General features: G+C 43.4%; 1 protein-coding gene across 1 annotated transcript; it reads left to right on the top strand.

Moving 5' to 3' along the window:
• Window positions 1-23,225: 23,225 nt before the first annotated feature.
• PXDC1 (PX domain containing 1) lies at window positions 23,226-56,315 on the top strand. Its single transcript, XM_033154487.1, has 5 exons — window positions 23,226-24,579; window positions 43,485-43,576; window positions 45,357-45,474; window positions 50,518-50,629; window positions 55,806-56,315. Exons 1-5 carry the CDS (start codon window positions 24,324-24,326, stop codon window positions 55,921-55,923), a joined length of 696 nt encoding a protein of 231 aa, XP_033010378.1. The 5' UTR covers window positions 23,226-24,323; the 3' UTR covers window positions 55,924-56,315.
• The last annotated feature ends 15,774 nt before the right edge of the window (window positions 56,316-72,089 follow it).

Below are 72,089 nucleotides of genomic sequence, written 5' to 3'. Positions count from 1 at the left end.
TTATACACAATCCCACTTTCATTACTTTGTGCCTGTGAAAGTTTTGGGGGGCAGGCATGCTGTTTCATTTCCAATTGGCACGTGTTCTGTAGCTTCCTCACAAAATCTTGTAAATTTTCATACCACAAATCTTCCAGGGCGGAGTTTTTGCTTTGTCTTTGGTCCCAGCCTCGTTACACTGTAGCACAAGGGTACCCTTCCAGATCATAGTAATTTGGTAATGTTCAGGAAGCATCACAGAACAATGAATAAAGTGGAATGACGTGTGGACGATCCACCCACTGCTAATCCACTATTGCTGCATCCATTATATGTTGCAGAAATCCCCCCACCCCCGCTCCCCAGACACAAGGAGAAACAGAGTCTGGAGAGGCCCCTTCCTCTTGCCAACCATCTTCTTGCCAAGTTTCTTCTTGACAGCCATCAAACCACAAACCTCTGTCTCCTCCACTGTCTACATTCAGCCTGCCAAAATGTTAATCTCCAAGCCCCACTCCAAGCAGGTGGGCTGCATCTACAAGCTGGTGGGTACCAGCTATCAAACATAAGGTGGTAGACCATCTGCACTGCATGCAGAATGTCTCAGGTTCAATCCTTGGCTTCTCTGGTTAGGACTGGGAATGTTATCTGGCTGAAACCTTGGAGAGTCACTGCAATTCAGTGCAGACAATACTGAGCAAGATAGACAAGTCAACTAACTTGGTATAAGGCAGTTTCCCATGTTCCTAAGCTTCCTGTAGTCATCTGTGTTCCTTAAAATAGCATATTTTGCTATTAACTAGACCAGGGGTCCCCAAACTAAGGCCCAGGGGGCCAGATGCGGCCCAATCACCTTCTAAAGCCGGCCCACGGACGGTCCGGGAATCAGCGTGTTTTTACATGAGTAGAATGTGTGCTTTTATTTAAAATGCATCTCTGGGTTATTTGTGGGGCCTGCCAGGTGGTTTTACATGAGTAGAATGTGTGCTTTTATTTAAAATGCATCTCTGGGTTATTTGTGGGGCATAGGAATTCGTTCATTTCCCCCCCCAAAATATAGTCTGGCCCCCCACAAGGTCTGAGGGACAGTGGACTGGCACATGGCTGAAAAAGTTTGCTGACCCCTGAACTAGACAGAAGCCAAAAGGTGGTTCTGTCGTCACTTGAAACAGCACAATAGCATTACTGTTATATTAGGTTCACAATAACAAGAAGCAGATTTATCTGGGACACACACACACACACACACACACACACACACACACACATGGTGAGTCCTTTAAAAGAGGCCCCGTGGATACAGAGTACACACGTGTGTGTGTGTGTGTGTGTGTGTGTGTGTGTACACATTATTTTTGGCTTATTTATCCAGTAAGTTATGCACACAACTGCAGCGATCTTTTGCCTCTAAAAGACAAGCTAATTTTCGCTTTGTAGAAGATTTGCAAAAGCCGGAAAATAACAGTGTAGTGGACACAAAGAGCTCTACAGAAAAAACATGGACCTTGAATAAATGGATTATTAACATTGTGAATGACTAAGAAGTATTCATAAATGGAATAATGGCTCAGTACATGAGTGAGCTGAGGAGGTAGATCATCACACTTATAGTCGCTTTTTCATGCTATTAAAGCAGTAACAGGAAAAGGCCCAGAAGCATTATCGTTTGCTATGTTCTGCAAGCCATTATTCAAAATGTGTTCACTTTTCTCTGTGCTCTTTCCTTATTTTGTTTTGTAATTCAAGTTCTCTCACTTCCTTGTAGCCACAGTCCATTCTTAGTGAAACATATGAGAAATAAGTCAAAAGGTAGTAACTGTTGTAATAATGTATTAGAAGGAATATAAAGAATAACTCAATAATGATAGGTATATTCATCACTAGAATAAGGCTATACACCGGGAAATGATAGGAAGTCCAACTACACCCTTTCCTGGTTTTTTTCTTTCTTTAACTCATGTTAATAAATAAATAAGACAACAAAAGATAGTAAAAATACGAATCAGTTTAAATTTATGTAAGTAAACAGAATACTACTTGTATATGGTTTTTGCTTACACGGATTATATATATACAATATATATGTATATGTATAAGTTATATGAGATATGCTATATGAAATGTGTCATGTGATATAAGAGATTGTTAATAAAGCAACAACAACAACAAATTGAATAAAATAAAATAAAAAACAATGCTAAATTATCAAATTTGGACTTTCTGAAACCAGATGGGAGCAAAAACACAGCCAACATTCAAAATTCGTACTTAGCCGAATTTTGCGACTCAGTTTTCAAACTAAACGATGTTTACCACAGTGCATATATTAGGGGAAAGGATGCATAGAGTTCAATATATTTGTGAAAATAACATACAAAATGCACACCGAACCTTCTCGGGGAGGGAATTTCTTAACTTGGGTGTTTACACGGAAAAGGCTCTGTCATTCTCACCTCTTTTGGTGGCGAAACATACAGCATACAACAAGGCGGCAGGTTTCTTAAGAGAATGCATGGGTTGAATCCAACCAAGTCATTGTGTGAGTGCAATAGCTTCCTTTTATGCAAAAGGACTTCCCTTCCCTTCCCTCTTCTCACATGTCCCCTGCACTGTTCCCCAATCCCAGAGTCATTTTGGGGTGGGGGTGGGGGTGGGAACTGGGAAGTGCAGTTGGCGGAGTGGGAGGGGAAGTTCCACTGCACAAGCAACAGGTGTTTTCACTCAATAACTTAATCATGTGAATGGAAATGGAAGTTTCCATTTCCTCTCTTCCCTCCAGCCCCAGTCTGCTCCAGAAGGTCCCCCAACCCTCTGGAGCTGATTTTGAGGCTATGTGGTGACCTGGAAGAGATAGTAGAGGAAGAGGATGCTCTGATACATGCATGGAAGTTTGTTGCATGAGCAGGGCAGCAGTGTTCAGTACACCCCTATAAGTAAATGCCATATCACAAAACACCTTGAAGTCTTCAGTGGCCTAATTTGAAGGAAATCCAACCCAGAGTGCACGCTGTGTCTCCTAAAACTTCACCACTCAGAGAATTGGAGTGAGCATAGCAATAATCTTTCACTGGGTAAAAATTAAATTTGTGAATCTTCAGTCTAAGCAACATGGCTACTGGTTGTGATGGTGACTATTATGCTCTGCCTCTATGGACCGTCAGAGGCAGTGTGTTTCTGAATAATAATAATAATAATAATAATGTAAAAGATAAAGATAAAGGACCCCTGGATGGTTTAGTCCAGTCAAAGGCAACCATGGGGTGCGGTGCTCATCTCGCTTTTCAGGCCGAGGGACAGTGGCGGAGGAAGGGGGTGGAAACAGACACCATTTTAATTTTCACACACTTCTACCATAAAAAACAAGGTAAGGAACCAAATACTTTGAAAAGCCACTTGGGCACATATATAAGCACGAGACTTTAAAACTTCCTGTAATAATAATTTTTCTGATGTTGTTGAATTATGACCTTTAGTGAATGATACTTTATAATTCTGTTTAAAACCTGACATAACTCGTTTGATGTTGTTTAAAATGTTCAATTTTGAAACTTGATGTACTCTGTGCTATTTAATACTATTTGATATTGCCAGCTGAAGAAGGCATCCATGCCGAAACGGGGCCCTGTCCTGGTCTCCCTGGTTTACACCTGACACGCATTGGAGAAGCCCTGACATCCATCTCTAAAAGACTTTAAGGAAAATTTTCATATGAAACTATTTGTTGTTTAAGACTGTAATTCTTTACAGAATTGATAATACGTTTGGAATTACTTATGAGTAAACGCATGTTTTTTTGTTAAAACTTTTGGCCAGAGTTCTTATTTGGATTCATTACAGTATCTCTGAGGGGGTGACAAGAAGGCACCCCATTGGAGGCTTGCCTTGCTGCCCCAGGTGCAGCGGTGCGATCTGCCGCCACTGCGCAGCTGTGAATGGAGGATCCCTCCACCGCTGCTGCAGCCGTGAGCAGAGGATTCCACCGCCATCCGTACGGCGCTCAAGCAGTGCTGTCAGCAAACCGCTGTGCAGCATATGTACGGTGTGCCACCGGGTGGTTTGCCCTGCCCCACAACACCCCGCACTGGGTGCTGGTTAGCCTTCCTTCGTCCCTGCCGAGGAAGCCGGTGTTTGTCACCACACAGCTTTCCAGGTCATGTGTCCAGCATGACTAAACCGCTACTGGTGCATGGAGGACTGTGACGGAAGCCAGTGTGCACGAAAATGTCATTTACCTTCCCACCGCAGCGGTACCTATTTATCTATTTGCACTGGTGTGCTTTCGAACTGCTAGGTTGGCAGGAGCTGGGACAGAGCAGCAGGAACTCACCCCGTCATGGGGATTTGAACCGCTGACCTAATAAGAGTTGCTATTATTATTATTATTATTATTATTATTATTATTATTATTATTATTATTATTCTTTTATTTGGACCCCGCCCATCTGACTGGGTTGCCCCAGCTACTCTGGGCAGCTTCCAGCATATACAGAAACATAATAAAACACCAAACATCAAAAACTTCCCTTTTACAGGGAATACCGCTTGCTGCAAACCATGGAAGGAGAGAGTGCTCTTGTTGTGCTCAGGTCCTGCTACTGGTCTTCCCTTGGGCATCTGGTTGGCCACTGTGAGAACAGGATGGCAGGCTAGATGGTCCATTGGCTTAATCCAACAGGCCTATCCCTATGTTCTTCTGCTTCTCTTGAAATGGCACATCCAGTTTGCCTCCAGACCACGACCCCCAGCAGCATCTCTGTGCCATTCCCAGAATAATGTGCATATCCTAGTACAGTACAGACTCATCACAGAAACCCTGATGAAAGTTGCCCCCGTAAGCAGGCACTAAGTAGCCCAGCAATACTGTTCTTTTACATGGCTTTATAATAACGAGAATTTGTTTTTGCCATGTTACCGAGAATCAGTCCCTCTCGAGAGGCCAGATGAGTTGTTCGTATAGCTCTGCTTCTTGTACAGAACTGCAGGGTTCTCATTTATGTGCCTTGTGTATAAGCCTGTGATTCATGCTAAACAACTTCTCCATCTATGACTCTGTGGGATAGCTGTAAACACAGCATAAGAGGCTTTTGTTTTTACCAGCAGCTACTTCCTCACTGTTCTTCTGAGTGGCTATGTAATAGGATGGAGAAGTACTGGTGCAAATAAGAAATATGAGCCATCTTAACACAACCACTCAATCACTATGAGAAATGATGGTGTTATCTTATCCGTCTTAATTAGAGATGAGGCCAGATTGTAAGTCTGTGGTCATTGCATGATTGGTGCTGGGAGAATGTGGAGACTGTTGAGCTCATAGGGCAAGGGTGCTGGGCATATGTAACAGCTCTGCAATGTGGTGGCTGGCCAACCCATGCAGCTGCTCTGATTTGAAGGCTGTAGCGACCCTCTTTCTGAGCCATTGTGATGACACAAATCATTTCTATCTGAATGACCACCACAACAAGGCACCAGGCTATACAAACAGGGTCTCTATTAAGAACAGCTCCCGGCCTGAGGCAGGTTGCAATTCCAAACATTCAACAAGATTTCTTTTTTAACCCAGACAAGGTATGGTTCAAGTATTATTTACCTGGGCCATTGGAAGACTCTGTTGTGATAGTCATCTTTTAGCGGAATGAGCTATGGCGTGTCTTCTTATTGTGTTGTTTAAGAATTTTGCCCTGTACATTTAAAAAAAAAATGTTGGCTTTTCATTTATTTTATCTGTTTGTATTTTATAACAAGTCACTTTGAGATTATTATTTTAAACAAAGTGACTAACAAATGTAAATAAGGATGGTGATGTTACAGGCCTTCCATGTGACAGGAGTTCATTCAAAGACCACAACATTTGAACTCTGCTCCCACTGCAACTTGGATGTCTTCATCCACATTTGACCAGTCTGAGAATAGGATGCTGGACTAGATGGGCCATTGGCTCTCCTTATGTTCTTATGAATGATGGCACCACTGGAGACCTGGAAAGTATAACATCCCAAAGGCAAAGGTAGACAGTATCAAGAAAGAGCAAATCTCCTAACACTGGTCAAGCAAGAAGTCAAGCTTGACTTGAAAGGTTTTTTTTTAGTGATCAGGCTGATTTCCTTGCAGTTCCCAACTTTAACAAGGAGAGCCACACACACTGAATCCCTGCCTAACGCCTGCAAGTTAAGACTTGCAATAGGTCTCCCCAAATTATTAGATCTAGCCAGGCAAAATGAAAGCAGAATTGAGCTAGGAGGGGTCTTGTGTTGAGCATCTTAATTTTTATGCATTGGTGGCAGGTGGATTCAATTTTTGAATATAACACTGTTCACCTCACCATCAGAGCAGGAACCTTTACCCACTATTGCGGGTAACTCTGGATCTAGAGTTCAGGCTTTTAAAATTAACTTCAGTGGATGGAAACGTGAGTCAGGAATCCAAGCTGGGAGCAGTTACACCTGAGAAAGTCCACTTTATCAATCCACCCCCTAGATGACACATCTGAAAGTAATACTACTATGTCATGGGCAGGTCCCTTTGACAATACCTGAAAGGCAATCCACCTGATCCAACTAGAATGGCAAGTGACTGGCTGAATCAAAACACTCTTTCAAAGCAGAACAATGAATGCTAAGGATGTAACCAGCTGACAAAGCGAAGAGAGAATGTCCTTCCTGGATACTGTTGGGTGTGCACTGAATGCAATAAAATGCCTGACCAAGATTATCCTGTTGCATTCATTTAACATAAACAATTCTACCTAGATCTGACACAGCAGAGACACAATATGTCTATAAGCTAAGCTGTGTGGGGGCCCATATCTCTTTATGGAGAGACTCGTTGCACAGAGTTCTTGATCACCCAGTTTCAAAATAAAAATAAAAATATGATAGCAGTCTATTAAAGTAACAAGAATGGTAAAGAGCATAACTTATGGTAAGTGATTAGTATTTGTTCTCCAGCGAATGCTTTCATGCCTTTGGTTTCAGAAGCAGTAGTCCATTACTCTGCTACTTCCACATCCTGAAGAATTTGGCCACTCATTTGTGCCAATGCTCTTTTGCAACATTCATTAGCTGCTCCTTGAGAAGATTGGTTTCCACAGTGATTTGATTTGATTTTTTAAAAATAATCTTTATTGAAATATATCACAAAACATACAAACAAAACATAACAAAACATACAGATCATCAAACAAACCCATGCTATGTCCTATATTATTTTATTCTTTGATATTTCTTCTTCCCTCCCCCTCCCTTCCTCCCCCCCAACTTCCCTCACCTGCCAACAATCTTGTTGTTCTTATACTGTATTATCTTATTCTGCTGTGTTATTTAAATTCCTTTACTAAACTCATTCCCTTCTTATTATTCATTCACCTTGAGATATACAGCTAGTAAATTTACTACTATTTACATTAGCTTTACAAACTTCTCCATATATATATTTCAACACATTCCCATTCTTTATTAAATTTCTGAGTGGAACCTCCTCTCACCGACACTGTTAATCTTGCCTTAATCATAAATTCATGAATTTTTGCTCTCCATTCCGATATCTCTGGTACTGTTGTTGTTTTCCAATTTTTTGCAACCAATAGTCTTGCAGCAGCTGTTCCATATAAAAATAAATTTTTCTTATTTTTAGGAATATCATCTGTCAGTAATCCCAATGGATATGCCTCTAGTTGTTGTTGTTGTTTTTTTTTTTTACAAATTGTGGTTTTAAAAACCCCTTTTAAAATCATTCCAAACAATTTCCCTATCTATAGCTATAGCTATAGCTATTCTGAATTGCAAAAAAGCAACAGAGTGTCTATGGTAGTGTGGAACCAAAGTATAGTTTATTTAATGTTCCTCAGGAACATTTCAGGACTTGACAAGAGCTCCCAGATGTGCATTCGTGGATGCTTAAAGATTTAGGTATGTCAGCCAGACTTTATGAGTCAGGCATCATACCAGCCCATGGTTTGTGCTAACCATAGTTGCAAACCTGCACCATGGTTTTGAGCTTTCAAACATACCACAGTCAACCATAGTTTAGAGCTTCTTGGCTGCTTTTGTTTTTCCATCTGTCTAGCACTGAGCTTCAAAAGTTCAATAAATTCATTCTCATCTCCCTCTGAAGGTGGACTGGTGGCCATAATAACATTGCTTTGTCAGTGGTTTAAGTTAGCTTAAAGTGTGGCTTGCAAGCCAGCTTCAAACTGTGGTTTGATATCCTGGTTTGTCACAAACCAAACCATGTGTACTCAGACATAAGCCCCACTAAATTAATTGGCCTTATTCCAAGGTAAATGGTCAGATTAGGATTAATAGTGGTAATTATATCTGAAGGTGTGACCACCAGAGATGTCAGAAATACAGGTTTGCCACCCCAGATGGCCACCACCCACTTCCTTCTCTTTGCCTGTCTACAGCTTTGTTCCTCAGCTCTGTGAGGTCATCATGTCACCTCCATTACAGGTTGCTGCTAGAGAGGATGGAGGAAACATGTGCTGTGATGTTATGTTATGGGGGTGGCATCTAATTTAGTGAGGAGATGAGATTAGCTATGGAGTTGCTATTTTTAACTAGCCTGCATTTGGCATCATGTATTGTTCTGCTCTGAATAGAAGATCCTAATAAGTGTTCCATAAAATATCTCCTATTCCACCACGAGAATACATGAATCAATACACCATATTATCTGCCAGTGTGCATGGACGAATCAGCAGACAGATAGACTGGCAGAATGATACAAACCTAAGTTTATATAGAACTCTCAGTTTATGTGGAAATTTTCACAGCTTAGCTACCTGAGCCTTAAAAGGATATTGACTGAATTAGATTGAAATGCAAATGTAAACATAAACAGGCCAGAAGTTACTCCCAAATTACAAATGTCTCCCTTCTGTTTTCTCTTCAGCATTAGCTAGGAGCACATGTATGCATCTAACTGAGAGGCTTAAAGTGGATTTAAAGTCTCATGTGTGAAAATCTTAATCAGGGCCGGCCCAGGCAGAGACAAGGATATGGACAGATAGTTTGAGAACTCAGATGGAGTGGCAAGACTGAAGCAACCTGCAGCATCTATAGGTTTAAGAGGAAGCCAATTGGTCCACTGTATCACCTGACCTCTGCTGAGCTGGCACCTGCAATACCACCTTTGGCCATCCATGGTGGTGGTGCTGAAGCATGCCCCACAGATAGACTTCCTAGTTCAAGACCTTTGATGACATTTCATTATCCTCCCTCTCAACTGCTGGTTTGTGGACAGACAAGAAATTGCATGATAAGAATGGAATGAATTTATTTAAAATTATAATGCCTTGATGCATGATGCTGATACAAGCACAGAGATACAGCGTCAGGCAAGACAACTGGATAAACTTTAGTCCATTGATTTCCGTGGGTCTATTCCGAGTTCAGTTTAGCTTATAATCATCAACTCACTTACCTGGTGGTAATCCCCAATGAATTCAACAGGACTTAGACAACCCAAAGTCACAACCTACAAAGGGCTTGAAAGTGGAAGGGGAAAGATTGCTTTTTTTTGTTTTTCAGGAAAGGGATAAATAACAGAGGAGCCACCTTGAAGAAGAAAAACAATTAGGCAATGTTTCTTATGGTCCATCCTTATCTCATATTCTCTCACAAACAATCCAAAAACAGTGTTGAACATGAAAGCATGCCAAAAGCAAAAATTGCAATGTACTTTCTCCTTGTAAACTGCTTTGAGGGTTGTTGTTTTTAACAATCAAGTGACATATAAATCGTTATAAATCTTATGAAAATAAGGTTGTTGTTTTTCTCCAGGTTCTCAGACACCTTTAGAACAAAGGCTAGCCTGAACTTCTCCTCTTGCTTAAAGTTCTGACAAAACCAGATAGCCAAAGAAATGAAAGAGAATATTGTCCACCCAAGTGGCAAAGCGAGGTGCATTTTTTTAAAAAACCCCACCAATGAGTAGGTTGTTCTGCACAAGCTGAACAACGAAAGGTACGATGGGCTCATGTTTAAGTTTTGTAATTATAGTAATGATGTATACTGCAACTAGACTGAAATAATTCTTGTAATTACTTTGTTTATTGCTCCAGTTTCTGCATTGGAAGTCTGCTTACATCCCTAATTATGCTATGCAGACACATCCAATCATTTACGCTTGTTTTGACATGAAGCATTCAAAATGGTAAACAGAGGAGGTCCACATATTACTCATTCATTCCTGGGAATGGACGGGTTTCATTGTGGCTATTTCTCTTCATCGAAAAGACAGCAAACCCTTGACCTCAGGTTTTCTGTATGTCCCCCTCACAGCCTTGGCTTTAATGTTTGCCATACAGAGGCAGTGTGGGGCAGTGGATGGAGTATGTACTGGTCTTGATCCAGGGAATTCCAATCCTGTCTCAAAAGGTAGGAATTAAGGCGAAACTACTCCGTCGCAAATCTTACTCAGTGACCTTGGACCACTCAGTCACAGCTGCTAAGCCTAAACTACTTTGCAGAGCTGCCCCAAACATATAGGACACCCTGGGATCCCTTGCAAGGGAATATAAATATAAATATAAATACAAATAAGATAAAGTAGGGGGGGGGAATCCGTGGGTGCTGCCTTGGTTGCCTGAGAGAAAGAGCTATGTATTTGGATACAGATATCTGGGATTGGCAATCTCATTCTCTTCCTACTCATTTTTCCAGAGTTTTCCATCAAAGCTAATTACCATTCTGTTGACATATCACACACTCAGTCCTCATTGGGATTTTTATTTTTTTTGGTGGGGGGGGGGGTAGGATTTATAGAGTTTTTGTAAATATTTTTGTGCTCTTCTTCTTCTTCTTCTTGTTGTTGTTGTTGTTGTTGTTGCTGCAGATATCTCTCTTTTTGCATGGGTAGTGCTGTTTTGGCCACACAAGCAGCAATCCTTACAACCTGCATAGCAGAAATTAAGGGAATCATGGGACAGATTTTATAAAACAGAAGTACACAGGGTATCAATTTAGAGTGAAGCTGGTTTGGGGAAAAGCCTTGTGTCAGTTCACAATGATTCACAAACATCTGATAGTAAAATCCATCACAACATTGCTATTCTCCCCCTCTCCTGAGGTTTAAAGAAGGATAGCATTATTTCTGTGAGGAACAGTGCTTATTCGGATGGAACCTGGCTTCTTACATTATGTACACTTCCTTGAGCATTTGTGATAAAGCTTTAAATTGTATGCATCTCATTCTCTTCTATTATATGAAACAGAAGAGAGGCTGAGGTCTTTCAAATTACTTTTATGCAGAAAAAGAACCTGAGGACTGAAAAGAGACCACACACACACACACACACACACACACACACACAAAATTATGGTGTGAACTTTCTTGCCTTGCAAAGCACCAAGGGTCTGTTTCTCCCCCGCTCTGATAGTAGGAATAAACAGAGAGCTCAAGGCTCTCCATTTTTACATGAATGAATGAGTGAATGTGGAGGAACACAGCAAATATAGCTGCTTCTCTGCATTCAGCTCCCATTCAGACACATCATCCTTTAGCTCCCTGAAAGTACTTTCACAGCCACTAGCCACTGAATCTATAACTTCCTTGCAAGTGCAGATTCCAGGGAAGATTTTGTTCAAGGGATGCAGTGGAAGAAAGGATTCTGTGGAGGGCAGGATGAGGAATTCATTCTCCGATACAACTGCACATTCTAAGCAAATCTATCACTGTGTAGACAAGTTGGAATGGACTGAGAATACGTATAAGACATTTATGTCACAGCCTTGATTTTTTTAAAAATAACTAAATTAGTGACTGCTTTGGTAAGCAATACTACAAAAATGCATTGTTGTCAGATGGTGTGCAGAATCATGGCACCAAAGGTTAGTTGTGTGTGCCTACTTGTGTTGTGGGTAAATGAAAAGATGAAAAGAGTAGCCCTATTTGGGTGTTTGCCCTCTTCATGTGTAAACAAACTTGCAAGGGGTAAATCAAGGTGTGGTGCTAAGCCCCACCTCCTTTGCTGTGACACCTTTCTTTTATTTACAAAAGTATTTATGTACCATCATATAAAATATTAGGGCAGAGCACAACAATATGTATGTAACAAATACACCATTAAAACACCCTCTTCTCACTAAACTCAGTAAAAGCCAGTGCATTTCACAAGGTGTGGCTTTGCATCTTTTCTGCTCCGGGGGCAGGGAAGATGAGCAGCAAAGTTGCATGCCAGAATGCCTCCCTCTCAGTGGCAAGGTGGGGGACTGTTCCAGTGGTGGGGCAAGCAGAATGCCACCTCTTACGCTGCTGCCACCTGAGGCAGGTGCTTCATCCCGCCCCATCAGTAGCCCGGCACTGCCTGCTGGCATAGAAAGGTCTTACACCAGTAAGTCAAAAGTGAGGGTAGCTGTTGAATCTCTGCTAGAAGAATAGGCAGCATGAGACTGGACATAGTAAATGCTTGACTTTTTGGTGGATATGATCTGCCCCTGTAACATGGGGGACAACGAGCAGCACTCCACTGGATGGTCATCATACTAAGTCCTCTGTGAATTTAAGAATGAAGATCTGAAGCAGGAAGCCTCTTCTCATTGATTTAGACCCCTAAGTTCCAAATGCACACCACCCTCAGACTTATGAAGGGCTCCAAACTGGGTAGAGAAGATGTGTCAGAGTGGGTGGGGCTTCGGCAAAGCTGATGAGTCCAAGGGGGTGGGGTTTGTTTATACATCAGGATGATGAATGCCTGAAAAGGGCTAGTGTCAGAAACTGCTGGATGCTAAGATACGGTTTCGAATGTTCAGGGTAAACAGGTTTCTGCAACCTGCGCAGTCCTACTCCAGTAACTCCCATCATTTAAACCTACACACACTTATTTCATTCATTTCATGTTTATCCTGTCCTTCACTCATGGGACTCAAGAGAGTATACATAGGTCTCTCTCTCACCACATTTTACTCTCACAACAAAGTAGGCTAGGCTCTGAGATTGTGACTGGCCCAAGATCACCCAACCAGACTCACAGCGGAGTTGGAATTTGAACACGGCTGTCCATGGTCCTAGTGCGACTGCTACATCACAGTGATTCTCACCTCCTGACAGGTGTATCTACACAGAGTGAAATACACACCTGACAGTCACCTTCAGTGGCAATATCTACCATTCTCAGTTTGGTGTCATAGGTAAATTTGATGAACATTGCTTCTATTCCTTCATCCAATTCTTCATCAAAGAATCCTGGGCACTGCAGTTTGTTAAAGGTTGCTGAAAACTGTAACTCTGTGAAGGGTGAACTACACTGCCCAGAATTCATTGAGCAGGGAAATGTAGCATCAATGCACCCAGAGTGAGTTATATCCAACCAAGTCATACTCAGAGTAGACACACTGACTTATTATATGGAAAGCCCTCCCATCAGATGTCAAGGAAATAAACAACTATCTGACTTTTAGAAGACATCTGAAGGCAGCCCTGTTTAGGGAAGGTTTTAATGACTGATGTTTTAATGTATTTTTAATATTTTGTTGGAAGACGCTTAGAGTGGCTGGGGAAACCCAGCCAGATGGGTGGGGTATAAATAAATAATAACAATAACGATGATGATGATGATGATGATGATGATGATGATAAATTGAGTTCGTTTCTGTTAATGGGTCTTTTCTGAGTACCACTTAGTTGGACCAACCCATAACCTTCAGGAATTGCTGCTGGTGCAATAAACATATTTGAATGGAAAATATCTGCTCTCAGGCACTAGTATTTTAAGAGCAATGTTTCTGGATTCAACAAGAGTGGTTAGCAGTGCTATTCCCCATATGCATAAAAGAGGCACCAGCTAGGAAATGGATATAAAAATATAAATGTTTTTAATAAGAAACCTGTCCATGGAACATGGATGAATATTTTCAATTACCTGTAAAGAAACAGATGTATTTCCCTTTCCTCTCTCGATGCTGCCCTGAATATATAAATGACATCCCCTCCACCAGAAGAGGTACAAAATGAATAGCAGAAATAAACAAATAGGCAAGCACTGGGGAGGTCGAGTGGAGGACTGGATTTTGACATTTTTCAGCTCCAAGATTCATGCCCTGGTGGAAATTCAATATTTTGCAGCCCAGGAGGACCGATCATTTTTAAAACCTATCTTTCTTCTAGGCATGCCATTGTTTTGCTGCAAATTGCTCTGGGTTGTACCATTACGTTTCAGCCAAAATTATATAGTCATGAGCAAAAACATTCCACCAGGGATCTTTGCTTTCAAAACAAACAAACCCCGAAACAAAGTTCTACAACTTATGCTGAAATTGTGTGTGTGGGGGTGTCTGTATGTGTGTGTTTACAATTGGATAGATAACTTTTGGGCACAAAACAATTGTTCCCATAGTTTGGAGAACCAGTAGTTTCTAATTCTCTGATGGATAGATTCTGCCTAGACAGACAGAAAAGACAGACAAATATTTCCTTTCTCAATTTTAAAACTGAGTGCTTGAGCTAGCAAATAAATTATAGGCAAGTTTCTACTTCCAAAACCTGAAACTTTGTTGCTGGGTCTATTTGGACAATCTGTTTAAAAGAGAAAGAAAGAAAGAAAGAAAGAAAGAAAGAAAATCCAGTACTTCGTGAATAATTTGTCCATCTCAGCCCCTCTTTTAACTGCAAAATATTGGAAGAAAACAAGTCTACCTGAAAGGGATAAATGGAGTAAAAGTGTCTGTCAAACTTTGGTAATGGTGAAATGACTCACTATAATAGACTCTGGGAAAACAGACTGTCTACACTTATGGATACCTTTTGCCTTGAACAGAATTAAAATGTATGAAGGAGTATGTGTGATTTCTTCTCTTTTGTTTCTTCTATAAAAAGTGTGCACACCGGGCATGGCAGCATGCATTAAGTGGAAAAAGACTACTCCCTTAATCTTCACAGTTGAAATTTTATAGAGATTTGCCAAAATTATCAAGGTGTGTCTGTTTAGAGAGTAAGGTTACAATCCAGCAAGCTTAAGGTGATTAAAACAATTAAGCTGAAGCACACCTGAAATTGATTCCCCCCCCCCATTATAGCAAAAAGCATTAGTAATGAGTACAAAAAAGAACTTCTAATGATACGTGGATTTTCAGCAGCATTATTGTACAAGTGCCATGTTGTTGTTGTTGTTGTTTAGTTGTTTAGTTGTGTCCAACTCTTCATGACCCCATGGACCAGAGCACGCCAGGCACTCCTACCTTCCACTGCTTCCCGCCGTTTGGTCAGACTCATGTTGGTAGCTTCAAGAATACTGTCCAACCATCTCATCCTCTGTCGTCCCCTTCTCCTTGTGCCCTCCATCTTCCCCAGCATCAGGGTCTTTTCCAGGGAGTCTTCTCTTCTCATGAGGTGGCCAAAGTATTGGAGCCTCAGCTTCAGGATCTGTCCTTCCAGTGAGCACTCAGGGCTGATTTCCTTAAGAATGGATAGGTTTGATCTTCTTGCAGTCCAAGGGACTCTCAAGAGTTTCCTCCAGCACCATAATTGTGCCATAATGTTTTAGAATTATGCAGGATGCCATAAAGAACTTTATATCCCAGGCTTATAGGCAAGCATGAATGAATGCCCTTATTAACCACGGGGGGTGCTTTTCTACTTAAAAAAATATCTTTTCTATTATTTGAATGTGTATGTGTGTGAAAAAGCTTGACGCCTGAAGGCTCACACAATAGAAATAAAGAGCAGGCATCCGTAAATAAATTTTACATTATGTTAATTTGAGTGTGAAAGTTGCACATTTTCCTGACTCAAGTGTTTCCTTTTCTCGTCTGTGCAACAAACATCTGAGGATAACAAAATATCCTGATAGGATAGAGTTGTGTGCATGTGTTGCTTTCTAAACCGATGAAAAGAACCATAGTGAGATGATCAGTGCTGCAGTAGAACATGAGAAGACTAAAAAGAAATGAAATAACATACAAGTTATTTTATTTTTAAAATGGGGGTCATCTTATACATGGATAGTGGAGAGGTGGGACGGGCGATTGGTGGCTGCCACGAGCAGGAGATTGTCAGTGGTGTTTTTGTGGCTGCTGGCTGCTGGGCAATTGGTTGGGCGATTGGTGCTTGCTTTTGGCAAGCGTGCAGACGATTGGTGGTTTCATCGACGTGCGTGTGATTGGCCGTGGGTGTCCTGCAATCTCCCCCCCCCAAAAAAAGCTCAACAACTCCAGGCAATCTCCTCCCATTTTCTCAATTTGGAGTCCCAAAAAAGAGGGGGCATCTTATACACGGGGGCATGTTATACACGGTAAAATACGGTAACTTAAACAAAATGTGTGAGCATCAGGGGCATGGGGTTGCTTGTCAGTAGCAATGTCACAGTCCAAGACATGTCCTTAGTGCTTGCTAGGTACAGTCGTACCTTGGAAGTCAAACGGAATCCATTCGGGAAGTCCGTTTGACTTCCAAAACGTTTGAAAACCAAACTGTGGCTTCTGATTGGCTGCAAGAAACTCCTGCAGCCAGCCAATCAGAAGCCACTGAAGCCCCGTTGGACGTTCCGGTTCCAAAAGAACGTTCACAAACTGGAACAATCACTTCCGGGTTTGCGGTGTTCGGGAGCCAAAATGTCCATGTTCCAGGGCTTTTGGAATCCAAGGTATGACTGTTCTTAGAAAGTCATAGCTTACAGGGGATGGCCCAAATACATTTGGAAGGCTTCTTCTCTGCAGACAAATCCCTAGTGTGTGGACAGAGTGAGGGCAGGTCCAGCAGAGAATGCAGTGTTGGGAATGTGGCTTGTTGTTGTTGTTGTTGTTGTTGTTGTTTAAATTTGTATACCGCCCTATACCTGCAGGTCTCAGGGCGGCTCACAGGATGCGAGTACCCTCTTTCCATGATGGAACAGGGCTTACATATTATATTCAATATGCAGATTTAATGTGTCTGGCTTTTTAAAGTAGCCCTGGAGTGGGAGGTGATCTGGACTCTGCAGGGTGGGCAGCTAATCCTTCCCCTGCACTTCAGTCCCAGTGAAATCACCCAAGCTTTGGTCTGTAGGAGGGAAGCTGCCAATGGTGTCAATGGCAGCTTCTCTTTCAGATCAAAGAGCAGCTTGGGTGGAATGTTTTTCATTGGGGCTGTGGTACAGTGAGGAAAGGATTAACACTCCTGAACTGTTGTTCCCCAGCTGATGCTACCCTCAGTGGATGCTATTCAAGAATCCTCCAGACACAATAAATCTGCTCGTACATGAGGTGTAATGTGTAGTTTGGCCCTTATTTGCCTCAGGAGATGTCAAGTCAAAGATACTTTTGAGTTTCTCTTAAAAAGAAGTTGTGTGCCTTTTTGTGGTATTGTTGTTTTTGCTGTTATTTCAACATTTTCTAACGTTAAGTAGGTCTCTTTACAATTTCTAATGTTAAGGGGCTCTAAGACTTGTAGAATCATCACTAGGATGTCATGTTCCGACAGTTACTTTGAGGCAAAATGCCTCATGACATCCTACTGATTTTACAACAACAGTATCATGGGCAAAAATGAACGGGGCATTTGCTTAAGAGTTGATACACTGACTTAAACTCCTTCGTTTTTTCCAAATAGCTTTCATTTAAGAAAATATTTCTTCCCCCTCACCTAGTTCTAATTAACCTCTCATGAGGTGTTTCAGTCTCTGCTGTCTCCCTATATAGACGCAGGATCGACATATTCACACTAGCCGAGACCTATGACTGCACATTCACTTTGGGTTACCACAGCAACTTGTCGGAAATAAAGTTCTTTCTTCTTTTTGTTTGGCTTCCTCCCTTGAAGAGCCTGAGAGGGACCACCATGTATAGGAACAAGAGAGATTACAAAAGCTTCCCCGGAACAAAAGAACCATGTTATGTTGTTCTTATGCCACAAAGGGTCACATCAATCCTTCTTTCTTGAAATACACTGAATATTCCCAAAAGCTAATAACTCATACAGAAGAGAAGTCTCATCTGTCAGGGATGTGCGAAAGCCTTTGCCACAAGCCACTCTGAGAAGTGGGTGGGCCTCTGCCACATACTTCAGTTTGTTGGAATGAATGTCGTCACAAACCATAGGTAACACTAATCATCGCTTGCAAACCTGCCTCAAACCAAGGTTACTTATTTTGGCTTGTAGCTAAGCCGATCACAACTCATGGCTTGCCTGTTTGGACACAACACCTAACTGTGGTTATGTTTCTATAATTATGGCCTGTCATTACATCTGAACAGAGCCAATGTCAGCTTGGGCAACTGAATTTGCTGTTGACTTTGGCTTGCTTCTATATCTACCGACCATAGCTTGGTTTTAACTAGGGTTGCACCATAATGCTGATTTCCCTGACAGCAATAAAAAAAACCCTACATTATATAGCACATTTCATGAATTTTATTTATGACAGATGGATTCTTCCAGTGCACTCATGGTGACAGTCATCCCAGTCTGGGATAATGATAAGTATCCCATGAAATAGTGTAAGTTGAGAAATAGTGGATTGCTCAGTGAGTTTCTTGGCTGGATAGAGATTGGAAGCCAGATCACTATATGACCCTGGTCTGAAACTCCATTACAACACATTGGCTCTTGAAGAACATCACATGCATGATCTCTGCAATCCTTGCAACATTCCTGTATGGTAGACTGGCATTATCACCCTCATATTGTGAGAGTAGGGGAATATGAGGCTGATGAAATCTGTGGTGTGGTTAGGTAGCTTTAGACTTTGGCTGCAATGGTCTTGCACTGTTTGGATTGGTGATGGTTGGTGCCCGTTAGGGTTGGTGGGGCAGAAGATAAGGAGGTCAAAGGTAGGTAAAGTCAGAGTCAATGATAGGCAGAGCCAACTAATTCTAGTTTTGCCCCCATCCTTCACCCTACTGAGTTATATAAGAGCAACACTGAGACTGAGACTGAGGAAAAGGAGCAAGCTGAAAGCCAACGCTACCTTCTGGACTGCTTGCTTATAAGAAGCAAGATAGAGGAAGGCTAACTGAGGACCAACTAAGGTCAATGGGGCGGTGACCCCATTCACCCTAATAGTGCAGTCCCCACTGCTTTGGATGGAACATGTATTACAGAACTTATTTCAAAATTCGGCAAGCCAGTTCTGTTTCCTTGGGTTGGGTGCTGTGGGGTTCCTGCTCATTCTGCTGAATAGGGCCTGGACCTCTAACCCAAAATTCCTGTTCCGGTGGCATCAATGGATGGAAAAGCAGCTTGTCTAAGAGCACAGTTACACATGATGGTGGCGGATCGATGTCTTCATAAAGAAGCTGCCACCTCTACAGCAACGAAGCAACTAAATTTGAGTGTCTGAATACGCTGAACTGTTTATATGGTTAGCCACTTTATAATGGCAAGAGATCTGTTTTCAAGCAAGCAAATCAATGAATGAATGAATGAATGAATGAATGAATGAATGGAAACACTCCTCAAGGTGTTTTCTCCTTTTCAGACTAATTTCCCACCCAGTGAATTTGTGCCGGACTTTGTGCAGCTCAGACAGTTAGCCATTCTGCAACACCACATGGGGAAGTCTTGTGGGCACTGAATGCATATAATCAAGTGTACACAGAGTGAAACAGACACATATAATTCATTTCATGTGATTATGTCTTGTGTACATTGTTCCCTGCCTCTAATAAATATGTGGTCTGTGTAGGTAACTTGTCATATGTGAATTGATCCAATGAGATCCAGCTGGATCCAAGCTTATTCAGAGGTAATTGCTAATTAATCCCATGGAATTTATACCCAGATGCATGCCATTTCCAACAAAATGGTGGTGGCCAACATTTGCAGATAAACTGCTTGTGCAAGTGTAGCGTAACACAGAAACCACAATCACCCATGTCCACAGCTCTCTCCTTACAATGCACAGAGTCAGTGCAAACTGACTTAGAGGCACCGTAGAAAAGAGTTTCTGCCCCTAGAAGTACAATTCAAGAGGGCTTTCTTTGCTAGATTCTAGAACATTATACGGCACTTCAAATAAATTCAGAAACAGCTGCACGGTTTTTGTTCTTTAAAGTGTGTGAAAAGGGATTTGACTTTTTTTCTGACTCATCTGCTTTGCGACAGTAAATCTTCAGAAATTCATTCTGTTTGTCTGAAAACTGCTTCGTAGTGACATAATTACTCAAGAGTTATGTAATTTGCAAAGAAACACCAGTGCTTTTGTAACTTCGCAGTGCATTAAAAAGCCAAGCGGCAATGTGATGTGCAGTATGTTTTATGGCTAAAAGTGATATAATTGTATCCAGATGCAACAATTTGGTTGCGCAGAGGGATTGCTTATACAAACCTAGAATTAAAACCAAGGGGCACAATTCACCACCCATTGAAATAAAATGCAAAGCTTCCTTTGAATGTGAGGGGTGTAAATTGCTGCTATGATGTTGCTATAATTGGGTGGCTTTTTTGTTTGTTGGGAGAATTTTAACTCCTCATTCTTTCAAACAAAAGTGTGGAGGCAAGAAACCCAACGAAATATATTGTTTCACCACGGAGGGTTGTATTCAATATAACAGTAAGACCAAGGTTCCACCAGCACAAGGATTTTTCCTTGCATGACAGAGACTTCTCTCCCTCTCCTTCCTTCTGCACTCTTTAAATCTGTTCTGGGTTTCCCCCTCCAACCCCCCCAGAGCAGAATTGGCAATGGCACAACGTACACATGGTGGGGGGGGGGGGGAAGAAGGTGGAAACCCCTTTGTGCTATCAAAAGTTTTGTTGAATGCAGCAGTATTTTATAACAAAGTACAGGATGCGTATGCATTTCGGATAACCTAGTGTGAACACAAGATTAAAAAACCAGCTCTGGAAATGCCGTGAGTGTTGACGGGAGTGAGAATACAGCCTAAGTATGGCTTCACGTCCAGCAAAAACACACCACTTCCTTCCCACCCACCCTCTCCCAACGCCTAAGTGTCTCACTTCTCTTTTTCCTCCCACTTTTCGGACGCATTATAACTGTTCGCAATATATGACCTTTCTGTTGCTCCTTCAGCATTGTCATCACCCCAGGCTTTCTACACCGTGCCCTCATCCAGCCAGCCTTCCCTCGAGAGGGTGACTCCTTGCAGCCATTGCCTCCCACATCAGTTTTTCCACAACACAAACAATCCTTCTTTGCCTCTATCTGAAACTATGTGCGGAGGGGGTGGGGTGGGGTGGCAGACAGCTGCACTTATGAGACAGCTCCCTTTAGGCCCCTTTGCCTGAGGCGGAGGTGGGGAAGCTTTCACTCCCTTGATTAATCATGTCTTTGGGGGGTCAATGGGAGGCAAGGAGGAGGAAATGTATCATCCCTTCTCAGCCTGTCTGTGAAATCATGCAGATTGCTAGTCAAGGCTGCACTCCTGTGAACATGCAGCAGCAGACAGCAGACAGCAGTAGAGGCTTCTCTGCTGAGTACTGAGAGCTGCACACCTGTACTGTTCACACGTTTCAATTGCAGGTGGGTGCTGGTCTTTTTTTATGCTTCAAGCCAAGCTTCATATTTAGTGAAAGCTCTGTGGGGGCTCTCCTCGAGTTCTTCTTTCTGTTTTCTATCATGCATAGGAGCCAACTTCTGGGGACCGATGTCTCCTTGTCCACCCCCAATAAAATATTGGAGGGGACCAGCCAAGTTAATGGGCATTCACCTTGTCACATGCCATGCACCATGTCACCTCACAGAGTGTTTGTTGTGGGGGAGGAAGGGAAAGGAGAATGTTGGCCACTTTGAGACTCCTTCGGGTAGTGAAAAGCGGGATATCAAATCCAAACTCTTCTTCTTCTTCTTCTTCTTCTTCTTCTTCTTCTTCTTCTTCTTCTTCTTCATGTGTTATCAATTCTGCCCCTGCTATCATGCAAGGAACTGTACCTCAGTGAGGAACAGGGGTAAGGATAAGTGAACCTATTAATGTAATTCAAGGCCTATCCAAGACATTTTAGAGGAAAATTAAGAGGACATTTAGAGGAATTCAGTGGCCAGGTTGCTCACCGGAGCAAGACGGTTTGAGCATATTACACTGATCCTGGTCAGACTGCACTGGCTACCAATTAGTTTCTGGGCCCAATTCAAAGTGCTGGTTTTGACCTATAAAGACTTAAATGGCTCAAGACCGCAATACCTCAAGGACCACCTCTTTCCATACGAACCTACCAGGACCCTGAGATCATATTCTGAGGCCCTCCTTCATGTGCCTCCTCCTCGAGAGGTCCGGAGGGTGGCAACACGAGAACAGGCCTTCTCTGCAGCGGCTCTCCAATTGTTGAATGCTCTCCCCAGGGAGGCTTGCCTGGTGCCTTCATTATACACCTTTAAGCACCAGGCAAAAATGTTCCTTTTTAACCAGGCCTTTGGCTGATCCAATTGACATCCTATGACGTTTTAAAATGTTTTTTTTTGGGGGGGGGCTATTGGGTTGTTGTTTTTATTTTTATTAGGTATTTTGTGGTTTTATATCTTGATTTTATTCTGTGAACCGCCCTGAGACCCCTGGGTATAGGGCGGTATATAAATTCCATAAATCATCACCATCCTCATCCCGGATTCTGGCCCCTGGGTTAAATCCATCGGCTGCCACATTGCCCTTAATGGCAACTTCAGGCCCACCACCTATGATGGTCTGCCTCCACTGCTGTGGCCCACATGGACACATGGTTCAGAGCTAGGAATTATGTGCTGCTCATCCTCTTCATCTTCCTCTTCGCAAGCTCCACTCCAGCAAAAAAAGAAAAAGGCTTCGCTGGCCTAAGAGTGCAAAAAACGTTAAGAGCATTTAAATGCACACTTGTGGAAACTCATGGAAACATGTTGACCGAATAGGGCAAGCCCCACATCAGCATCCCTGGGGCCACCACTAGGCCCTCACCATTCTGCCAGAGTGCATTTTACAGCTTGCTTCCTAGCAAGAGGTGCCTGCCTGAGTCTAGCTGCCATTTCCAATGAGTATTGTGGAAAATATGAATGGTGACTGGACGCAGCTGTACAAATAAGCCCACCGTGACTGGGATCCACGGGTGGACGGGAGATCCACCGCCAGCGGGCGCTTTGGAACGAGGTCCTCAAACCTCTGGAACAGGATTTCTATTATGCAGCTTCTTAAAACAATCGGAAACGCCTTCTGTGTGCGGCTGCTGTTTTGTTTTCAGGCTGCCACTACTGGAAAGGATTGTCGTAGGAAGTGCTAGAAGAGTATCTCTCTCTCCCCCTCCCTGCTCTCTGGACAGATCTGCCCCGCCCTTTCCAGCTGTTGCGAAGGCGGAGAGAGAGCGAGAGAGAAGAGTTTGGACTCTCTCTCTCTCTCTCTTCCTTTCCGGAACAGCCCCCAGCAGGGTAAGGCGAGCGCGCAAAGCTGCGCCACGCTCGGCTTTTTCGACGCCCGTCCATACTCAGCACTGGGTGGAAACAAACACGCGCGTGGAAGCTGCAAACTCGCCGCTTGTTCGACGGGCAAACCCGCTCTGCTCCAGAGAAGGAAAACAATCGCTGAACTTTTCTTCGCCAAAACCAGCTGCGGTTTGCTTGCAAGGAAAACCTCTTTGGGGGAAAATGAACCCTCCTCCTTGGCATCCTATTCTCCCCCAGGACTAGAAACTTAGGGATGGCCGCGATGGAGGAAAACGCAAGCAAGGAATCCGCTCCTTTTCGTCGCTGTTTCCAATCCCACCCGCCCTTCATTAACCTATCTCCGTTTCTCAGTTACGTTAAATAATAATAATACGCCACTGTTTTCTACCGATATCCGACCGATAGCTGATCCACGCAGCGGCCGTAGGAAGGGACTCTCGGGGAGTGGGCTGCTTGTCTCCCAGTTTCCTTCTACGTGTTGCATTGGGGCAATCGGAAGCCACCTTTCGCGCGCCCAGCCAACCGCCTTTTTGCGTGCGTGTTTTGCAACAAGCTCTTTGCCCTGCCTGCGTAGCGAAGTATTTCGGATTCTTCGGAAGCTCAGATTGGGGGAAAAAAAGAGAGAGAAAAAGGGAAGAGTTTTTAACGCGCGCGCACACCACGTACTAAGGCGCTCCTCCGTGGCGTTGGCTGGGCGGTCGACTTGGATCCTCGCCGTTGCCTCAAGTAGTGTCCCCAAAGCGAAAAGGGGCCGGTTGGCTCGACGGCAACTCTCCGGGCGCGATCCCGTGCTGGTGGTGGACACACAGGGAGGCAAGTGGAAGCGAGGAGGAGCCGGAGGAGGAGGGCGGAGACCTCCCACTTTCCCGGGCCAAGAGCGCAGAGGAGGCGCCGGGCCGCTTTACGCGCAGCTCCGAGGGGAGCGCGCCTGGCCAAAAGCGACGCCGCCTAGCCCTGCGATGGCGGGTTCCCGTCCTCTCCACTGAATCTGCGCGCCTGGGAGGACGGAGGCGGTCCGCTCCCGTCCTGTCCCCGGCCGGCGGAGGGGTTATGCGCCTCGGGCAGCGGCGGGATGGCCTCGGCCGTGTTTGAGGGCACCTCTCTGGTGAACATGTTCGTGCGCGGCTGCTGGGTCAACGGCATCCGGAGGCTCATCATCAACCGGCGAGGCGACGAGGAGGAGTTCTTCGAGATCCGCACCGAGTGGTCGGACAGGAACGTGCTCTACTTGCACCGCAGCTACTCGGATCTGGGCCGCCTCTTCAAGCGCCTGCTCGACTCCTTCCCCGAGGATCGCCCCGAGCTGTCACAGTCTCCCTTGCTCCAAGGTTGGCACGGGTTTCCCCGCTCCCCCCACCTTCTATCTCTCTCCCTCGTTTCGCTTTACGCTCCTTGCCGCGTCTCCGTTAACTCGGAAGGGAGTTGAGCTAAAATCAGAGCGGAGCTTCCTTCCTCGGAATTGGGGAGAAGTGGGGGAGGGTCCTCTTCCTCTCGTTCCCCTTTCAATCCGCTGCTGGGGGGTTTCACTACGAGCATGTGCAGAGTGCCTTTCTAGCTGCAGGGCAGGATTACAACCAGGACTACGCCCTAGGTCCCGAGTTCGATTTTCCAGCAGGAACATAGGAAGGGAAATAAGGAAGAGAGGGGAAGGGGTGGGAATCCAATAGCCAGGCTTAATTGGAGGCGAGGGTCCTCAGGGCTTGGCTGCAGGACTGCTTCGACTCCGAGACTTAAGTCCTGGGATGTATGGAATGCTTTGTACAGAGTGCCTCTGAGCATGTGCAAAAGTAACTGCTGATAATGACTGTGTGAACCCAGATTGCGTACTGGCTTTGCCCCTTTAATCCTGTGGACTCTCATCATGCATATAACACTAGGGGTGCGATTGCTAGAAGTAACTCCTAAAACTGCTGTAGCTCTGATAGCTGCTGTATGAGAGGAACTGCATTTATCTGGACCTGTCTGCTCTGCTGGCACTTTGGCATGCTTTTAGATGACACTGTGCCAAATAAGAAGCAGGCAAGGACACTGATTGGTAATTTTGTGCAGTAGTTTAGTGAGCAACCCCCCCCCCCCATGCCAGTCACCCACGTTGATAGCGGATAGCTTTTTCGACTCTCAGTGCTGATCTCTGGCCCTGTGTACGCTTGTGAGTGTTGGGTTGTGCTGATTCAGCAAATGGCATCAAATGTGTGCAAACAGTATTTGGACATGCCGATAAGTGAGTCAAGTCACTAGCCTGAGATGAAGGTATCTTGCCCAGTGATCTGTGGCAGAGGCAGGAGGCTAATTTGTAGAGCATCCTACCGGTATATCTTGGGAAGTGTAGGAGGGCTGATTGGTCCATTCTAGTCTAGTCTTTCAGATTTCTAAACCTTCCAATCTTAAAGACTCCAGGTAGGTGATTAAATGGCTTGGCACCAATATGAAAAAGTATAGGTAGCAACCTAAGAAATGCCCCATTTCCACCCAGCATATCTTAGTTATCTCAGATGGCCTAGTCTCAGAGTGGGGTGTGAATGGTGTTGGAATTTCAACATTCGCAAGGCTCTGGAGGAAGGGAGTCAGACAGCTGTTGTACAATGCCTGGAAAAACCTCTCTCCGTTTTTGATAGGCAGGGGGCTTGTGCCTAGGAATGGTAGTCCATCAGTACAGATGTTAGTATCGCAGATTGATCTCCAGAACGATGGAGCATTGGCCCTGCACGTTCAGCGCTGAATGACTCTTCCAAATAATCAGGAAGGAACAGCCCCACAGGAAGTTGTGAGGCAGTTTTGACAAGTGACAATTATACAGAGTTATGCATTTCCTGACTGCAATTCAGAAGTAATAACTGTGTTGGCAAGTTTTACACTTGGTTTTGAAATGGCTCTCTCCTGCATTCTCTTCTACTTCCTTGCAAATGTGTGGTAAATAATGGGCAATAAACCCACCCACTCCTGATTTTGGATTGTATCTGATGCTATTCTTACCCAGAGTTGATCCACTGAATTTAATGAACATGGCTAACTTAGGCCCATGAATCTCAGCAGGTCTGCTCTGAGTAAAACTATCATACAGCTCAGTTAGTAGAGCATGAGACTCTTAATCTCAGGACTGTGGGTTTTGAGCCCCACTTTGGGTGGAAGATTCCTTCATTGTAGGGGTTTGGATGAGATGATCCTTGTGGTCCCTTCCAACTCTATAATTCTATGATCCATGAACTAAGATCATATCTTTTTAATTGTACATTCATAATTTCTGCTCATGATGGTATTAGGACGGTTATATGGAGTAAGTGTAGTTTGTGCCTGCAAAAGTTCTGGTGTGGACATACTGCTTCTTTTCCAAATGGTGCATGTCTTGTAGTTTCCTGCTGAAATCTCGTAACTTTTTATACCACAAATGTTTCCGAGGTGGGAGAGGAGAGCACTTTGGTGCTGCTTTTTCTGTGCTAGAGTGCCCCTTCAGATGGCAGTCATGCAGTAAAGTTGGGGATGAATCTCAGGACAACTAATAAAGTGGAACGATTTGTGAATGGGCTAGTATAAATCTAATGCACAATTATTGTGTCCATGACACGTTGCAGAACACACCTTTTTTTTTAAAGCCAGTCTGGAGGGTCACAGTATCTGAGAGTCTAGCACAAGGGTCAGCAACCTTTTTCAGCCGTGGGCCGGTCCACCATCCCTCAGACCATGTGGTGGTCCGGACTATATTTTTTGCGGGGGGGGGGGCAATGAACAAATTCCTATGCCCCACAAATAACCCAGAGATGCATTTTAAATAAAAGCACACATTCTACTCATGTAAAAACACGCTGATTCTTGGACCGTCCGCGGGCCAGATTGAGAAGGCAATTGGGCCGCATCCGGCCCCTGGGCCTTAGGTTGCCTACCCCTGGTCTACCACAGCACTTTTAATTTGATGCCCACTCTGGGCCTTCAACAAATTACAGTATTTACACACACACACACAGGATTTTTCATAAATACAAAGATGATTGATCAGCACATTCAATGCACAAGCCACTTTTATCCTTGCAACAAGTCTGTGAGGTGTCACTGTTGTGATACAGTGTCTTGATCCTCTGCTGATGACGTTCCAAGAGCAACAGGGTTGCACTGCAAACTAAGGTGGCTTACAGCAGCTTCATTAATTACGCTGAGGACTCTTTAAAGTGAAGGACAAAAGAGAATGAAGGAGAAAGGCAGGCTTGGGACTTAAGAGTGTGAAATACAGTATTAGATATTTTTGGCCAATATAACTGATGGCATATGCATGTAATTACTATCCATAACGAAGTACAGTATACCTTTCCTCCCCAGTACAGTAGAAAAAGTGGTTTTGTGGCAATGTTATAGCCAATCTATGCATATAATGAAAAGCACATAATAAACACTTACTGGAATTGTACCACTTTAGAATGCAAGGGAGCAGAGTGTAGTAGTAGTAGTAATAATAATAATAATAATAATAATAATAATAGTTTGTTTGCGCTCACCACATTAAACAGCAGCAACTGGAGTATGCAAAAAATTGGCACGCATGAAAAACGACACTAGCTTAGATCCCCTTTTGCTGGCATTCTCACCTTCTATGCACTGGAAGTTTGGGATGTAGAAAAGGTCTCCCGTGTGTTTTCTGAAATTCACTCCCACTGCAAGCTTTCCTAGGCACGTGGGTCGTCTTTTTAGCATTGCTTTCGGTGAGAAATAGCTGTTTGCCCATAACAGCACACTCAGTAGCCCAAGGAGAATGTTTTGCTTTAGTTTTTTTTTTAAATTGTTATTACTATTCTTGGTAATTGTTTTAGGGGTGTCAAAAAGCATAGCTGTTCCTTACATCTCAGTTTATGGCTGTGCGTGCACACCATACATTTAAAATACATTTTAAGCACATGCACCTCCCAAGACCCCTAGGAGCTGTAGCTTATTAGTGGTGCTGGGAATTGTAGTTCTGTGAAGCTCTACTCCAATACTGTAGTGTGGTGTAGTGGTTAGAGTGTTGGACAAGGACCTGGTTGACCAGGGTTCAAATCCCCCCTGCCTTTAACTATGAAGCTCGCTGAGTGACCTTGTGCCTCTCAGTCTAACCTACCTCACAGGGTTGTTGTGGGGAGGGGAGGAGCATGTATGACACCTTGAATTCCTTGGAGAAATAGGTGGGGGGTAAAAGTGAAATCTCCTTCATGGATCACTGCCTCGTCATGGCGAAGGGGCTTGAATAACTCAGAGAAGCTATGAGCTATGCCGTGCAGGGCCACCCAAGATGGACAGGTCATAGCGGAGAGTTTTGACTAAACGTGATCCACCTGGAGAAGGAAATGGCAAGCCACTCCAGTACCCCTGCCAAGAAAACTCCATGGACAAAGACAACAGCTCTGGTCCATGGGGTCATGAAGAGTCGGACACGACTGAACGACTGAACAACAACAGCAAAAGTGAAATAAATAAAAAGTTTTTCAGGAAAAGCAACAAGGGTCAGCTGGGGTGGGAAAATGCCACAAAGTGAATGGGATTGGTTGTCCCCCGTGTGACACTGCATCGAGCCATGTGTGTGTGTGTGTGTGTGTGTGTCAACTTTTCCCTTTTCTTGCGAGGAATCCTATTTGGAATAAGGGAATTTCCCTTTTAAAAAAGGGAAAAGTTGACAGCTATTATATATATGTGTATATGCATCTGCCAGTTGGCTGTCAAGAAGAAATGCTACAAAGTCACGTGGTAACCCTGGGCAGGCAGTAGGGGATCTGTTGTCATCGTTTGACTCTGATTGCTTGGAAACTGAACTGGGCAATCAAACTCTATGTACACAGGCTGCACCTAGACGCAGCAGGAGTCAGAGTACAATTGCAGGCGGGCAAGGGAAAGAGAGGCACAAAGAAGAGCCTGGGTGGCTGCCTCTACTTCACCAAACTGCAAAACATGGACTGATCTATTTGGACAGAGGAACTCAGAGTCTGCTGAAGGTTTTACTGGATGCTGCAGCTAGACTGGCAAAAGAAAAGAAACCGGCCGTCTCACCCTGTGCTATGTGTCACCAACTTACAGAGAAATGCATGTTTGTAGTCGTGATGGCCATAATTATCCCATAAGCAGTGTTTGAAATTGGCCAGGCACATTTTGCCTCTGGCTTTCGCCGACTTGCAACCAAATGAAGATGCCTCAGTGCCAGAGTGGCATCTGACATCTCCACCATCTGGAGGTGCATGTCTGGGGATCCTTGGATCTGGATTGTTTCCACACCCTATAGAAACCTGTCTGTTATATTTTTATATGCACAGTCAGAATGAATTTCTGGAACCAACATGCTTTTTCTGAGCAGCCTGAGCAGGAGCAGTCATCCTTAAGAGAAAGAGGTTGGAATCGGCCAATATGCATGTGGACTGTCCCTGGATCACGGGACTTTTCTTCTTTAAGTTCTCAAAGCTCTTAACCTAGCTCAAGGTTGCCGTCTGAACTAGCCAACCGAGACTCAATCACAGTCAATAAATAAGACTTTAGAGCCGCCTTGCTCCCAAAGGGCAACTAGGCATTCTGTTTTGGTGACCGCAGCCTTGGTTTAAGGAGCCATTTGGCACCTAGCTTATATATCTGAGTTTCTAACACTGCCCATAAGCCTCTAGCAAAGCCTGCTGGACAGCAGTGATTTGAGGCCAGGCTACATATTTTAGACACTTACCTGGAAACAACCCTGAGATGACTTTATGCTCACATTCTAAGCCAGAGATGGGCCACATGTGCCCTTCCAGGTGTTGCTGGACTCCAGCTCCCATCAGCCGCAGTTAACATGGCCATTAGTTGGGGACTGATGGGAGTTGCGGTCCAGCAGCATCCTGCGTTCACCTCTGTGCAAATCCATTCAAGTTAATTCCACCAAAACTCGCAAGCATATGATCCCAGGCAGGCCGCGATCACTCCCAGCTCCCCATGTTCCTGGAAGTCACTTTGTACCGAGGCTACTGGGTGCAGCAAAGAGCCTTGTGCATTAAATAATCAATGTAGAGAAATCAAGGGGTGTACATGGATGCATGAAGTGGCCCCGGGTCACCCAGACATATGTGGCTAACCACCCTACTGAGAAATTCTTCAGCCAGCCTTTCTGTTCCTTTTCAGCTCGTGGGCCATAGAAGCTGTGGCATGCTCTGTCAGTGCCAGACCGTATTGCCTTCAGCTAACGTCCCCATCTTAAAGGTAAAGGGACCCCTGACCATTAGGTCCAGTCGTGTCCGACTCTGGGGTTGCGGCGCTCATCTGGCCGAGGGAGCCGGCGTATAGCTTCTGGGTCATGTGGCCAGCATGACTAAGCTGCTTCTGGCGAACCAGAGCAGCGCACGGAAATGCCGTTTACCTTCCCGCCGGAGCGGTACCTATTTATCTACTTGCACTTTGACGTGCTTTCGAACTGCTAGGTGGTCAGGAGCTGGGACCGAGCAACGGGAGCTCACCCTGTTGTGGGGATTCGAACCGCCGACCTTCTGATCAGCAAGCCCTAGGCTCTGTGGTTTAACCCACAGCGCCACCCGCGTCCCCTCCATCTTACCCTAGGTCTTTAAACTAGTCAAGTTTCTTCACTCTCTGCCTCTAATGGAATCCTCCCCTAACCACCGCTACTGCTCCCACCCCTTCAAGTATTTGTACTATTTCATTCTGCTCTGCTTCTGCCACTTAAATCTTCACTGTATTGTTTTTGGGCCCTTGTTTCCTTTTGTGATCTTGGAAATGTGAAGTTGTTTCCACATTGGTTTGTGCTTTGCTGGCAGCGGGAGGGAGGGAGGAATTTGACTGAGACTTACTGTCCTGAAGCGCCCCCTGCAGACATCTCTGGAGCACTGCTGCTGAAACCTGGAGATGAACCCAATCGGGTTTGTTTTTCTAAAATACTTTGCAAGCATTCTTGCTGTTCTGCCATTTGCACATCAGATTGTGGGTGTGTATTTGGTCTCCTTGGGGAAAAAAAGTCTTATTTGCTAGCTTCCCAGTGAATTGCATGTGACCTCATACCATGTACTATCATCAAATAGTGCCGTAGGTCTATTCACTTTGCATGTAAAGGCCCCAGAATCAATCCCCAGCATCTCCAGGTAGAGCTCAGAAAAGATTCCTGTCTGATACCCAGGACAGCTGCTGCTAGTCAGTATGAATCTGTGTGTCTAACGTGAGGCACAGAGAACAGGTGAAGTGTCCTATTATTATGGAATTTCTGTTGATAAGGCGAAATGAAGGTGTCAGGAGTTACACTGGACTTTAAAGAATACTTTGTGACGTACCATCCATTTGTGGAGCCCTTATTAGTACCAATTTGTCCATGAAAATGCATGAAAAGCTATCTATTCCTTGGGTTTATATAGCTTGTTTTGTTGTTGTTGTTCAGTTGTTCAGTCGTGTCCAACTCTTCGTGACCCCATGGACCAGAGCACGCCAGGCACCCCTATCTTTCACTGCCTCCCGCAGTTTGGCCAAACTCATGCTAGTCACTTCGAGAACACGGTCCAACCATCTCGTCCTCTGTCGTCCCCTTCTCCTTGTGCCCTCCATCTTTCCCAACATCAGGGTCTTTTCCAGGGAGTCTTCTCTTCTCATGAGGTGGCCAAAGTTCTGGAGCCTCAACTTCAGGATCTGTACTTCCAGTGAGCACCCAGGGCTGATTTCTTTAAGGATGGATAAATTTGATCTTTTTGCAGTCCATGGGACTCTCAAGAGTCTCTTCCAGCACCATAATTCAAAAGCATCAATTCTTCGGCAATCATCTTGTTTTGTATCCTCTCTCAAATGTTAATGAAAAGCGTTTGAAAACCAGAGCAGTAACTTCTGGGTTTTCGGTATTCAAAAGCAGAAACGTTTGACTTCCGAAATGCTTGAAAACCGAGGTTCCACTATATAAAACGTTCTAAATGCGTTGTAACACCGTGACACCAGATGGTGCTGTAGAACTCTATGAATTTTTCCATTGTGAGGTTTAAAACGTTATTTTCCAGAGATTTTTTTTTATAGCTGTGTAGATGCAGCCAGAGATTGTGAATGGCCCAAGGCTGAGCAGGGATTTGAACCGTGGATTCCAAGATCCTAGCCCAAGCACTACATCAAACTGGTTGGTTCAAATCATGATGTTTAGATAGTATTTAATAAGTTGTGGTGTTTGGACTCTAAGGCACATTTGGAGCAGATTTTCCTCTTCAAAGAATTCTGGGCACTCTAATTTGTTAAGGATTGCTGGGAGTTATAGCTCTGTGAGAGGTAAACTGTATTGTCCAGAATTATTTGAGGGAAAGGATGTGTTTTGAATGTGCTCTAAAGGTATAGTGTCTACGCAGCCTAGGTGCCCAAAAGTGCAACTCTGCTACCGTGGAATTTGAATTGTGACTTTTTGCCACCGCAGTTAAGGAGTCAACACTACAGAGTACTATAGTGTTTTCCTGGATAGTTGAAGTTAGGGCTGCAATACGTCCAGATTTTCCTGGACATTACCTGGATTTCAAAGGTGGAATTGATGGCCGAGGGGAATTTCCGAAAGGTGGTCCTGGAACTTAGACAAGTCAATGAAGCATCATGTTTTTTTGGCGTTCTTGTAAAAAAAAAAAAAAAAAGGTGAACAAATTTGGGCTCTTCCGTAGTGGTGAACAGCATTTGTACATGTGCATTAGGCATGTACGCTGGTTTCTCCTTGTTTCCTTTTTTTAATATAATTTTTTATTGTTTTATACTAAATTACTACAAAAATAAAATATACATTCACATACATTTTTCAATTTTGGATAACATAGCCGTGACTTCCCTCAGACCTTCCACATGGCATTCAGAATTATATCTTAATATTATACTTCTTTAATCTACCATTGCTTACATTATCATAAATCTCTTACTCACTCTAACTACCATAATTACAATAATATTTCTACACATTAACTACAAAGCTTCTTGAAGTCCTATTAGCGTATTCAACTGCAAATTGTTTGTCATATAGTTCGTAAACTTTAACCAGTCTTTGATGAATTTCTGGTCCTGCTGTTCCCGGATTCTTCCCGTCATTTTGTCCAGTTCTGCATATTCCATCAATTTCACTGTCCAATCTTCTTTTAGGAATAGGAATAGGAATAGGAATAATTTATTATTGGCCAAGTACATTTTCCAACATACTTGGAATTTGTTTCGGCTACATTGCAATGTAAACATACAGACACTGTTCCTCTCACAATACAAAGAAGTAAAGAAACCCCACCCATATTTTACCTCCCCTTAAGCTATACAACTACGAATTTAACAATTTAATGGCACAAGGGAAAAAACTATTCTTGTGCCTGGCCGATTTTGTATATGAAGTCCTGTAGCGACGTCCAGATGGAAGTAAATCAAGCAGATGATGACCGGGATGTAAAGGATCTGCTACAATTCTCTCTGCTCTCTTCCTTACTCGGGTAGCATAAATTGTCTCTATTGAAGGCAAGCTAACACCAATTACCCTTTCTGCAATTCTTACAGCTCGTTGGAGCTTTTTCTTGTCTCTCTTAGAGGCTGTACCGTACCAAGCTGTTATAGAATTACAGAGAACAGTTTCAATGATGCCTCTGTAGAATTGAATCAACACTTCCTGGGACAATTTAAATTTCCTTAGTTGACGCAGGAAATACAGCCTCTGGTGGACCTTTTTAATAATACTATTGATGTTGCTTGACCAATTTAAGTTATAAGAAATTATGGAGCCCAGGAACTTAAAGGACTCTACTATTACAACCATGTTACCAAGAATGGAAAGTGGTGGCAGAACAGAAGAGTGCCTTCTGAAATCAATTACCATTTCTACTGTCTTTTGGATATTTAGTACCAAATTATTTTCGGTGCACCACGAAACAAGATGGTCTACTTCCCGCCTATACACAGATTCATCATCCTCCTGGATAAGCCCAATAACTGTTGTGTCATCAGCAAATTTCAAGATCTTAACCGATGGATCAGTTGAGGTACATTCATTTGTGTATAGAGAGAAAAGAAGTGGGGAAAGGACACACCCCTGGGGAGCACCGATATTGATGGTATTGTTGCTCGATATAATTTTCCCCAACCTCACCTGCTGCCTCCTGTCCGTTAAAAAGCTGTATATCCATCGGCAAACAGGGGCAGGTAAATTGTCGGTATTTCTTCTTGTTTCCACCTTTCTCCTTGTTTCCTGGCAGCCTCTAACTTTGTTGAAGCAAACCAAGCGTTTCCAAAGGCAGCGGCTGCTGTTGCTATGCTGTGGCAGTAAAGATAGTTCCGCAGTTGATGCGCCGCATCAGTTGTGGCACATTTTATTGTCGGGAGCGTCAACAGTGCATTGATGGAGCCTGCTCAGAATCTTTGTCCGGCAAACAATGGCTCTGACTCTTTAATTATCTAGCTGAAAGTAAGTTTTTGGCTGCCTCATTCTCCTTTGCCAAGGAGTTGTTGTTTTTAATATGGCATGGGCTGTACACCCTGGCAGTGCAGCTTGCCGAAAAAGGAGCCAGTTTGTATCTTTTGTTATGAATTACTTGATTTTAAGCGCCCTGGTAAAAAGATCTTATAGATGTGTTGCCAATCATTTTGAATTTACTGGGAACAAGACAATAGTTTTTGTTTTTTTGTTTTTAGCTGATTTATGTTGTCACAAGGTTACTTGAATACTTTGTAACTAAGCCAGGCTTGCAAAACAAAGTCACAGAGGTTACTAGTCCTCCTCCTCCTCCTTTTTTTAAAAAAGCTAGCTGTGTGCCCACTATATGCTAGGCTTGAGTTTCCTGAAATGGAAAAAAAAGAGAGAACAAATGTTTAGAAAGCTTCATTGCGGAGTTACCTGGATACCATCTTTACTCACATTACTAGTCTGAACTAAGCTATCAAAATCTACAATCTTTGCCGTGATGTGCAGTTAGGATTGCTCCCTTAGTATATATGTAACTTTGCCCCAGCAAAGAGGAGTTGGAAGGGGACATAGTATGAGATTATAGTAGATGGAGGATGTGTAAATTTAGCACTTCCCTTTCTGTGCACTGGACTGTTAACTTGGTGAGAAGTCACCTGACTTTCCAGTGAGTGCAGATAATACAGAAGTGGAGGAATTCTGTCCTGAATCTCCTGCTAGAGCAAACTACAGCTGTTTTGAGAACTTGAGTGCAAAAACACATCCATAAAATGCAGCAGTTGAGCATGAAACTCCATTTGTGGATATTCATTCCTCATTGATGGATCAGAATTAGAACTTAAACAAATATTCAGACCCCATTTATATAATGACCAACTGCTACAAATTTTCACTTGTGCATTCCAGTCAGGCAATGTAGAATGCTGTGTTTTATTCAGAATTCATTTCTTTGCTATTCCGTCACTCAAAATTAATTCAGTGAGCTGACACTGTGTCAACATACTCAGTTTCCTCTATGGAAATGACTCTTCCAATTAGAAGAGTTTTGGCACTCACCAAGGAGACAGAAGAAAGCCAGTGAAATTCTGGGTTTATGAAGTCCATGGTTAAATTGGCACATGACCATTAAAAACAATCTTACTGTCTGGACCAATGCTTCCTCCATCAAATTACCCTACCCATTAAGTTTCAGCCTTGACAGAAAATGTCCTAGTGTCTTTGACAGTGATGAGAAGTGGCTGCTATCGAAGTATGCAATTGCTGAGATACTTGGTGCGTAGAAATGCACCCTGAAATGGCTCTTTACAGAACTTTACAGTATGCAGTACTTAAATATAAACATGCATTCACATTGTATATTTAATGTATTTTTAATCTTCTGTTGGAAGCCGCCCAGAGTGGCTGGGGTATAAATAAATTAATAATAATAATAATAATAATAATAATAATAATAATAATAATAATAGTGTATTGAATCTGCAGGCCTCGCCTGTCTCCTGCAGCAAGATCTCATGTGTTTCCATGCACAGAATACAAGTATCTGCTTTTGTTTTCCAGTTCATAGCAGGATTCTGCAAGGTTCTGTGAACAGTGTACCTGTTCCATGCATGCAGGATGCCTAGCACATGCAAAAGATAGTCATTGGATCTGGGCAAAGAGTGCACATCTTACCTGATTTTAACCTTGCCGAAGAGAAGCACAGCTATCTCTCCACAGCAAAGCTTTCTTCATGCCTTACCTCTCCCCCTGGCAGCAAATCTACCCCCCTTTCAGTTAGCTGTTGCTGGTGCTTGCAGGAACATCCCACTAAACAGGGCTGGAGAATCTCGAGTCCATAGACCGATGCCGACCTGCCAGGCTATTTTCCCAAACTCTGCCCACCAGCTGATGGGTGAGAGCTGGGCAGGGTTTTATCCCGTTGGGAACAGGATCACATAGCCTAGGGTTTATTCTTCATCCATCAGCTAATGAGCGACAATAAAAGGTCAGAGTGAGATTGGCACAAGATTGGGGGCTTAAAGCAGGGGAGACCCACAAAGGCTTTTGCAGGTTTCTTCCCTCTTCTCTTCAAAGTTCCTGGTCTCAGGGACTTCAGTGGGGAAGAGGGAGGAGACTTGCAAAAGCCTTTCAGAGCCCCATCTCACTCCAGTCTTAAAAGGAATGTAAGGTGAGCCCTGGTAGATCACATCTAAGATGCATCTAGTTCAGCTCTCCATTCTCACTGCATCCAACCAGATGCCTATGGGATACTTCCAAGCTAGACCTGTTTGCAACAGTGCTCTCCCACTTGTGATTCCCAGCAATTTATATTCAGAGGCGTACAGAGGAGGAGGAACATAGCCATCATGCCTAGTGGCTACTGATAGCCTTATCCTCCATGAATTTGCCTAATCTTCTTTTAAAGCCATCTTGACCATTCTAAGAATCAGCTGTGGCACCTGTTTCCTAATTTCATTTTGGTCACGTGAATGCTTGATCGCAACTCAAGACTACAGACTTCACAGCTTTCCAGCTCTCTGTATATGTAAGGTAGGCAACAGGGCATGGGAAAAGCAATTGGAAACTGTGTATATGTCTGTACATGTGCACACATGCGTTGGACACGGGTGGCACTGTAGTCTAAACCACTGAGCCTCTTGGGCTTGCCGTTCAGAAGGTTGGCGGTTTGAATCTCCACAACGGGATGAGCTCCCGTTGCTCTGGCCCTGCTCCTGCCAACCTAGCAGTTCAAAAGCATGTCAAAGTGCAAGTAGATAAATAGGTACCACTCCAGCGGGAAGGTAAATGGCGTTTCTGTGCGCTGCTCTGGTTCGCCAGAAGTGGCTTAGTCATGCTGGCCACATGACCCGGAAGCTGTACACTGGCTCCCTTGGCCAATAAAGCGAGATGAGCGCCGCAACCCCAGAGTTGTCCATGACTGGACCTAACGGTCAGGGGTCCCTTTACCCTTTACCTTTTCACCTTGCAAGTATATAAATCATCATAACAAAAATGGTATGTGAACCCATATAATCCACAGGACTCTGTATCATGCAGTTCTCTAAATATGTTGCAGAACTATGGAATTTGGTGGGATTCTGCATTTACAGACTCTCACCTTTAAAAGAGTAAGGTGTTTTTTTGCCTTACGGTTCTGGAGATTAGCTTGGAAGTATCTGGGCACCATCTCGTGAAAGCCCAGAAGAGAACCCAGAAGAGGGACATGAAGCTGATGTGATGTGGTGTTTCTCGTGATTAGGGGATGACTTGGCGCCGCAGTAAGTTTGACTAAGCGCGATGACATTAAACATAGTTCCTCACACTTCTGAAATTATATGTAATAGAGGAGGCTATGAGGTATGGAAGAAGTTTGCAGTTTCAAAGACGGCTGTTAACTGTAATTTCAAATGACAGCTGTAAATGCTGTAATCTTCTTTCAGACAAAATGCCCACAGAGAACAACACAAATTTCTTCTTGCTCTTTCAGCAAGTTTTACCCATGTAACAATGAAGTTGGGTAACATTTCTAATGTTTGACAGTTTGGAGACAGATACTCATATATGTCAAAGCAGTTTTATTCTTCCCAAGCTATCTGACCAAAGGGTGGCTAATTCTAGGTACTTAATATAAGAAGATCTCTGGGGTTTTGTTTTGTTTTGTTTTTGCTCACAGGCTTGGAAGATTGTTTCTCTTGGAAGATTGTTTCTACTAGAGAGTAAACTTGGAAACAAAATTCAGCGATTTGCTCGTAAGGATGCCCAAAATGACACTGTATAATTTTGTAACTGTATGAATGCTACAGCTATAGTTTTTCCCCCTGAAGTTCATCATTGTTTTGAGAGTCTGGTCTAGGGAGTGAGGACCCTCCATTCCACAGGCTTCATCTGACCTGTGCGGCCATTTCTACCAAATTCTGTCCACCTGCCAATTGTATGGTGTCATTTGATGTCACCAGTCAAGAAGGAGTGTTGCAAACAAATACACTTGTCACTTATTCTTTTCAAGGGGATTTGCTCACTGCTGCCATCAGCTTCACTGATGGCTATGTGTGTGCACTGTAATCCTAAACAGGTTTACTCAGATGTAAGCTCCTTTGAGCTCAGTGAAACTTACTTCCTGAAAGATGAGCTCAGGAATGCATTCTTAACTTGATTTGAGCAGTTATTCCCTCTTCCTATAGTGTTTGGGAACTGTAGTTCTGGGGTTGAGAGGAGCTCTCAACAGGCAAATCTTTGCATCTCACACAAATTCCGTCCAGAATTTGGCAAAGTGCAGGTAGGTGGCCATATAAGACCTTCGTTAATAGTACCAGCAGGAGTGCCCAACGCCATGAGAGTAGCCAAGGGGGAGCAGGGGGGCAGCTGCCCTCCCCAGATCAAGTAAAACAATAGAAATACTTAACTAAGTGACCAATCACATCAGGTCTGCCCCCACCCCCAATCCTGGCTATGCCCATGCGAGTGCTGCCTGGGATTTCTTAGAAACCAACAAATATTGTGGTGAAAAATAATAATGAATAGTGTAATTTGTGAGTTTGGACCCATCATGTCCAAAATTGGGAGAGGTCATACCAAAGCCACATTTTGGTCTGCCATCTTGATTCAAAATTTCCCACTTCTGGAACCCGCTTGCTGAGTTTGCGGTGATATCTCGAGAGGCACCCGAATACATAGAGAACAGAAAGACAGGCAGACAGACAGGCAAGCCACTTTCTAAAATGTATTGTGGATTAAGGGGCTGCAGTGGGTCTGAGCCAAAGTCTGTAAAACTGAGTGTCCTCCTGCAATCCAACAACTCAAACATAGTTCACAGCTTGGAGATTATAGCAAGCTAGAAGCAGTGTGCATGCACACGAAAGCTCATACCAAGAACAAACTTAGCTGGTCTCTAAGGTGCTACTGGAAATAATTTTTTGTTTTTGTTTTAAGCTAGAAGCAGTCAGAGTTTGTATACCATGATAGCAGTGCAAGCAGATCAAGGCATAAATCTAATGAGACACACTTAAATAACCCCACCCAGATATCTGAGCAGGCATGTAACTATGACACAGGCCAACCTGTGGCCCCACCCCTCCAAAACACTTCCACATTCAGTTAATCTAACCTAAGGGAAAATTCTTTCCAAACATGCTGCTAACGTTTGTTAGGACATGCTTGTAGCTGAATTTCAGTTGCTTCTGTTCAACGAACCCTGGAAATTTCTGAGTAGTGGACACATTTTATTTATTCATTTAAAAGCCTTCAGCAGAACTTCCGGAGCTGTTTCCAAAGGTAATAGAAATTTCATTAAAAAACAACAACAACAAAACAACAACAAAACACAACCCAGACATATTAAAAACCACAAATATGCAAAAAAAAAAAAGATGAGGAAAGAAAAAAATGCCTTTGACTGGGGCTGAAAAGAGAACAGTGTTGGTACTAGGTGGGCCACTCTGAGGAGATTCCAAAAATAGGGTGCCACCACTGAAAATGCTTTCCCTCTTTTTATCTCAATGGTCAGAAAGGCTTGAGAAGATGGTGTTAAGGAGCCCTCATTGGAAGGGGCTTTTGCATTCAAAAAGGGACCATTGGGATATCTCATTCAGCACATGTGCCTTGGGGTCTAGATACAGCTAGGGCTGCTGGAATCTTAGGCAAGTCAAACTCAACAACTTTGGGGTTTGTCTAAAGAAAGTGCAGCAGCAGTAGCAGCAGCAGCAGCAACAACAACTTACTTCCTCAGCCACTCTGGGCGGCTTTCAACAAAACATTAAAAACAGAATAAAACTTCAAACATTAAAAACTTCCCTAAACAGGGCTGCCTTCAGTTGTCTTCTAAAAGTCAGTTGTTTCTTTCCTTGACATCTGGTAGGAGGGTGTTCCACAGGGTGGGTGCCACTACCGAGAAGGCCCTCTGCCTGGTTCCCTGTAACTTGGCTTCTCGCAGCGAGGGAACCGCCAGAAGGCCCTCTGCACTGGACCTCAGTGTCCGGGCAGAACAATGGGGGTGGAGACGCACCTTCAGGTATACTGGACCGAGGCAGTTTAGGGCTTTAAAGGTCAGCACCAACACTTTGAATTGTGCTCGGAAACATACTGGGAGCCAATGTAGGTCTTTCAAGACCGGTGTTATATGGTTAGAGGCGGTGAAAAACAACTTTCGGTTTTTACTTTTTGAAATATGGCAACCCTACATACAGCGCAATTTGAGGGTGGTATATCGTGAACTGCACTGTATTTCCCATCAATGGCTTTTGGAGTGGAAAAGTTAACTTTTCGCACTTACTGGCTCTCTTTCTTTAATGGAACCAAGTTTCTATAGGTGGTTTTGAGGTCACCATGTAGGGAATTCTTGAAACTGCACTTGTGCCAGGTGGCAGTCGGATTATAAATAGGCAGCTTTCACTTAGAGACAACTTTGCCACTTATTAGTGTCTCTAAGTGAAACAGAAATGTGAGCTATAACCTTGGCATATTACCCTCCCCTTCCTTCAGCCTCTGTTTACTTGTTTCCTGCACCATCAACTAGACTGCAATTTCCTTGGGGCAGAGATCTGTGCTCTTTGCTTGCTTGCTTGCTTGCTTGCTTGCTTGCTCATTTACTTCCTAAACATCTGCATCACTTTTCAGTCAAAAGTTCTCATGGTGGTTTGCATTAATACCGAATAAATTTTAGTAAAAAGATGGTTTTGCCAAATGATCTCAGGATGCTTGCATATTATATACTGGTAGTTGCTTTTCCCTTATGAGGTAATCCTAGGTTATATGTGGCATTATGCTGCTCTCTGCTGGATGTCTTGGAAATTGCTGTGGAATTGACATTTTTAATCTGTCTCTCCATATAGCAGCGCTTGGATGCATTGCACATGCGATTGTCACAGCACTTTCTAAAATTTATTTTGTGTTTTTATTCCTGAACTTCTCCTCTACCATCAAGCCAGCTTTACTTTTAATTAAATATAATAAATGCATACCAAATCATAAAACAAGATACATAAGTAGATAACAGGAACCTTTCTAAAAGACCATTTCTCAGCATCACACACTAAAGTGATGAAGAGACAGAACCCAAGACAGACTGTGCAGATAGAATCAGGCTTGACTCTCAACCATATGATATTACATGGCTGGGAAAACAGGAGTAGAGAACCGGCTTAAACCTATCCTAGTATCATCCCTGGGACACTCCCTCATTTTCATATTAATGAGTGGTGTTCATTCATTCCTATGGCTTAAAATAAAACACATTCAGAGATACTGTGACCTTCACACAGATACCTCTCCCTTATGGTAGATGTATTGCCAGTTCATGGTAACATAAACCAGTAATTAAAACACACACACGAAAACAGACACATTTAAAAGAAGGCAATAACAATCTGATATAAATTCAATGAAATTGGTTAAAACGAAGTCTTAATTTTGTGGGTGGCACTGTGGGTTAAAACACAGAGCCTAGGGCTTGCCGATCAGAAGTTCGGGGGCTTGAATCCCCACGATGGGGTGAGCTCCCGTTGTTCGGTCCTAGCTCCTAGCAGTTCGAAAGCACGTCAAAGTGCAAGTAGATAAATAGGTACCGCTCTGGTGGGAAGGTAAACGATGTTTCCGTGCACTGCTCTGGTTCACCAGAAGTGGCCTAGTCATGCTGGCCACATGACCCAGAAGCTGTACACCGGCTCCCTCGGCCAGTAAAGCGAGATGAGCACCACAACCCCAGTGAAATATACTCAGAGTCAAGTGTGAATTTCATGCTCTTTATTCAGCTTATAGTAGCAAGGAATGAATCTTTCCCCAAAATGTCTGCTGTATATACATTATTTACACAATGGGCCCCACGTGATTGGCTAATTCCGGGCTACTCCTGTAGGCCAATCAGGTTACGGATTCACTTCCCCCAGGAGCCTGATTGGCTGCTCTTGCAGGCCAATCAGGCCGCTGATTCACTTCCACTTAGAGCTGGATTGGGTGGCTCCTGTGGACCAATCAGACTGCTGCATTCTGGATCCTATTGTTCTAGGATTCAGCTCAGTACATAACAACCAGAGTCGTCTGCGACTGGACCTAATGGTCAGGGGTCTCTTTACCTTTACCTTTAAGTCTTAATTTGCCTCTAGAAGTTCCAGAACAATTGGCATTGATGAGTTTTCATGGAAGCGGCTGCTCCCTAGAATCAGAGTAGTGACCCAGGATGGAAACATGGGGCAGGGAAATCTTCAAGGTCAACCAAGGGTGGGGAGCAGCTGTGGCTCAGTGGTAGGGCATCTACAGGTCCCTAGCTCAATCCCAAACATCTCAAGGTAGAGCTGCAAATGTCTTCCATCTGAAACCCCACAGAGCCACCACCAGTCAGGGTAGACAATGTCTGGCTAGATGGACCAATGGGCTGCCTCGGTAGAAGGCAGCTTCCTATGTTCTTAGCACCAGTGTGTGCCACGTTTAGGAAACAAGAGGAGGCCTTCTCAGTGGTGACCTTGAAGTTGTGGAAGTGTATGGACACTCCACAAAGCTAAAATTTAGATTAATTTTAGAAACCCTTTACACCTGAGGTGTTTGAACCTCCCTTGTGCTGCTTTCTGAGCGTTCTGACAATGATAGATGGAGCATTCATCATGCAATCCAGATTGCCATAAGACCTAATATATATCTTTTTAGGCTGCCATTTGATAATGATGTGTGGGGGACAGGCTTAGATAATCTAGCAAAGGGCTGAGGAATATGCATCATAGCCTTCTAATAAAATCAGCTGCCTAATCGATTTTTAGCCACGTTGAAGTCCTCAGGCTAGGATAGGTTCAGCATTAAATGTATACTTGATTGCATATAACTGAAGAAAATGAAAAGCCGGTACCTCTATAAGATGCTGTGTGTTTGGTCCCTCCACACCCCACGTTCCTTACAGATCTTCTTTGTTTCCAGGACTAATCACCATTAAAGAGTCTCATGACATAGAAGCCAGGCTTAATGAAGTAGAGAAGCTCCTTAAGAATATTATAAATATGCCTTGGAAGGTAAGTGGAGCAGATGCGAAGACTTACTGATGAAAACCAGGGCTACCACCTTATAGGTTGTGGTCTTAACAGCTGTGATACACTAGCTTCTGTATTCTCAGCTTCCCCACGGGTCATTTCCCTTGTTTTGGTCTCTGGGCTTCTGATTCTTCCTGCTAAATAAATCCCTCAATTCCATTCAGTTGCATCCTTTCTTAAAATTCATGGAAATCCATAAAAGGTAATAGGTGAACAACTTATTTTCATGTGAAACTCAATCCATTGGGCAGCCTGCACTGGGGAAGGTCTGTAGCCTAATGGTAGCGCCATCTGCTTTGCATGCAGAAGGTCCCAAGTTCAGTCTCCAGTCTCTCCAGGTAGGGCTGGGAAATTCCCCCCACCTGAAACCCTAGAAAACCACTGCCAACGGATGCAGACCACCGTGAACTTGGTGGACCAGTGGTCTGATTCATTCCAACACTGAATCAAACAGCCACTGCAATGATTGCCCATTGAAATCATTACCATTGCAATTTGAGAGAGACACTTGGGCATTGCTTGCTTAACGCTAGCAGTTGTTATGTGTGCATACTGTGTGGGATAGTTTATTCTACCTTTTCGTCACCACTAAGAAATGCAGAAACAAACCCATCAAGCAAATGCTGAGAAACGTTGTAGAGCTACAGCTGACACGGAAGCAGGGCTGTCATGGAAATGGGGCCGATCTTCCCCTCCTTCTTCGCAAGAGGATTTGACCTAACAGGAGTGACAGAATGTATCCAGTGTGGTGCATAGATCATGGGGGGTTGGGTACCATTTATCCTGCCTCCAGTGCTCTCCCCACACTAGCGTCAGAAGCCGCAAACTCATGACAGTAGCCACAATCCGCATCTATCCTGGAGCTTCTTGGGGAAAACTGCTGCTGGGTGCATTTTCTCTCGAATCAGCTCCCATCCATTCTGAAAACTTTCTAAAACTGGGCACGGTATGGAGAAAAGTGGATAGCGGAAAGTTTTTCTCCCTCTCTCATGACACCAGAACCCATGGACAACCCATAGGACTGAACTTTGGAAGATCTAGGACAGGGATAGGCAAACTTGGCCCTCCAGATGTTTTGGGACTACAACTCCCATCATCCCTGACCACTGATCCTGTTAGCTAGGGATGATGGGAGTTGTAGTCCCAAAACATCTGGCAGGTCGAGTTTGCCTATGCCTGATCTAGGACCATGGGACTTGGTCCCATAGGAGGCAGTTAAGGCCACCAACTTGGATTAAAAGAGGATTAGACATGGAGGATAAAGTTACGGGTGCCTACCAACCACCGTCAGAGGCAGTAATGCTTCTGAATATCAGTTGCTGGAAACTATGTGAGGGGAGAATGCTTTTGTGTTCATGTTCTGCTCCCCGGTGTCCCACAAACATCTAGTTGGCCACTGTGAGAACAGGATGCTAGTCTAGATGTACCATTGGCGTGACCCAGTAAGCTTTTCTTATGTTCTTCTCTCTAGGGGCAGCAAAGAAGTAGGTGGCAAGCCCAGAGGGGATCCTGGACCCTTCATCTGTGTGTTGCCTTTGTGTTTAAAACCAGATCCCACTCTTGCACTTCCTATATTATTGGGGCACTTCCATGTTTAAACATGCATGGCTGCCATTATTGTGTCTTGTTGACCCTGGCATTTGTGGCCCCAAGCTTAGAACGTGCTCCTTCAGTAAATAAAGGCAGCCATGAAAATGAACTCTCAGATGAGATTTCCTCCCGTTCCAGAGCTCTTGTAATTATAATTTTCTTTTTTATCCAGTACTCCAGATCAGAAGTCGTCCTCACCTTCTTCGAAAGATCTCCTTTAGATCAGGTGTTAAAGAATGACAATGTCCATAAAATTCAACCAAGCTTTCAAAGTCCAGTTAAAATATCAGGTAAGAGTTATCAACTTGCTTTAGCAACAATATTTGTTTTACCCATCTTCATCCATATGGTTCAAAAGAGAGTCACTTCCACTCTATCCTCCCCCTTTCCTAAGGCTTCTCAAAGGATTTCACTCCAAAAATGAGAATTACTTCATTGTTTCTCCATGCCTTCTAATTTTCTTTGAAACTGGATGCTACTGGAGACATGGTAATTGACAAAATGATCTGGGCTGCTGTGGTAATTCTTAAGTAACCTCTTCAGTAGCTATTATCTAAAGTGGTTAGGGGGTGTAATCTAGTTTTGTGTGTGCTGATCTTGGATAATACTGATCAGGACAGTCACAAAGGGAGCTGAACACGTGCTGGAGTAACAGCAGTTCCTCCCCACCACTGTAAAATTCTTCTGAATGTTGTTAGATGCTTCCAAGGTCCCTTTCAACAATAACCAATGTGGCATCCTCCAAACTTTGTTGGACTCCAGATTGCAACAGGCCCAGCCAGCGTGGCAGGAAGGCTGGGAGTTGTAGTCCAACAACATCTAGATGGAACCACATTGCCTTCACCAGCTTTCTATAATGGCTTTGTTTGGACATCATACTAAAGACTCCCTGGCTCAGTTGGCAGAGCATGAGACTCTGGGTCTCAGGGTCATGGAATCGAGCCCCGCATTGGGCAAAAGATTCCTACATTGCAGGTGTGTGTGTGTGTGTGTGTGGATTAGATAACTCTTGTGGTCCTTTCAAACTCTCCAGTTCTCTGTTTCTAAAGCACAATGTGAAGCTTTGTTTGATTCAGTCTTATACATTTTAGCAAAAATCATATAAAGAAGCAATGGCTTTTCAACATCAACTTTGTTGGACAGGTCATGTTGTGCATTATCGTCTTCCAAAGCAAATACTCTATTCCAAACTTAAAAATGTAAAGCGTAATGCCGGTGGTCAACAAAAGAGGTTTAAAGCCTCTCTCAAGGTAAATCTAAAAAAAATGTAGTATGAACACCAACAACTGGGGGACACTGGCCTGCGAGCGCTCCAGTTGGAGAATAGCCTTTACCAAAGGTGTAATGGGCTTTGAAGATGCTCAAACCCAGGACGAAAGGCAGGAACGTGCTAAGAGGAAAAACGCTTGGCAAACCCTCACCGTGATCAACTCCCACCCAGAAACCTATGTCCCAACTGTGGAAGGACGTGTGGATCCAGAATTGGCCTCCACAGTCATTTATGGACTTACTGTTAAGACTGTGTTCATGGAAGACAATCTTACTCAGCTACGAGGCATCGCCAAAGAAGAGTCCTCATCAGTAGTTCATCTCATATTATTTCCCTATTTAATAAGGGTTGGTCATTTCTGCAGAACATTTACTAAATTAAACAATTAAACAGCAGCAACAGCAGGAACAACAACAACAACAACAACAACAACAGAGAGATGATAAATCAGGATTAAAGTGAGGGGGTGGGGTGTCATTTTGTAGAGGATGTCCAGAATTGGCCTCCATAATCACTTATGGACTCACTGTTAAAACCATGTTCATGGAAGACAATCTTACTCTGCTACAAGTGATCGCCAAAGAAGAAGAAGAAGAGCTAACTGAAGCAAAAAGACATTTAAAGAAGGACTTGGAAAGAGGCAGTGGCAGAAGGGGCAGAGGTCCACTTACTTCAGGCATGAGAGAGGGAGATAGGATCTGTATATTCCCTCTCCTTTCCTTTGAAAGTTGACGTCCCATTCAGAAAGGCTCTGGCTCACTGGTGAAGCAACTGAGGTTCGATCCCTGGCATCTCCAGGTAGGGCTGGGGGGAGGGGACCCCTACTGGATACCCTTGAGAGCAGCTGTCATTCAGTGTAGACAACACTGAGCTAGACGCACAGATGACTCAGTGTAAGACAGCTTCCTGTGTTCCTAGAATCTTGCAGGGTAAAATTATCCAGTGTTTTTGCTAGGCTGAACAATGTTCAAGCTAACTGCTAAGGTGGTATTTAACCTTGGAAGAGAAAAGCTGTAGTCTCAAGGATGCAAGAAAAAAAAAAGCTAATGTTATTCCAGGCTGCATCAACAGAAGTCTAGTGTCACGATCAAGGGAAGCGATGATCCCACGTGTGGAATACTGTGTGCTGTTCTGGGAGGCACAATTTAAGAAGGATAGCGGCAAGCTGGAATGTGTGCAGAGGAGGGTGACCAAGATGATCAAGGGTCTGGAAGCCAAGCCTTATGAGGAACAGTTGGGTATGTTTAGCCTGAATAAGAATCAAAGAATTGTAGAGTTGAAAGGGGCCACAATGCTCATCTAATCCAACCCCCTGCAGTGCAGGAATCTTTTGCCCAATGTGGGGCTCGAACCCACAACCCTGAAATTAAGAATCTCATGTTCTGTTGACTGGGTGATCCACAGAGAGTGAGAGGAGATATGATAGCCATTTTCAAATATCTAAGGGCTGTCACGTGGAAGATGGGGCAAGCACTTCTTGCTCTGGAGGGTAGGGTTCAAACCAATGGATTCAAATTGCAAGAAAGGCGGATTCCAAGCTGTTTGACAGCGGAATGTGTTCTATCATAAGGTGGTGGACTCTCCTTCCTTGGAGGTTTCTAAGTGGGGTTTGGATGGTCAGCATGGTGTGTTTTGGTTGAGATTACTGCACTTGGGAGGAAAACGATGACAAACCTAGACAGCATCTTAAAAAGCAGAGACATCACCTTGCCGACAAAGGTCCGTATAGTTAAAGCTATGGTTTTCCCAGTAGTAATGTATGGAAGTGAGAGCTGGACCATAAAGAAGGCTGATCGCCGAAGAATTGATGCTTTTGAATTATGGTGCTGGAGGAGACTCTTGAGAGTCCCATGGACTGCAAAAAGATCAAACTTATCCATCCTTAAAGAAATCAGCCCTGAGTGCTCACTGGAAGGACAGATCCTGAAGTTGAACCTCCGGTACTCTGGCCACCTCATGAGAAGAGAAGACTCCCTAGAAAAAACCCTGATGTTGGGAAAGATGGAGGGCACAAGGAGAAGGGGATGACAGAGGATGAGATGGTTGGACAGTATTCTCGAAGCGACTAGCATGAGTTTGGCCAAACTGCGGGGGGCAGTGAAAGATAGGCGTGCCTGGCGTGCTCTGCTCCATGGGGTCACGAAGAGTCGGACACGACTGAACGACTGAACAACAAACTGCACTACAGGGGTTAGACTGGATGATGCTCAGGTTCCCTTCTAATTCTATAATTCTATGATTCTGTGTGGGGAGAAAAGCAAAGCAAAATAATATTCCGGTCCTATTTCACATTGGATCTGCTGTGGTTTTGTTTGTTGGCCATTTGTTATCATCCAAAGAAGATTGGAAAGGGGAGAGGGTGGACATATTTTGTATTCAACAAAGAAAAGCCTGTTCCCAAAACAGTCTCTCTCCAGATTAAAGAGGAAGGAAAGTATACCAGATGGTAAGAGGCTTGAGTCTGGAGTTTACGTCTCAGTCTGCAGTACCATCCTTTGTTGCAGAAGATGAGTCATACTTTAAGTGCACTTCCTGATGGGTTAGGAGAAGGAGGGCAGCAGAGACAGGGAACTGATAGAAAACTTAACAATAAATGTGTTTTTACTAAGCTCAGAATAGGCAGAAGAGAATCATCCTTCTGCTCAAGTGTTGTGTCTGAGTGAAGATAATGAGAATGCTGTATGCTTAAAATAACAGACGGTTTAGTTTCATCTTGCACAGTCAGGTTAGTGCGACAAAGTGAGCAAAATCTTTTAGGGGTTCCCAGAATAAAGTTTCTGGCTTTAAAATGCTGTACCTAATTAGAGAAGTTCTCTATTATTTTTTGCACAAAAACACTGGCATGTAAGGTACAAGAGCCCTTTCATTCTCTCTCCTCCCCCCCTTCTCTTTTCCTCCCATTGAAAATCTGTTACCAAAGGCTGTCATTGCTTGGCAAAATTCAGTTCAAGACAAACAGAATTGCAGCCTCCCATGCTAATTGAATACGGAGAAGTTTGCAATCCCCGTCGTAACTGTTTCTGTCACAGTTGAGGAATCAAAAGTCAAATGTTTCTTGTTATGCATATGCACCCCACTTCCGAGTGGGGAGATATTCCAAGGGTACAGTGCTCATGCAGGATTCAGTTTCTTTGGAAGGAGGTCACTGGCATTATTTACACACATTATATAGAATCATAGGATGGTAGAGTTGGAAGGGATCCCGAGGATCATCTAGTCCAACCCCCTGCAATGCAGGAATATGCAGCTGTCCCTTACAGGGATCGAACTTGCAACCTTGGCGTTATCAGCACCATGCTCTAACCAACTAAGCTATCCAGGCTGACCCAAAGAAGATTGAAATGCCACATATTGCCAGCAGGAGTCAGTGTTCTCATGTAGTCGCCCATCCAACCTTTTGCCCTTGTTGATTCTACTTAGCAAATAAAGCACTTCTGGGTCACTGCCACCAGAGCTATACGTGGAAATAAGTGAGAGGTTCACAACATTAACGTTTCAATAGATCCCACTTACCAATTCAATTTCTCAGGGTGGGTGGGTGTTGGCATTGTACCCTAAAATATGCTTTCAGCTCTCCAAGCTCAGTTTTGGGTGTCTGATTGGGCCTGTCCTGTGATTCAGTTTGGTCCAATTGGTAAGGTAATTTTAGACCATGGGCTTAATGATCTTATCGGGAGGTAGGGTTAATTAAATACCAATTGCTTCACTTATTTTAACTGTGGTAATACACCCCCTCATTTTTTCCCTCGCAGACTCTTCAAGGATGTAAAGACCATAAGATACTTTCTGTCTGAGAACAATTGGAATTTGCCAGTGATTTCTAAAGAGGCTGTTTATCCAAAAGATGGCCCATAAATTTCCTTTAGCTGAGGCTTAATCCATAAAGCAGAGATGCTTACAGTGAATTTGTATCAGTGTATTCTTTTGTGGGGGGAAACATTTATGTCTCCTTTTCCTCAAATAATGTTTGATTTGTGATCTCATTTGTTAGGTAGGCACATGTTTCTTTCTGGAATTAGTCCTCATATATTGACGTTTCCCCTTTTCCTTTCTTCTTCCATAGAAATCATGCGATCTAATGGGTTTTGTTTAGCCAACACTGAAACAATAGTCATTGATCACAGTATACCAAACGGGAAAGAAAAGCACTTAGATGTCGATTCGGCAGAACATTTGTAAGTATACATGGTATTTGAATGAATATTTCCACCCGTAAACAGAAATGCCCATTCTCAACATCGTATTTGTGTCATCCCAGGGTTGATCAAGAAACAAAATGTTGGATGAAGCTGTTTGATGAAATATATTGCCTCTTTCCCATGCCCCACCTCAAACAGTATCTAAGTTTGGGGTGAGAGTTTACCATGGGGCAATGCCTCCCAGACTACCAAAAGCAGCATAATCTGGAGGAAAAGTAGACTGGAGATACAAGTCTGAGAACTAATATTGAGGTGGAAGATGACAGGGAGGGAACAATATTAGGGCTGGGCGATATATCGTCCAAAACTGGTTTGACGTCCATATTGTGATAGTGGTTTCATAAATTTTGACCTGGCAATATATTGCGAATTATGATGTGTGTGTCTGTGTGCTATGCAAAAATCACAATGTGGGAAAAACTGTGAAACCAGCCCATGCCTCTACAAAGCTCCATTCTTATTTCAGACATTGTGATATATGAGCAGTGCTTTTTTTTTCATGGGGTACACAGTACTGGCACCTCTTTTTGTTGTTGTTAAAAAGTGTGGGACTTACTGGAACAACTTCATGGTGAGTTCTGGCACCTATTTTTCTAGAAAAAAGCACTGTACATCAGTATATCGCAATGTTTAGCTGATGATATAACACAGTCTTGAAAACCAGCTCCATCCTTATTTCAGACATTGTGATATATCAGTATATCGTGATGTTGAGCTGGCGATACACCACCATGTTGAAAACCAGGCATCACCCAGCCCTACTGTTTGCCTCTGCATAGTTCCATCCTTATTTCAGACATTGTGATATATCGATATATAGCGATGTTTAGCTGGTGCTATAGTGCAATATTGAAAACCAGGTATGGCCTAGTGTTAGACAATATGTTTTTTCCATTCTACCAAGATTGGGTTGAATGTAAAAGCATGAGGGAGGAATTGAATGGGGGCAGACTTTGGAGAGGAGAGTCGAAGCAGAGCTAGGGCAGGTAGTGAGAGGAGACAACCTGGGTCAAGGGATGAAATTCCACGAAATTCTATATGCCTTTACCTAGTTGAATATAATTTGGACATCCATCCCAGCGGCAGAGCTCTGAAACGCCAGTCTTTATCCCATTACCGCGGTAACATGATGAGACTAAGCATCTGAAGACTGGAATTTATTTGGGCATTCATAAGAAATTTAGATTTACAAGCAATGAGTCACTTGTAGATCTGAATCTCCTGCATAAATTAACATACAAAGTGGGACTCCTCTGACTTAGCATTTTCCATTATAATGTGTGGCAGAGAGCCATTACGGATTGAATGTCCAGCACAAGAGCACTCCTTTAGTTTTTAATATCAACACAACTGCTCCCTTGCAGCAACAGATTCCAATTGTGTGATCAGTTTTACGGTATGTTGTCTTCTCTTTGGATATATATTTTTTATGTTGTGGACTTCCCTTCAATTGCTTGGGATTGTATATTGAACCTTAAGAAAAATCCAACCCAATAATGCTGGTGAGTGGGCTATTCACACACACACACACACACACACACAAACAAACAAACAACAAACACACACTCTTAATACAGCTACTATGAGTCAGGCAGGTGGTTATTATATTACTAATGCTGAATCACAGTTGGCATTAGTATAGTACTGAAAACACTCTTTTTCTTTTCTTTCTCCCCTCCACTGCAAATATTGTTTTCTATGTTGCTTTAATGATAGAAGAGCTTACAGATAGCAACCAAACCAAACTTTTAAATGCTGTCTTCATGCGCAGCTATGTTGACAGTCTTCGCTGCAGAAGATCCCTAGGAAATTCTGTTCTGGCAGGTAACTGATGAGTCACCTCAAGTAGTGTTAATTAGCTGCAGATAACAGTATCTTCAAGAACTTAAATATTTGCAGTGTAAAAACTGAACTCTTCACACGTCAAGGCAGAAGAGAAGAGAAAGGAGGAGGAAAGGAAAGGTTGAAAACCAAAACGATTACAATAAAATGGATCGACAGTTGGTTTGCAGCATTCTTGGGCTAGATCTAGTGGTTCCAGTCTTCAGATCCTTGCACACAGCAGTGGCCTGTTTTGTCTTAGCTGCAGGCAAGTATCTCGTTGTGTACATACCCTACTCTGAGTGGCCAGCTATTCCATAGGAATCTTGCAACACTTGTGCAATCATATTCCACACAGCTAAATCCTCCACTGGTACTCTTGCTCATATGAATGAATGTCAGAGGCAGAAGCAGAAGTCACACTGGATGAGCTTCAGTCGGGGCTTGAAGCAGGCAAACTCGCTTATGCACATAGAATATATAGTAGGGACGCGGGTGGCGCTGTGGTCTAAACTACTGAGCCTCTTGAGCTTGCTGATCGGAAGGTCAGCAGTTCGAATCCACTTGACATGGTGAGCTCCCGTTGCTCTGCCCTTAAAGGTAAAGGGACCCCTGACCATTAGGTCCAGTCTTGTCCAACTCTGGGATTGCAGTGCTCATCTCTCTTTACTGGCCAAGGGAGCCGGCGTACAGCTTCCGGGTCATGTGGCCAGCATGACAAAACCGCTTCTGGCGAACCAGAGCAGCGCACGGAAACACTGTTTACCTTCCCGCCGGAGCGGTACCTATTTATCTACTTGCACTTTGACGTGCTTTCGAACTGCTAGGTGGGCAGGAGCTGGGACCGAGCAACGGGAGCTCACTCCATCGCTGGGATTTGAACCACCGACCTTCTGATCGGCAAGCCCTAGGCTCTGTAGTTTAACCCACAGCGCCACCCCAGCTCCTGCCAAACTAGCAGTTCAAAAGCATATCAGTGCAAGTAGATAAATAGGTATCGCTGCAACAGGAAAGTAAACGGCGTTTCCGTGCACTCTGGTTTCCGTCACAGTGTCCTGTTGTGCCAGAAGCGGTTTAGTCCTGCTGGCCACATGAGCCGGAAAGCTGTCTGTGGACAAACACTGGCTCCCTTGGCCTGAAAGCGAGATGAGTGCTGCAACCCAATATTCGCCTTGGACTGGACTTAACCATCCAGGGGTCCTTTACCTTACCTATATAGTCTTGCAAGATGATCGAGGCAGCAGGGGGGATTGGTTTAAATTTCAATTAAACAGGAAGCAGACAAATATTTCCAACATCCTTCAGAAGGAGGTGTTTCTGATACAGTAGGTGGCAGTCTCTCCTCTTGAGTTTTCATGCATGTGGAACATTAGATTGGCTTGATTGTTGCAGCCTTCCGGGTGTTTTAATCGCTGCAGTTATATTAGTTCAGAAGAATGGCTGAAGTGATCCAGCCATACTATAAAGTATTTATAGCTTAGCCCCTTCTCATGCCTAGCAAGATGTTCTAGGAGTGTCTTGTCAGCCTCAAAGAAGCAAGTCTTAGATTGCAAGGACCATGACACTGTGATGGTAAGTGACCTAGCAAGAGAGAGGCAGGGAATGCAAACATCTTTCATCTAGTTTAGCTAAAATGTAAAGCTCATTTGTTCATGACTAAAATGAGGAACAGTTTCCTAGCCACTGAATACAAAGTCATGTTCTCTGTGGCGGTTATTTTTCCTCAAATAATGCCCACAAATGTCCCAATTTCACAAGGAAGAGATCATGTAAGGCAGGCATCCCCAAACTCGGCCCTCCAGATGTTTTGGTACTACAATTCCCATCATCCCTGACCACTGGTCCTGTTAGCTAGGGATGATGGGAGTTGTAGTCCCAAAACATCTGGAGGGCCGAGTTTGGGGATGCTTGATGTAAGGCCACCAGCAACAGGGCTGAAGCACAACTGAACTTTCTGTCCTCTGACCAGCTTAGGGAAAATATGTGGCGTTGCAGCCAATATTAACCTGGAGTTCTCACACGATCCATTCGGAACGAGTGAGCTTCAATTCAGGATACCATGTGACTGTCAACAACTTCTGTGGTTGTATGAATTCAGCCTGAAATGAAGGCCGGTTCGTATAATGCACAGAACGGAACCACACCAGGAATGAAGTGCCATATGCCAACTACAATCTCCTCAAGCCACTTTGGGTAGCTATGCAGTTGTTTAAAGTAGAAGATGGGTGAGTTATGAGCCCCCAGTGTGTGGCCAGCCACATGCTTCGTCAGATGCCCAGCTCAGCCCAGATCCCATCAACATTTTCCATCCACATTAATTTTTAGTCGTGTTAACTGTCACTGGGTGACCTCACAAGAATCAAAATGGAAGAAACAGGAGGTTTTTACCATCCAAGAGTAGGGACTGTATTCAACCGAGTTCTGGTCAAGAGTAGACCCACTGAAAGTAATGAACCTTATTTAGCTGTGTCAATTAATGTCAATGGGTCTGCTTTGAGTAGGGCTAGCATTGAATATCAGCCTGGATTTCTTTCAGCACTGTTCAGTATGTGCTAAGTAAAAAGGCCTTTGGAGAAGCTGTCAAAGGCTCTCAGAGTGAAGATGTGGGCATTCGTTGCAAAAACCATGGCCATAGCACTTTCTAGTTAACTTCCTTTCTTCATCCTCCAATCCAAGTGATAATAAAATGAAGCATCATGACTGTTTGACATGACCCTATTTGGTGACCCAGAGAGAAAAATGCTTGTTTTCAATTGGGGTCCAGGATTTTGGTCTGTTGGTTTTTAGTTATTAGGAAGCTTTTGGTGACATGGAAAATGGTGGCCTGTGAACGTTTTGAGTGTAGACTCTGAAGCATTGTGGGCTTGCCATAACCAAGAGGTATGACTTGAACACAATTTGCATACCAAGTTGTGCTAGAACTTCTGGTAGCCCTTCAGGCCTTTTCAGCTACTAGATCTGCATGCCAGTCAATTCAAACCATTGTTTTGCTTGAGCAAAGGAATATGGAGTCCAAACAAAGAATGTCTGGGGACAACAAAGAAAACACGGCGTGTCCCAATCGTTATCTCTCCTGCGAAAGGCTTTTAGCACCATTGGTATTGTTGTGAACGAGCTGATGGCTTTTGAGCACTGTGATTAGGAGAACAAAACCATATATTATCCCTGGTTGGAGGCCCATGGTGCTTTATGTCAAGGGCATCTGCCACTTCTCAGGAGCTTAATTTCTGTTTACTTATGTGCGTTCCATCCCAAGGCACATTTCCCCCTTTTAATACAATAGCATGACCAAGAAGGAATGACGTAAACTCATTGTTTTGTCCCATTCTAGGTTTGAAAACGTTGGCGAATTTACCTCCGAGCTCGAGGGCAGCGATGACCCAGCAGCGTATGTCACCAACTTGTCATACTACCACCTGGTTCCGTTTGAAACTGATATTTTGGACTAAGAGTGGCAAACGAACTTTGTGGCGGACATCAGTGGGGCGTCTTTAAGCACAGCGTTCACCATCCTATAGTTTTGCATTTGTCGTGGGATGCAAGGAGGAAAGGGGATCGCTGCATCCGTCTTGATGCTGGCATCTCTGCTTGTTTCTTCATCGTGGTTCCTGGTGGCAGCTTGTGAAGATGCCGTTCTATTCTAATGGACAAAGAGATGTTAGTTTTGCCAAAGGGAATGAAGCAAAGGCACCTGGAGCATAATAGGCCAAGGAACTATGCCATGCAGCCAAATCAGCAGCAACCACGCCATTGACAAATCATTGGTGAATGTGCAAAAATCAGTGGCGCCAGTTCTTACTGATATACGGTAGAACTTGCACAGACCATCCACATTTCTTCCCCCTTCCCCCCCCCCCCGAGCTCCCTCTTACCATAAGTACATTCTTAACCTTTTCCAATGAAAGGCCTCCTGTGTTCGGTTTTCATTCCTCAGAGTGACAACTTATAACAAGTGTCATGGTAGTTCATTCATTGAAAGATGCCTTATGTCATGCGTGCCTCCAGGAAATAAGCACATAAATGGATTGCTTAATTTAACTTATTCTAAGCCTGTGGTTTTATTTAATCATCCGAGGGCCTGTCTTTTTCACTTGAAATAATAATTAATAATAAAAATAATTATAAAGGAAACAAGCAAGTTACATCCCAAGTTGGGGGAAAGGGAAAGAAATCCATGGTTTTTTTTTTTTAACTGTACCTGAATTTTGGATGGGTCTGCTAGAAATGCTGTTAGGATTTCTCCCCTGTCTTGGAACCAGGAAATCTTTGCTGTTCTCACTATTGCAGGGTTTCCACTAGAATTGTCAGCTGGCTGTCTAGGGCAGGAAGGAGGATCTTGTGGACCACCATATGTTTGTGGACTACAACTTCCATCCATCATCCCTGACCAGTGTCCATGCCAACTGGGACTGGTGGGAGTCAGATGTCCCTCTATGGCCCCCATTATTCTTACTTCTCATGCATTCAGAAATAAGCTTCAACCATTTACATGTGGACATTTTAAAGCTGTGCTACAGCAACAGGTGCACCCTTATAAAAATTCACTAGCCCACTTTGACTCTAGCCCTCCCCCTCTGTTTGCCTTCTGGGGTTGGAAGCTTGACCAAAATAGCTGTACAGCCGGCAGTGTTTTGGACCTGGAAGAGCTGCACCAAAAGAGCTTCCATGCACAGCTATTAAGAAAACAAGTGCAATTTTGAAGGTCCTTGAAAGTGACAGCCACATTGTCCCTTCTGCTTGCCACTGGCCTGGGGGAAAGAGTAAACAACTCTTGCATTCCCTGAAGGAGGACATGGCACAGAGACAAGTTCTGTAGGCCTGAATGCCATGGATGAGGAGCGAGAACTGGTTCTGGGGTGACAGTAGTGGGCTCTGTTAACATGAAGCATTTGAGGTAACAGCAGAAGCAGGCCTCAACGCCTTTTAAATACTGAATTGTGCTGTGTTAAGCTTGGTTTTGGCTTCAGCTCATAGGATGGCAAAGCACCTGTTCTCGCAGCTCATTCAACCACATACTGTGATGAAGCTGTTTAATAAAGGCACATCTAGACTATAGGGCTCAACTGATTTAATTGTCATTCCTTCTACTCAGGGGGAATATGAAGAACTCTAATTCTGTGAGCCATGCTCCAGCAGAGTATTATCAACACCCACTGAAAATTATAGTTCCCAGAGGAAGGGGAAATGGTGATTAAACTGAGATAAAACTGATACAGGTGTTTAGTGGAATTGCCAGAAGTTGTGTGTAGGAAATGAAGAACACAATACATTCCAAGTTCCTTGCTCCTTTTGTCCGTCCCCCCCAGCGCCGAAGAATATGGTACATTGCCCCCTTCTCCTGTGAACCTTTCAGTATTCTTTTGTATAATGATTGTAAAACAAAATTTGCTAATGTAAATAGTAATAAATTATTGAGAACCCAACTCTTTTGCAAGAGATGTTTCCAATATATTTTAATGAAATAAAATATTACCCATTGTACGTGTAACACCTGGTGTTGAGTGTGATCTTAAGATATTTGGCATATGAAACTGCCATATTCCTTTGGTCCATCTAGTCTGATAATTCCTGCTCTGCATGGGAGTAGTTTTCTAAGGGACAGAATGGCTGTGAGGAACAAGGCAAACCCAGCACACGCCAATGCAGAGCAGCATCATGGGAGCGTCGCATCATCGTGGGACCAAGCAGGACGCCATTAACACAGAGAACTGAAGTGTCAACACATTGTCTTGGAAGAGAGATGGGATTTTGAGGTTGCCATGTATTGAAGAGGAGTTGCTTATTTCTGTAACATGGTTTACCTTCAGGGTTCGTTTGGTTGTCCAACACTCTTCCTCGATCACTAGACAGTTGGACCTTGGCTTGCACTTGCCACATGCTCTTTTCCTCGGAAATACTCAAGATAGGGAACCTGCAGCTTTCTAGATGGTGCTAGACTCCAACTCCCATCAGCCCTGGCCAGGAAGGCTGCAGCTGATGGGAATGGCATTCTAACAACACTGAAACGGTTGCAGATTCCTTGTCCCTGAACTACAGAATTTTATCCTCACAACAAGGTACGCTACACAAAGCAATAGCGACTGGCTCTTTGGCTGAGCAGGGCTTTGGGCCTGGGTTGCCCAGGTCTAAGTACATCGCAATGTATTTGCTTGGTGGGAGAGAAATCTAAAAATGATCCCATGGGGAACCCAGAGCTACTTCATTACTGGGATTGATAGGGCAACTTGCTGCACTGCTGTAGCTTTTTCTCTGCTTCATCAATGGCACTGCGGTGTAATTAATACCCAAAAGGAAATCCTGCTCTTAATACCAAATGTTGAGATGGATTAACTGTACTTTTCTTTGGTGAAGCAATCTGGGGATTGCCCTCAAGCTGTTTCTAGTACAGAACTAACCAATTGTAACCTATAAAGTGATAATTTATGTCAATTCTTGCCGTTGGGTTACATAATTAAGTGTTATGTCCAGATTACGAGTCAAATCATGTTACTAAATTCCAGCTCTTTAAGGGGTGGGGGGATGGACTCGCCACAGTCTTAATAAAACTACACACTGGTTAAATTTTGCTTCCCTTTTCCTTTGTAGAAATTGAAAGTTTTATCTTCACAGAGACTTGAATGTGAAAAAAATGCAAACACTGGAAATGAAAACAAAGGCACAGAGAGCAAAATACTTCTTCCGTTATAATATTGACTAGAATTTGGAATTATGAAATAAAGGGGATTGGCAGTAGGTTCAAGACAACAAAAGGAGATTTTTTTCTCTCCACACAGCATAGAAATGACTGATGGAATTTAAGCAAATATGAGGTGTGACGACCATTAGCTTAAGTATTATAATTTTAATAATGAATTTGAAAAGGGATTAGGAAAAATCAAAGAAGATATAGCTACCTCTTAATAGCCATGCTGGGAATGATCAAGAGGAGGAAACCATCTCATTCTATGCCTTGTTCATAAACTTCTAGGGGTACCTGGCTGGCTAATAGCAATATAATTACAACACTTTTGACTAATCCAGTGAGGCAGGGATTATCTTTTACGTACCTTTATGCCAGAGATTGTCCAAGTATGTTGGCTGCTGTGTTTGTTTTAAAAGGCTTTCCGTAGCCAGTGCCAGCAAAGTAATTATCAGATCACCCCATAAAAGCTGCTCCTTTGTTTGAGTGCTTAACATACGTTGTGGTAATAACTCTTGGTCATCTTAAGAATCTATTTTTATTGTGGTCTATTCATGTTGTGGTTTCATTTGAGCCCCTGGAGTAAAATCCTTTGTTGTTTCCCATTTAGGTTTTCAGAACCGAAATGCATTCCCTCTCTGCAACATACAGAAATCAGCGTATGACAGCTCGGCATCTGCTGTCATTTTTACACAAGGGCATTACTGTACTTGATGTCACATTTTAATAAAAAAAAAAACACCCACCCAAGACTCCTATTTCCAAATAAACTGCTCAAAAGATGAATTTAGCTGCTTTCTGACAGCATGAAGTAATAATAATTTCCTGGAAACAAACAGCTTGCTTTTGTCTCTCTGAAATGGCACCAGAATGGCAGCAGGTGCATTGCGTCAGTATTATTGCAGCCTCACTGCATACATTTCCTCGCAAAACAAAATAATATCAGTAAAACCCTTTGAGGAAGTGATTCCTTGACTCCCTTTAGCGGTCAGTTTGAACTGCTGTAGACTGAGCCACATCTATGTGTTTAAGGAACGCGTTTTACATCAATATCATTGCCGTCTGATTCTTAAGTTGTGCTCACGGACCAAAGCATGTAACCTACAAAATGGGAGCTCTCTTCATGTGAACCTGCAAACAGCATTCACTGAACACATGGGATGATAACGGGGTGGGATTGTGCCTGCTAGATCTGCCCCAAATCTCTCTGCGCTTACAGAAAGTGCCAAGGAAACTCTGTATTGCACACCTAAATATACAGAGGCTTTGGGGCATGATTAGCGACCCATGCACAATCTGGGCCTCCAACTGTGCACAGTCCATGTATGTACACTTTGTACATGCACAGAGAAGTCCTTCACGCCTCCTGCTAGATATGCAGAGGTGGGACAAGAAGCATGATTGATCCCCACCCTGATGTGTTTGATGAGTGTGGTTTGAAGGTGTCAATAGGGCTAGGGTGTAGCTCAGTCAAGCATCTCTTAACGGCCAGTATTATTACCCAGATCCATTCAACACTGTTGAAAACCCACCTGCCATTTTCATCATTCCAGAAAGAAGCAATTGCACAAAGTCTGAAGTCTGAAGGTGAAACTGCCTCCTATTAGGGAGAGGTTTGGAAAACTGTGTGGGAATGTTTAGGAGTGTGGATGGGTATATATTATTTTATATATATCATCCCAGCTTGTGTGAGCAAGCTCCAAACTTAGCAGAGTTATATTCCCTTTTAAAGCGCAGCAGAAAACGGTTGCATAGGCTTGCTAAAGCCTCTATAAGAAATATATATTCCTGGTATACTCCCCTTCTTCCCTCTTAAAAGTAAAGACACAACACAGTACTGATTATAAGATATAAAAGAGTTTACTTACAGTCATCCATGAGTTACAGTACAGGCTCAAAGAGGCAGATAAGCTTAGATAAATATATTTACATGTGGTGAAGCTGATTCCATAGGGGAACAGGCTCCATCTCTGCTCCTCTCAGCTGCAAGCTGAGAGAGAGCACCCTGCTTGTTCAAAAGACGAGGCAAAAATGGAGAGTGATCTTTGGGATCTTGTTCCCAGGTAAGACCACACCTACTTCTGGTTCCTGTAACTCAGTCCAGGTAAACAGGAAGTTAAGCCTGAGGACTTCATGTCCACTCTAGCAGTGTTGGGTTTGGCTGCTCTGTGTTTACATCCCAAAACTGCACCTCTCTCTCTCTTAATAGAATATTCTCTTGCTTTCACAGTAAGGCTGTATTTGAAGAACTAAGTCGGCGTACTATCATCTTCCCAGTTTTTAATATAGCACAAACCAGCAAAGAAAAAATGTAGAGTGTACCCTCTTTGGGGCACAACAATAACATGTAAAGACTGTGGACTCACACCTTAGAGAATTAAAGGTTCTTAAGTTCTTCCATGGTCCAACATTTGCTGGAAAGAAATTGTCACTGTGCTCATCTTGTATTCCCCCCCCCCCGACATCTTTATTGAAAGTTCAAAAAGCACATAATTATATGTGCACTAAACATGGTGAGACATAAACAAAAAAAGAGAAGCAAAACCCATGTAGAAGGGGAAACAAAGGGGGGAGAGGAAAAACGCAAAACTGTATATTTTTCAAGGTTGTTATTGTCCTTCACCAGATCTTAACCTATTACAGTATTTGTAAGAATGGATTCCAAATACCATTGAATTTGTCCATGGCAAGTCTGCGTTTATATGCAAGTTGGTCATATGTTGCGAGTTTGTATAAGTCGTCAATCCAGTCGTGGAAGGGACCCGCATTTTTATTTTTCTAATTCACCAGTATCGGTCCTTTTGCTGTGGTAAGGGCACGGAGAGTCCACTCCTATTGTTCTTTTGTAAGGTTCCATGTGCTGGGTATATAATTCAAGAGGATATTTTGCTCTGTAAATGTAAGGTTGTTCAAATGTAAGATTGAAAGGTGCAATACATATGAGCAGAAAGAAAATACAAGATAAAAAACATTGTCCTATATTGAAAGATTTTTGGCAGAAGGTAACTGAAACTATCAATATAGGACATTTTTTTTTATCTTGTATTTTCTTTCTGCTCATATGTATTGCACCTTTCAATCTAGAAAAAACCCCAAAGCAGTTTACATAAGATAATGAAATCTGATTACATCAGGACTGTTTCTACTCCTTTACGATGCATAGGATCGCTCCGGGGTAGCATATCCTTTCCCAGTTATTCTTAGATCCTTGTGCCTTTCTCCAGTGCCTTCCATCCTATCTCACTCCCTCAATGGCTGGCAAATAACTGTCCTGCTGAATGTTCCCTCCTCGCTTTCCCTGAAGATGGGAGGACTTTTCACTGCCCAAGGGCAGAGAGGGAGAACCCAGGTGCAGCAACAGGTGCCTCGGGTGACATGCTGAGCAATGCACTTCAAGCTTCTGATGTCTGGATGATCGCTCCTTTTTCCCGCCACTGCCAGGATCAGACAGTCCAAACATCTAGAAGGTGCTGCCAAGTGCACCAGCTGTACGTTTAAGCACTGCACAGCATTGCCACAGATGGTATATCTAGCAATTCATGGCTGTTTGGCCCCACAATTTACAATGCCACCCCTCCCCTCTACACCCAGATGTGCATATATCTGCCAACCGAGGATGACATTTCATGCGCCTGATGAAACTGGCTTGAATCCACAAATGCCCATGCCGTAATAAATCTCTCTTGAGAGCACAACATAATTCTCCACTGGTTTGGCACAAGACATGTATCTCTGGTCTTCTGCAGAATGGACAGGACTGCAGGAGAAAGAGAGTGGGGTCAAGATTCTGTGAGTCGAGATTCTATCTCCAGATGGTGGAGCTATAGCTCAGTTGGCAGAGTACAAGATTTTTAATCTCACGGTTGTGGGTTCAAGCCCCGTGTTGGGTGAAAGATTCCTGCATTGGAGGAGGTTGGACTAGATGACCCTCGTGGTCACTTCCAACTCTACAATTCTATGACTCTATGAGACATGATTGATCTATTTAGTGTGTATGGATTTTAGTCAATGTACATGCAAAAAGTCAATACCAAAATTTGATAATATTGAAAGGAATCTGTAGTGCTAGCAATTTCTGCCAGGAAAAATCACCCATGGACATTCACTTCACATTAAGCCCTGCTGAACACAACGTGACTTACTTCCAAGTAAACATCCTTAGGATTGCATTGTTAGTATTCCCCAGTTGTGTGCGTTAGCACAGGGAATATATGTTTGTTACTCTGCATCATACAAGCTGCTCCTGAATACTTTCCCCACCGAGGCTCCATTAACATTAAGAATAAAAACTGCACCGGGGGGGGGGGCAGAATAGGAGCTTGCTATTACAAAGTGAATGACCTCAGGGTTGCTCTCTACCCTAGTGAGCCTTTTGAAGGTTGTGCTGATGCTGTTATATATATATATATAGGTAGGCAGTTACGTGCAGGAAGAAGAATGTAATAAATTAGTGCAGTCCTAAGTAAATAACAAGCAATTGACGAGCAACATTTGGGTTGATTGATGAGTTTTTCTCTTTTCCAGCAGTTATCCGCAAGCTTTCCCTTGCTTTCTTGCTGAGTCAATGTTCTTCTCTAACTGAGCTGTAAGTGGGTCTGGTGTGGAAGGAGGATCTAAGTAACCCGAAGGACTAATTTTGCAAGCAGGCCTGAGCAAATACATTTTGTTGTTGACTGCCTGAGGTAGGCAAAATTCCCCCCGCTTCTCTGGTACCACATTGTAGATGTTGACTGCAATGTGAGTTGAATCCTAATTCCAGCACGGGTGGCACCTCATCCTCCATGGCACCTAAGGGCAGCAGGGTATTTTGAGAAGCACACGGAAGGTTACATGGCATTAGGCATATGGTATTAAACTGGCCACTTCAGGAAAGAGCTTGCCTTGTTCTGAAGTACTTCAGAAGCTTCAGCTTGGAGTCAGAGCCTGATTCAGAAAACAAGAACAACTAGGTGTCATTCCTACCACCACACAAATTTCACTACTAGGAGTAGTTTAAATATAGCTACATCTTCTTTTCTTGTTTGACAGAGGTGGGTGAAATTGGCATGTATCATAAAAGGTCAAGGGTAAAGGGATCCCTGACCATTAGGTCCAGTCGCGGATGACTCTGGAGTTGTGGCACTCATCTTGCTTTACTGGTCGAGGGAGCCGGCGTGCAGCTTCCGGGTCATGTGGCCAGCATGACTAAGCAGCTTCTGGCGAACCAGAGCAGCGCATGGAAACGCTGTTTACCTTCCCGCCAGAGTGGTACCTATTTATCTACTTGCACTTGACGTGCTTTCAAACTGCTAGGTGGGCAGGAGCAGGGACCGAACAACGGGAGCTCACCCTGTGGCGGAGATATGAACCATCAACCTTCTAATCGGCAAGCCCTAGGCTCTGTGGTTTAGACCACAGCGCCACCCACGTCCCTTGGCATGTATCCTGTCAAATCACAGGCAAATACATGCAGGCATAGGAGCCAACTCCCTGGGGCCAAGATCCCTTTGGCACCTCCAATAAAATATTTGTGGGGGCTGCCCCCTCAAAGAGGTCATATTCAGCTGAAAATTATAGGCACTCTACCTTTTGGCAGGTGAACTCCCCCTCCCGCCCCCATTCCTGCATAATGAGCTGTCCCTGTCACAATTCTCTCTTCTAACCAGGCAGACTTTAAGACCCAGAGAAAACAGACAGAAGAGAGATGCCACAAACATCTGGAAGGGAATGATGTATATGGAAGGAACAAATATTATAAGAGGAGGTTTGGTTAATTTGCCCCACCTTGGGTTGTGCTATGCTTATGTTTATAAGAGCATCTCACAAGCTGTTTGTATCGCCATCACACTTTTAGGATTTGGGGCTGTGCTGCCAGTTCCCAAGCATTAATTTTTGATATCTACCGTACTGACGTTTGATTCCCTGATGCTTAGCAATCTGCAAAACCATCAATGAAAAATGAAAGAAGTGTAGGCAGCAGGGGTCAAGACATTAGTTATGAAACTAAAATCACAGCAGGCAGTCTGATTATTGTGAAAAGATGTTGGCGGAGGGGGGGGGACAAAACCTCCAGGATGACTACAGATGTTCCAGGAGTACATAATGAACTTGTTGTGTGTTCTGTATTCACCCCAAGCTGTTCGAAATGTTGACTTGGAGAACGATCATATATTCTGTTCCAATGAGCAAAACTGTGTCTATCTCTCTCTCTGTGTGTGTACAGAGAAATCTATAGCTCAATGAGCCAACAACGAACTGCGAAATAACTCTAAATCTGTGACAAACTCTGGAGATGGGACTATTGCACTGGCAACGCTGCATTATGCGGGTCCATACACATCATGCGCCATCGATTTGGATTAGCTTGACTTCTCACTGGTGACGGAAGGTGGAAATGTTGCATACAAACTCGTCTCCAGATTATTAGGCATACAAGTGCAATTCTCTCCAGGTCTGGAAACAAAGTCGGCGGCTTGTCAAACATGCACATTTGGATAAGGCTCCATCGGGGAAGGGCTGAGGAAATGAAAACAGCCTCAACATACGGAAGATTTTCTATAGCAATATGATGCAACGTATAATGACAGTTTTTCTTTCCAAGTCTGGCAATTTAGTTTTAATTGTGCCCTGGGGAACTCTTAAGGAGCAACGAACGCACGATGGCAAGGTGCTCTAATCTAGACATTACTACTTCTAATATATTCATAACTCCTCATTTTTAGATAAAAGCAATAAAGCTGCCTGAGAAAATAGAAATGGTATCTATCAAGCAGGTGCAGCTAGAAGACAGGATGGAATGGAAGCTATTGCTGCAAAGCTGTGTAAGTTTGTAATGCTAGAAAAGTCCTTCCTTTATATTTTCCGGTTGTTGTTACTGTAGTCTATAGATCCAAACCTGCCTCTGTAGAGATGAGCTGACATAATCACATACACAGTGCCTTTGTTTTTATAAACATGCTTGCTCAACTGTCAGTCCTCCAAAATGGGGATCGTGCAGATTAACCTTTCCTAGACAATAACTCACTTGTCTAAGGAATTTGCCAGATGAAAACGAGAGTCTTTTGCCACAAAAATTCAATCGTTTTCTCTTCCCCTGACTGGCTCATTATTGATCTTTCAAATGGCAAGCTCTGCAAGTCTAAACACTTGCAGGGAGCGATCCTATGGCAAGATCCATCAGGATGAGAGGGATAGGATCCAGAGGATCTCTGGATGGTCCAGGAGGTTCTTAGCGCAAACAGGCTACATGGCAGCTTAACTCCCACATCCCCAGCTCAGACAGAGTTATGCCAGTGTATTTCCCTCATCCCTACACAACTTTTAGAAGACATCTGAAGGCAGCCACAGGAAGATACAGATCGGGAGGTTTTTTAATGTTTGACATTTTATTATTTTTTAATATTTTGCTGGAAGTCACCCAGAGTGGCTGGGGAAACCCAGTCAGATGGGTGGGGTATTATTATTATTATTATTATTATTATTATTATTATTATTATTATTATTATTATTGCAGCTCAACCAGGACCCAGCAGATCTTAAACTAGAAACCCAGCCTAAGTTAAGCAGGCAAAATAGAAATAAAATAAACTAGAAATAAAACATAAGATAAAAGTTAATCTAATGACTGAAAAAAGAAATTATCAAACTAACAGCAATGAGGGTGGAGAAGCAGCAGCAGCAGCAGAGGAAACAATGTGTTTTGCGGCATGAAGTGAATAACAAGCAGTTGAATCAACCATGGTGATGGGAAAGTGTCCTTAAATGTGGTGGTGGACAGCAGATTAGTTTAGGAGAGCACAGGACAGGTCATATGACACATACACCTCCGCCCTCCAACACATTCCTGCCACTCCCTGACCTACAGTATCTATCATCTCAGGTGGTTGCCTCACTCTACCTAGTAGAGCCAGCCATGCATCAGGAGTGACCAGGAATCCACAGGTTCCAAACTCTCCCATTCCACGGACATGTTTCTGACAAGGCAGACAAGTTTTGCCAGTCTTGGTGCTAGCATCGCTGTCTCTTATCCCACCTCTTCCACCCTGATCGGCGTGAGTCCAGCAGGGCTTAGGAAATTGTGGTCCCTCCACCCTACACACCCAGACTCCCATAACAGATGCTCTGTAACTCAGGTTGTTCTTTATACCATATAATGGTGAAGTAAACCAATATCGTCATTCCCAAATGCAGCAGATACGTTCATGAGATATATCATGGTCAAAAGAGACGAACAGAAGAGCTTGTGTGAGGTGGAGTTGAGGAGAGCACTGGGGAAATTAAATTTAGAATCCTTTTTTGGGGGGGTCACGATTGGGGTTTCTGCATTATAACTTCTTTTTTGCTTCTCTGGCATAATACAGAACTCGCTGCATACATAGAAAAGGGGGGGGGAGAGATAAGACACACTCCAGTTCTTTCACACTCCAGTTCTTTGTATGCAACCTCTTTTTTTTCCTTCTTTCCTTTCCCCTCAGTCTGCATTTGTGCTTTGATGGAATTTACCGCTGAGCAATAGTTGCCATGGTAACCAGGACATGGCTGTGCTAGTAATAAAGAATCCCTAGAGAGCTAATATACAAGCCACAGACACAATTCTTTTTTTTGGGGGGGGGGTTGCGTGCATTTTGGGATACCCTGCGTGCTCAATCTCTGGAGTCTCCAGATAGGGCTTTGAATAACCCCTGTCTGATACCCAGGAGAGTTTCCGTGAGCCATTACCAAACAATAGTGAACTCAATGGACCAGTGCTCTAACTCAATGCAATATGCTGCCCTATATTCCTAGCCCTGCCAGTTCACTGTGGCCAGGGTGGGAGGAGGTGGGCATAATTCTTCTTTTTCCTTCTCATTGAAGGAAGGAACTACACCTGCCATAGTCTCGGGCCAGTTTGGTGGGTGTATCTGTCATGAAATTCTACTCAATATTGATCCAGAGCAGATTCCAACGTATAGTTAGCACTGCAGAGTAAAAACCTAAACACATTGCAGGATTCCCCCCAAAATAGACCAAGGGCGATTGTATTTCACCCAGCAGAGCTTTACTGCTACTGAAGGCAAATGAGCATAATGGCCACAAATGCAATCAATACATTCAGGACTGGCACTGTCCATAAGAAATCCAGTTGCAGCAGACTTAACTTAAACTTAACAATAACTTATAGTAACTCTAAACCTTAACACTATAAGCACACTATGTACAGAATACCACACCAGAAGGAAAAGAGATAGAAAGAGAAGTGAAACCCAGACTCCTCCTAATTTTATAGTCAGCATGACCTTGACAGAAAAGATAAGAGAACCAGTTTAAGCCAGCTGTACTCAGCTTCTCTGAAGGAATAACCCAAACATCAGGGACCTTCTGCTTGCTTCTTTCACACAGAGAAGCTTCCAGAACCCTCTTGAATTAAGTAGAATATGAAAGATCTCTACACATCAGATCAATACTTTCTGCACTAAGAAATGCAAACTGACAGTACAGTGGTACCTCGACTTACGAATTTAATCCGTTCCGAATGCACATTCGTAGGTCGAAAAATTCGTAAGTCGATAAAAGCGATTTCCCCATAGGAATGCATTGGAAACAAAAAAAATTGGAAAAATTCATAAGTCGAGTAAACCGCATCTAAAATTCGTAAGTTGAGTAAACCCCATCTAAAACCACCAACGGATGTCTTTCGGATGTCGAAAAAATTGTAGGCGTGCGGGCACTTTTTTCATTCGTAAGTCGAAAAATTCGTATGTCGAGTAATTCGTAAGTCGAGGTGCCACTGTATTGGGGTAGTGAGGTGGCTTTGGAGACTGTGGGTCCATTTCCACTCTTCCCTTAGGACATCTATACAGGCAAAGCTTTCTGGGAATGTACTGAGGGATCTCTAGAGGTGTAGATGTCCCACTGATATGGCTTCCTAAAGCCCCTTCAACCATCTTCAGGGTTGCTGCCCAAATCAGTTAAAAGTTAATATCAAAACAACCCATCAGCTGCCCTAACTTTCAAGAATGGAACCTGCTTTAATTAATGGCTGTTGCTGTCAAACTTTTAACAAACTTTTGTCCCACTGCCACTTCTAGTCAAACAGGGCTTGAGGTTTTTGTTTTGTTTTTGAAACACCACAAACAGCTGAAAATCTATTTGCTGGAGAGGAAATGACACGTTGATGCTGCTGAGATGATCAAGGGACCGAGGAGATAGATGTCTGGTGTAACTACTAGAAGAGATTTAACCAGAGACATAAATAGTCAATTAGACAGAGAGACCCGGAGGACTGAGCGACTTTGTTTTCTCCCTTAATTTTCTCATCATTCTGTTAGCTTCAGCCTTTAATGTTACAGGAAAACATTTCAATTCAGGGGTATGGAAGCTCTTTGTGTGTTTGTGCATGCAGGAGATTATGAAGGGTAACATTAAAACTGTAGGTTTTGAGCAGTAATTTGGTGCTAACAGATTCCGCATTGCCAACAGTTTAATGTTCATTTCTCATAAGAAGCATTAGCTGTGTTAATGTTGTAACGTTATGCAGATGTGAAATATTTAGCAACCGCACAGCCTTCGCTCGGCAGCTGAGAAACGATGGCTTCAAATAGCTTTGATAAATGAATGCATTTATCAGACGAAGAGGAAACTGCCTGATGCTTTTTGCTCTGGCTGATCAGGAGCTGCAGTTGCTGTCTGACAGGGACTGTCCATGAATGATCCTTCAGTGAGGTAGCATCTGCCTGATAAGGAGACTGTTCTGCAGGCATTTACTGATGGCCTAAGACAGTGCATTATTCACCACTAGGAGTAATGTTGCAGACTGCCTGGTGCTACTAGGAAATGTGTTCTTCTTTGGTTCCTGTAAGTTGGGTTGCTGTGCGTGGCTGCCTGGATTTTAGTTCCAAACAGTGGTGTAGCATGGGGGGAGGGGCATCGGGGCAGTTGCCCCGGGCACAAAATTGTTAAGGGCACAAAATTTCAACACCTGGTGCTGCCTCAGACAGCTGTGCACTTCTGTCTATTGAAAATGGCTTCTCCATGTGAACCAGGAAGTGACCTCTCCAGACAACAGAAGACTCTTCTTTTCTGATCTCTGCAGCTGTGATCTCCTGGGTGAAGCGGACGACGTCAAGCAATTGAATGCACACGTGTACCCTGTCATTTCGCTCCCTCCCACCCCCGCCCTCTGCGCATCCCCGGTTGCTGGCATCCCATGCTATGCCACTGGTTCCAAACTCTCATTAAAGTTGCAATTCTATCTGCACTCACTTGGGAGTAAGTCCCTTTATACTCAACAAAACTTATTTCTGAGTATACATACATAGGATTGCACTGCATCTTACTGTTCCCAAACCTGCTGACTGACTGATCCCTTCAACACTGCCATTGATCAAGCTGAACACCTCTTGCATATGCATTATTGCTGCTGCATGTGGGAATACTTAGGATCCAAACTGGACTGGCTTAGTGTCTATCTTAGGAGCATGTAGGGCTGCTGATAAATTCTGTAGCATTTACATAAAGAAGCACCAATGTTGTCATCAGCACCTCCAACTGGTCGCTAATATTTATTTGATGGTGGCAGCAAAATTTTTAGGTCCAGCAATGCACGAAAACAATGGAAATTCTACCTAAACCTACTACCAGCCCTAGGTGTCATGTTCCTGTGTTGACTGCCTGAAGACAAATGGCAAATGTGAACCAGCCCTTAGATATTCTATAATGTTAAGAGAGATTTGGAAGGCGAGAGATTTATATGATCTGAAGTGAAACCAGAGGGAAGTCAATGTGAAAACATGTTTGTAGAGGAAGGGAGGCATGGCAACACAGTCAGATGGGCGGGGTACAAATAAAATAATATTAGTAGTAGTAGTGGTGGTAAGTAGTAGTAATTTGACACTGGAATAACGAAGTCCAGAACTCAGTAAATCTATAGCTGTTGTTAGGAAACATTTAAGCATGTCAAGCATAATGGGAAACAGAAACAAAGAGTTTATTATTATATATTGCTTACAAGTGTATCTTAAAATGTCGTATGTAGCTAATGTATAACATTATTGAATAGGCAACTGATGCCTGCAGGTTGTTTCCATAATGGGAATTTTATATGGTGAGTTACATCATGACATTATGATTATATCTATCCGGTATATGGTACATGGATTTAAAACTGTGGTTGTGATTCTTGAGAATGTGGAATAAAATACATAGTAAAAGAGAACGATTTGTAAGTACAAGCACTGAATGACAGGCTCTTTGCAGGGCTCGCCCTAGCATTGGGCACTGTGAGGGAGCCACCTCAGCAGCTGGTGCTGGGGGACGGTGGTAGTAATGAGATGTTGGAGGCAGAGCTAACTGGACCACTTGACTTGCAGTCTGCTGCCCTCAGTTGTGGTAGAGGATGCTGTCAGTGTGGAATTAAGATTTAATTGCCAGTCCAGTCAACCTCTGTATGTGGAATTGTGGGGAGACGCCATCTTGACTTTTGCCTTAGGCAGCAAAATGTCTTGAGCTGGCCTTGGAGTCCTTCCATTGGTACACCTCAAACGCCTCATTGGAATATGATAGTGGTGATGATTTATTTTAAAAATTTATATACTGTCTTTCATTTTGAGAAGAAACACCAATAGCTTTTTTCTTTCTTTTTACAAACATGTAAAAGCCTTAATCATCAGGATGAAAGGGAAACAAAAATGAGGTTGTTGAGAACCTGTAAAGCTAATATGTAACAAAGCTTGCTAATTAATTGAAAAGGAGAGAGAGAGAGAGAAACTTGGCCTTGGAGAGCAGCTGAATATGTAACAGCAATTAAGTCCATATTCAACTCTGTAAAGCATGTTTCCCCTCTTCAACTAATCAGTGAACATTTTAGACATTCATATGCATGAAAGGAAGTACATTCAGTTCTGAAAAAACCAACCAACACCAACTACTACAAGAGGAGATTGTGTGTAAACAAAATTAATTAGGCATCTTGGGTTGCAT

Source organism: Lacerta agilis, chromosome 7, assembly GCF_009819535.1.
Source record: "Lacerta agilis isolate rLacAgi1 chromosome 7, rLacAgi1.pri, whole genome shotgun sequence".
NCBI lineage: Eukaryota > Metazoa > Chordata > Lepidosauria > Squamata > Lacertidae > Lacerta > Lacerta agilis.
The sequence above is the reverse complement of the archived record's forward strand: the minus strand, read 5'-3'. Positions and strand labels throughout refer to the sequence as shown.

Bases quoted from the DNA above. Each gene is read 5' to 3' on its own strand.
- PXDC1 (XM_033154487.1), top strand. From the start codon at position 24,324: ATGGCCTCGGCCGTGTTTGAGGGCACCTCTCTGGTGAACATGTTCGTG. The intron at 24,580-43,484 runs GTTGGCACGGGT...CTTTGTTTCCAG, and splicing joins ACAGTCTCCCTTGCTCCAAG to GACTAATCACCATTAAAGAG. The intron at 45,475-50,517 runs GTAAGAGTTATC...CTTCTTCCATAG, and splicing joins AAGTCCAGTTAAAATATCAG to AAATCATGCGATCTAATGGG.